We start from the raw sequence: 59,902 nt of genomic DNA, 5'->3' as shown, positions 1-59,902 counted from the left end.
TGCAGCTCTCTGTGGCTTTTGAATGTCTGGTTTTGTCAGTGATTCTCCTTGTCCCACTGCCTTCAGGCCCTTCTGAGTAAAGGAGGGAGTAGGAGAATCTCCCTCACTCTGCTTGTTCCCTTACCCACCTCTTATCCCATGTCCAAAATAACCATTTCAGGTTTCCTCATGTGGAGGTTTGCCATACCTCTGTGCCACCTGGCTTTGACCTCTTCCCTTGGTGATTTCAGAGTATCTGGGGCCAAGTGTTGCCTTTGGGGCAGTGCATCGTGCAGACACGTAGCTGTGTTTATAGAGAATCTTTTCTGCTGCCTTTTCAGCACCTCCAAAAGCTGTTCCTGTAGTGTGAGGAGCTGGCTGTTCCTTCCCAGTGTTTGTGCTCTTGCACCAGTCAGTGCTGACATCCTGTGGCTCAGCTGATTTATTCAGGATTTTGTATTTTTATTAAAAAAAACCAATTTTTTTTACCACTCCTGCAATCTACTATCTTCAGATCACTAGAATTCCTTTTTTCCTTCCTTCTTACACCTGACTCGTGGCAAGCACAACCAATGCAACAGGTGATAGTGCAGAGAGAAATAATGGAAATGAGCTTGAGATTCTTGAAGAATTTGGAAATAATGGCTTTTTTTTTTCCCCATCCTCCTTCCTCTCCACAAGGATTTCTCATTTCTCTATGTAATCCAGCTTTCTCTGGTATGTTGTGCTTCCAGGCTCTGAAACAGGTCCTCTGCATGCATCACATCAATACAACACCCAAAACTCATTCAATATAAAGAAAAAAAACAGGCAGATTTTTCCATCTTTTCTCTCAGTTCCAAGACTGGCTTCAGTTGTGCTGAGCTGCAGCCTGGTTGGCATCCAGGGTCCTGGTGGAATGCTCAGGAATGAGAGTAAAACCAAGCATGAGAGGAGATTTCCTTCAGTCCCTTGTGCTTCCTCTGATTTTGACTGTTTTACTTCTTTTCTGTGGCTCTGGGAGCCCCCTCTCAGGCTCTGTTTTCTCCAAAGCCACTCAGGCTGAGGATTCTCATCCCTTTACAGGGCAGACCCAGTCACCTTCTAATATCTGAACTTAATAATTGGGTTTTATTTGGTCCAAGTGTGTTTTGAGAGTTACAAGTGGAGAGTCTGCAGCTGGCAGAAGGGGCTGCCCCAGAGCTCTGTGCAGCTTGTGGGGACATCAGTCTGTTAGCATCATATCCTCTCTTTTGTGACAGAGCACTTGAATAATTTAGAGAATTTTTTGTCTTGAGTGTAATTAAAAATAACCCACAGAGCAACTTTTCTTTGCCATCAGAGAAGATCTGTGGGGGTGTGTGAATGAAATGCTTTATTGGTGGCTGGTACTCAACTCTAAGCAAAGTTCACTTGAGTTCTGTTTTTATTTTTCCCCTGTTCTACTGTGGCTTTTGAAAACCTGTTGGAACAGACAAAGCCTGAGGGATAGATTTCAGCAATACCTCATCCCTGTGTCTTATTTCCTTCTGTTGGCTTTGAGAGTCTCCTCTTCCACACGTGGCTTCTGACGCACTTCGGGGCTTGAGGAAAGAGATGCAACAAAGGAAAACCCTCAGAAAATTTGATGTAATGTGTCACTAATGCCAGAAGAGGGTAGAGCAGTTCAAGGGAAATTTGCTTGACTTTTGTGCAGGTGGTAGCTGGTTTTGGAAAAGCACTTTGTGCACTGAAGATCATTTCTTTGCACGTGTCGGGGTGTTTAAATTATCCCTGTGGCTATTAATCCTGTTGAGCATTTTTATTCAAGTTCATTCTTACTACTGCATGTTTAAAAGCTCTTGTGTTTTTTTTTTTCCTCTTCTAGCTCCTATGTTAAGTTTGATATCATTCGAAGGATAATGACCAGGTTTTTTGGAATTGAAGTTATCATGGTGATGGGCATCACAGACATAGATGACAAGATAATAAAAAGAGCCAAGGAGGTGGGTGCTTGCTGCAGTCTGTCCCTCAAACTTCTGGCATTTTCTACAGCTGCTTACACAGGAAAGTTAACCTGTGGGGGTTTTGGTGTTTTGTTGCTCTTGTTTGGGTATTTTTTAATAAGAAATGTTGAGTTTTCTGGTTCCCTCACATGGCTGTAATGGGGCTGAGAGGTGGGTGGAGGGGATTGGGAGCAGAGCTGTATGAGGGGGAGAGGCAGGGAGGGCTGGGAACCCTCCTGCCCTCACCCCCTGCCTGCTACACCAGCAGGGAGCAACGAGCCCGGGTGAAACCTCAGCAGTGTGAAGAATATCTTAGCCCAAAAGCACCCCAAAACTTAGCAGCCAGGAGCCTTCTGGCCAAGTTCTGGAGAACCTTTGTGTGCCGTTGGTCATTCAGAGCCACACGTGAGGCTGAGGGCAGGTCCAGAAAGGTGCTGAGCACCATGTAGCTGCAGCATCAGCACCTTGGAAAGCTTTTAGCAGTCTTGTCTGAGTTTGTCCTCTGCATGGAAGTTGACACTGAGCATAGGGGTAAGTAAGTCTTGATAAGACTGGAGCAGTAAGTGGTTCTCAGATGGATTTTAATCAGACCTTTTTTTTTTACCAGATGGGGCTTGGTGAATGATTATTAATGAATTTATTTATTTATTTTTATTTTTCCAAGCTTTCTGGACCCTTGAATGATAAGAATATATTCTATGTTTTATTCTAAAATCTGAATTTTTTTTGTTTCATTTTCTTTTTAGAGTCTGTAACTCCCATCTTCTGGGTCATAAATGAATGTGTTGGATCAGCTTGCAGTTGCAAGCTTTAAAATAGTTTCTGGGAGCCAGAGAATTTAACAGCTGTCACTTTTATTTAATCTTTAAGTAAACAGTTATTATTGCAGTTAAAAATAGGGCACTGCATTGAAATGAATGCTGGCACCCTGCTCCTGTAGTGATACACGTGGGCTCTCTTAGTCTGTTTACCTGCAGGTCTCTCAGGCAGCAAGCCATCCTAAAAACAAAACAAAACAACAACCCTCCAACATTTTAAACCTCTATGTGTGTGTTTAAAAAGTTTTCCATATTGTCAGAACATTGTTCTGGGTTTATATTTGAGGAGGGGGAAATGACATGATGTTTTAAAAGGATTTGTGTTCCTTTACTGGGTTCTTTGGTTCTATGAACTAATCTATTCATGGCTTTTTTGGTGACTTTTTGAAATGCCTGTTCTGCTCTCTACATTTTGTTTGGATGGCCAAGATGTCTACCTCAGTAGCCTGATTTTGTTGGGTCCTCTGTACATAACACATTCTAGTGGTAGGATCAGCACACCTAGGCTTGTTTCCATCCTCTGGTGGGATTTATCTTGGGCAAACCTGAAATTTGGGCATCTGGTCTGTGATGAGGGTGCTACATGCCCTCAGAGGTCCTTTGAGAGAGAGAGAGGAGTCTCTTTATGTTTTGAATGTCTGGATGGGAGGAATTTCTCAGTCTTCCTCCTATAGGCACCTTGGTGTCTCTGATGGAAGGAGCTGCTGAGCTGTCCAGGGAGCTGAGTTTCATTGCTGGAGTGTGGGAGAGCCCTCTCTGCTTCTCTGTGCTGAGCATCTTCCTCATTCCATTGCTGGATGAGCATCTGGTGTGTCTTCACCAGAACTCCTGTCTTGTCCAGGAGCTCATCCAAATAGGTCTTAAAAAATCAGACCCCTTCAAGATGCTCTGGTGATGAATTCACTGGGTTGATTTTGTTAATGGACTGACACTGTCTTCTCCCCAGTGAGCTCCCAGCAGAGAAGATGTCAAAGCTCACCTCTGAAACACTTTGATGTCCCACTTTGCTTGCTCAGGCAGGTTGTGCTTGGGAAGTACCACCCTTGGCAAAGCTTGGGATTTTTGACTTCCACTTTATTTCCCCTGATGGCAATGAGATCTGTGTGAAACTCTGATCAGCTGAAAGAGCTTATTTTTCTTAATCATTGAAAATTAATATCCTGCCTCATCCTGCAAGCCTCTGCTCTGTCTTTCTGACACGTGGGAGGTATTGGTGTCCCCTGCCAATAAGTGGAATGAATTTCATGTCCTGTGGACTGCAGTATGTCTTGTCACTGGAAATGGAAGACCCTCTCAAGAGGAAAATAATGAGAGAGGGAAGGAGTTTCCTGGTTTAATCGTTGGTTGCTTTCTCTTAAAAGATAGGTATTAATATTTTGGCCATTTAGAAGCATAAATGAAACACTACTTTTAAGTTATTTACAACTTGTATCTCTTTCCCATGAATATTAGATTAATAAACCTTTTAGACTTTTTACCTTGGGGGCTCAGTAAGTCTTTCAATTAGCTATTAACTGTCTTGATAAAATATTGCAATATTTTATATGATTACTGTGGTTTATAATTCACTAATCTGCTTCTCTCTCTTCCAGATGAATATATCACCAGTAGCTCTTGCTCGTATTTATGAAGAAGACTTTAAACAAGATATGGCTGCATTAAAGGTACAGACACTCCAGCCTTTAAATATCAGTATTTGAAAGCAATGATGACCTTTTTGTGATACTTAGAACTTCTTTTAAAAGATAAAATTGAGGAAAATACTCTTTAAAGTTTATCCTTAGAGGGAAGAGACTTGTCAGCAGTGTTTCATGCCGGCCAACGAGATGTTCCTCTTCCTTTGTTTAAGGTCCTTCCTCCTACAGTATACATGAGAGTGACTGACAATATTCCTCAGATCATTTCCTTTATAAACACAATAATTGCTAAGGGACAAGCCTATGCAACCTCACGAGGTAAGACTCACAGCAGGGCAACCCCTCCTTCAGAACATGGGCAGGAGATCAGTGTATGTGATGGTGATGCTCTCAGCAATGCTGTTTGGAGATGCTTTGTGCCAGGCTTTCCCTCTGTCCCTGAGCAGACAGGGTGTGACAGGAGTGAGCAGAACAACTCTCACTCAATTTCTAATTGAAATATAGCTCATGACTTGATGTAATTGTTTACTGTAATGAACTGCTGCCTAAGCTCTGTGGGGAGGTGCTGGCCTGGCTTCCACCTGAGATATAAACAGGAGGTAAGCAATAAACAGGAGGTGGGGATCTCCTGTGTGCTGTGAAAGATGTGCCTGCAAAGCACAGGGTGGGGGGTTTTTTAGCAGAGCTGGTGGCTGTGGAGGGATTTCCCTGGAGCAGCAAGGCTGTGCTGCAGTCAGGGAGGGGATTGCTGATCCAGGATGTGCAGGATGAGCACGTGTTGAAGAGCTGGTGACATGGAAACATCTGCTGCTCCTTCTGAGTTTCTGTGTTGGCGTTTACAATGGGAGCTGAAGGGCATTTTGTTTTGTTTTGCTTTCTCTTCATCATGAATGGGCCCCAGCTTTGCTATAAAACTAAACATTTCTTTTCTACTAGGCAATGTTTATTTTGATGTTAAATCTTGGGGAAAAAGATATGGAGTATTAACTGCTGTTTCTCCTGACACCGAGGATGAAGCAGGTATGTTCATGGCATCACCTGGCTTTGGTTGACCTTGTGATGTGTCTAGTGCCCAAAATTTCATTCAACAGTCTGAAACAGTTTTCTCATCTCATGTGGGTAGCCAACTTTTTGGTTAATTAAGATTATATTGCTTTTGTAATCATTTGTTGAGGCGCTCACTGGTGCCAGTGCAAGAGGAAACTTAATGGTCTCTTTTCTTACTTGGTTCCCTCCATACTTTTTGTTCTGTTGCCTGAGAACAATTGGATTTCTCTAAGCAATTTTATTTAAATAGTTGAGAGTTGTACATAAAACCATGGCAGTGAGGTAGTTGTGCTAGCCAGCAGTGAGATAATCAAGGGGGTGCAGGGAAACATCATTTAATGTGTTATGATTTGGGCACCTCCCTCCTCTGCTGCATGCTAACCAAATGAGTTTGCTTCTCTCATTCCTTGCCACCAGGCTACTGCTGAGCAGCCTGTTTGTGTGAGGGGGAGCAGGCTGTGCTAGAGCATCCCTGCACCACGAGCTGCATATTTTTTCTGCAGTGGTCTGACTGCTGCACAGCATTGCTGAACCTCTTTGGAGTGTCTCTGAGCTGGGGCTGATCAGGTCACTGCACTGGAGAATGAGCTGCAGGTCTTCCACATCCCTTTTTCACACTGAAGTTCAATATTTCTTCATTGAAAAAAATCTGTTTGCCATTACAGAAAATGCCTGGCAGGCTGCTGCTCAGGTGAACTGCAGCCAGAACCTTCTGACAGCTCCACTCTGGAGTTGTTTCAGCATTACAACTCACAGAGGGAATGGATTTTGTCAGTGGTTATTTAGAGGCAGTTACTGAGTGTGAAGGAAGCCAGCAGCCTCCTGGGCTGCCCTGGGAAGAGCACTGCCAGCACAGCAAGGGAGGTCATCCTCCTCCTCTCCTCAGCACTGGTGGGACATGCCTGAAGTGCTGGGTCCAGTGCTGGGCTCCCCAGTACCAGAGAGAGCCCTGCATAGGTCTGTGGGTATGGGGGAGCTACTGGAGCATCTTTTAGGCCAGGGAAGGCTGAGAGAGCTGGGACTGCTCAGCCTGGAGGAGGGAAGGCTTAGGGACATCTTACCTGTGTGTACAGACACCTGATGGGGGGAATAAGGAAGATGGAGCCAGGCTCCTCTCAGTGGTGCTTGGTGAGAGGCCATGGGCAAAACCTGAAATACAAGAAATTCCATTTAAAGCTAAGAAAAACCTTTTTTCCTCTAGAGGTTAAAGCAAGAACATGTTGCCCAGAGAGGGTGTGGAGTCTCCATCCTTGGAGATGATTCAGAACCTGACTGGACACCATTCTGAGCAGCCTGCTGGAGCTGAGGTCATTGGGCTAGATGTTCTTGAGGTGCCTCCTAGCCTCAACTGTGGCTGATGTTGTGTTTTACCCTGTTTTCCCTCAAGGCACAATTAATTTTACTGTTATTTCTGAAGATCTTGGCTGTGGTTTTGCTTATAACTAAGGATGTGATGAGTGCTTTTTTAAAAGGGAGCAGTATACTCAAAATAAAAAAGGCAGAAGAGGGATGGAGTCAACAGATACTGGTCAGGCAGAGCTTGGCAAAGCAGTGAAAAAGCCACAATGAAGATAAAACAAGGGTTGTATTTCTATCCCTTTATTTCTTATCCATTTTGAATGATGAAGCAGGTGTAATGGATTTTTCTAATGTGCTCCCCTTAATATTACATGATCTTCTGAAAAGAAACTGCCTCTATATCCATGAAGTGCAAGTGGGATGGCTTGAGAAAAATGACCATCTAATAGACCTCCAAAAATAGCTGTGAATCATCATGAAGCTGATACTGGCAGGCTCCAGGAGCTGGTTCAGACCCAGCAGCACACCAGGGGTTTGTTGGTGACCTGAAATAAGTAGAGGAAAGAAATAAACCTGGTCTTAACTACTGATAAAAGAGGTGAGGAAGGGAACTAGAAATGGTGCAAGCTGCTTGTCAGGTGGATCTCTGGAAGCCAAGCAGATGTATTTTTCTGCTTCAGTCAGATATAAGGTGATGTGTTTGTCAGCAAAAAGCTTTCTGGACTCTGCAGGTTGCTCTGTAGCTCCTGCCAGGGAGAAGTGTGTGTCTGAGAAGGGGGTTAGGAGCCAGCAAAGATGAAGTGTCCTCTCTGCTGCACTGTGGCTCAAAGGACTGTGTCCTTGGCTGTGCAGTGAAGGAACCAACACATGTTCCAGATGTTTGTAGGGAAGTCTACTAGAAGGTTGCCACTGTCCAAGAATAGTTCTGATTCTCATCTCTGAGCTCTTAATTTTATAGAATCTGAAGCAGAAATTGTGTCTTAGTGAAAAAAAATGTGGTTTTTTGTTGTTTGTGGGGGTTGGGTTGGGGTTGGTTTTCTTGCCTTTGCTGCTGTGGTGCAATCTGGCCTGAGAAATTGGCTGATAAGTAACTCAGTGAATGGTGTAAAACCACAGAAGGCTGGAAGGACTAAAAGGATCTACTAAAAAATCTCAAATCCATCTTTCTAGCCTGTAAAAATCAAATTCAACATACTATTTTTTTTTCCCAAATGCTTGATAGAGAAACTGGAAGCCTTGTGTGGGGAGGGAGGAAAAGAACTTGGTCCAAAGAGATTAAAATCTGAGTTCTTCACTGAACACACGTTTCCACTTGCTTTCATTTGCCCTTTTTTTCTTTCTTTGAGACATGGCCTGTTAACAAACCCCTTGTTCTTGGTGTAGCTGAGACTGATAAACGACATGTGAAAGATTTTGCCCTGTGGAAGGCTGCCAAACCTCAGGAGCTGTCTTGGACCTCTCCCTGGGGAAAAGGAAGACCTGGATGGCACATTGAGTGTTCCACAATCTCAAGGTCAGATTTCTTGGGTTTCAGATCTGCTGGTTTTTGTTTTCAGTCAGGTTACAGTAGCAGCAGGAGTACTGAAAGTGTTTTTTTTCCTGATCAGTAGCCAGCAGCACTTTCAATGTGAGTAGTTTGTGCAATTTGGGATGTCACATGTAGCCCAACTCTGCTGCACCTTAATCACAGAGCTGCCTTGCTGTATTTTTTTCACCTTGAGACAGACCTGGATAGTTCAAATACAAAGTGCAGGGTCACACAGCTCATTAGCAAGCTGTGTAACAAAGGGTTTAGTGAAAGCTGTGGGACCTCTTTCATTTGCCTCCATCTGCTTCTTGCAGTCTCCATGGGAGCTGGTCCAGCAGGCCGAGTGTGTCAGGAGGACAGGGTGTGTGTGGGATTCCATCCCAGGAGATCTTGCTGGCCTTGTCTTAGCAGCAGTTGTGGATGTGCATGCTGAACATCTAAGTGTGGCTCAGCTTCCTTCAAGAGTCAGCTGCAGTATGAAATACTCTGAGATCTGTGAGCATGATGTGAATTGTATGTTATAGCCTTTTGCTGGTAGCTGGTTTAAATTAATTTGCTCTTAATTTGGAGTTTTCTCCACAGGGTGGTAGCACTCTGTCCTGCACTGTGTCAACTTGTGACCTATTCATTTGTATTTTAGAGAAAGAGACTTTAGATCTTCTCTTCTGAAAAATGGGTAGTGCTTAGTCTTCCATTAGTGTCAGATCTGGTTTTGGAAAGCTAATAACAAATTAATTAGATCTGGCCCTGCTCATGTTTTCAACCCAAGCTGAAAGTAGATGCAACTTGTGCTTTAAGTTTCTCTTTCTTATGCTGTGCTGGTGCCCCTGGGGTTGCTAGTCATTACCAGCTGCTTGTGGCAAGGTTTATAAGGGTGATTTTCTGTCTGTAAATAGTTCCAGCAGTGAGAAACAGTTCTTAAAGCAACTGAAGTGCACAAAAACCTGCTGTATTTGAGGGGCAAGCTGTGGTGGAAGTGCACAGGTAAGAAATGCCAGTCACAAAATGACCTCTCTCTTAATGCAGTGCTGCTTATAGTTGGCATTTCTTTCTGTAAAAACTTATTTCCTGTGGCTGGCTGAGGCTCCTGCCATGTAAAGAGGAGCTGAGCCATGCAGAGTTTAAGTGTAGTGATCCTGGGCTGTGAAAAGTGGGAAGCTTATTTTGGGAAGTTACCTGAAATACTTTGCTGTCACAGTCAGCTCTCCAAAGCCCATTTTTAACCAATACCCAGCTACCTGTCTGTGCTGAAACTGTAGCAGAGTGAGATGTCCTGCTTGCCATTCATTAAGTTAGAAAAATAATTGCTCCTACTAAGGAGAATTAATTTGTATGCAAATATGGGTCCTATCCACACAAGTTTTAGCCTACAGCATCTGTGTAAAATCTTGTTTTAAAAGTGCAATCACTAAATCATACCTGTAAATTTATTTTCTTTCATCTGATTCTTTTTACCAAAAAAAAACCCCAACCCTTTTGTAGTGTTCTGCTTACCAACCAGGAAAATATTGTTGCAGTGCAGTGTTTGGAAAGCAGCTGGACATCCACACTGGTGGGATAGATCTTGCATTTCCTCACCATGAGAATGAAATTGCACAGTGTGAGGTGTATCATCAGAGTGAGCAGTGGGGGAATTACTTCTGGCATTCTGGTGAGTAAAATGTGAATCACCCTGTGGGGATTTTGGGGTTTGGACAGGTGCTCTACTGCAGTTCCTGGCCTCACTCAGGGAAGAGACATAAATGAGAGTGAATCTTCAAACTGTAGAATGTGGATGCCTTTATTAAGAAAGCAGCTGCAGTGAAATATTGCTGAATTTCATCTGGGCAAACCTCCAAATAATAACACTATACACAATGCCTGTGTGCAGTGTTTACTCCTAATTAAAGGTGTTGAAAGAAGAGGTTTTCCTATAGAATCTCCTCCCTTTCATTTGTTTCAAAATTTGAGGGTTCTTTTTGGGAGAGGCTTTCTTTTTTAATTCTATTTTGGCTGTAACAGTCCTGCAGGAAGAGGGGGGAAATGTTTGATATTTTCCAAGTGTTGATGTAGTCCTCCTAAGACCTAAAATTCTTGCTGTCTGAAAACCAGAACCTGCAGGATCTGAAGGCAGGGAGTGGAGGTGCCACGTGGGCTGGTTGTAAAGTTTGGGAAGCACTGAGAATAAAACAAACCAGCTTTATTCTCCAGCATCTCTCAGCACCTGTGGGCTTAAAATTAAGTTTTCAGGAGCATGGAGAATAGGCTGTGTTTTTAAATACAGTGAAAAACTTTTAAGCATGATAAGAAAAGGCATCTTACTGTTGGAAAATGTTGCAGCCATGGGGGGTTCTGGATTGTCAGCAGAAAGTCAGGTTCAGGTCTGCAATCTCTTTTTACTGAACAATGCTTTGTGCAGGATGTGTGGGTGAACTCTTTGAGCTGCTCCCCCAAGCAAGAGATGCAGAATTAAACACTCTGGGAATTACCTGAGCTTTCTCTTTTTGTGTATGTTTGTGCTGTATGGGATGAATATTGGATTCTAATTCCACTTCCCAGTGCAGGGGTTGTTATCAATCCATAGCAATTCTCCAGAGATTGGGGTGTCCTCCAGGGTGTGAATTATTCCTGAAGTGCTGGGGAGGTCTCTGTGCTTCCAGTGGGACAGACTGGTGACTGCCAGGTAGAGCCTGCTGTTGAAACCCACTGAATCTGACTTTTCAGGCTTGGAATGGAAGCTGTATCTATAATATAGAGAGAAAAAATAAATATATATTAGTTTCTTTGAAATTAACTACAGAAGAATCAATTTCCTTTAAACAAAAGGCAAAAAAAAACCCTCAACCCCAAACTTAATTCCAGGGGCAATTTGTACACTGAGGTTCTGTAGGAGCTGACAGATTACATTCATTAAGTCAGAAGTTTTTTGCTGGAGGATGATAGTGTGAATTATTTAGGGCAAATTAATCAGCTTCAGATACAATTTATTCTGGTAACAGACTTCAGAATTTTAACAGGCTCAGAATTGGAGGAGCAATCCCCATTAGAGGAAGAAAATCCCTGCACTGGGGAGATAAATCTTCTTATGAGGACTTTATTTTTAGACTACTTGTACTCTGGGAAGGGTGCCAAGCCAAAGTTATGAAAATCCTGGTATTTTGTGATTCTTTAATGAAATGGTTCTAAGTGCTGCAGCTCTTGAAGAGGAATATTATTTCAAATTCAGATGTTACCTGCACCTTATTAGGAAAACAAACTGTTGGGAGCTTCACTACCTGGAGTTAAGTAAGGTAACAGGTTAATGGTTGGACTCAATGTCATTTTAAAGGTCTTTTCCAGCCCAAACTGTTTCATTTTTTAAAGACACAGCTGTAAAAGCAGCAGCATGGTCCTGTGTTGCCCCTGCAGAGCAGTCTGAGGCACTGGTAGCACTGGACTGCCAAATCTGTGGTGTGAAAGAGCAGGAAGAGTTCCTGCTTGAAAATCTGCCTCTAGGTACAATGAAATCTTGGATTCTGCAGGTCACAGAGTGCTTGAAAACTGCAAGGGAGTTGTGGGTAACTTAGAGGATTACTCAGCTACACAATATCATATTAATATCCATAATAAAATATGATATTAATATCAATATCCTAGCTAAATCCCTCCCTCTTCCTCCTTTGTCTCAGTTTCCCAAAGTCTGGAGAAACAGGGAATGTGCAGAATGTTCATTTTATGTATCAGGCATTTTGAACCAGCACAATAAACTTTTGGATTAAAAAAAATAAGTGGAACAGCCACCAGCAAGTCATAAGTACAGGAAATGGTCTGATTTTTCAAGACTATTGTAAGGTGAGATCACTGGTAGATCTTTAAAGGTCTTAACTATTCAAAACTACTTTAACAGGTAAAGTGCTTCTCTGAGGATTGAAAAGTGCTTGCTTGTTTTGAGGAGTTTATTATCCATTCTGAGCAGGGAGAGTTTCTCTTTTTTTTTTTCCCTTAGTCATGGCTCTGCTCTGGTGTTTGTGGGGTTTTTTTTTATTCATTTCCTGAAAAAAGTTACACTGAAATGGTTGGCAGGGATCCATCACAGCAGATGCTGCCTCCAGCCTTCCCAGCCTCTCAGTGCAGTTTTCATTCACTCCCCATTCAGGAACCTCCTCATTTATCCTGATTTTCTTTTTATTTTTTTTCCTCTCATCCTCAGGGCATTTGCATGTTAAAGGAAGTACAGAAAAGATGTCCAAGTCCCTAAAAAACTACATAACAATTAAGGTAAGCTGTTTCCCTGAAGTGAAGCAATGTGTGTTTGCAAGATGTAAATATTAACCACAGCCCTCTCTTGAGAAATTTGGGAGTGTGTGCTTCTCCTGCAGGCACAGAGCTGAGGCAGAGTGTTGCTCTAGTCCTCGTGGACCTGCTGTTGTGGAGCTGGATGGAGGAAACCAGCTCAGAGCTGGATTTTGCCCAGCTGAGAGCATTTCTTGGAGCAGCTTTGTTGTCCAGTACCAGACTTGTGCATTACAGATTTACCCTTGGACTTGATGATCTCAAGGGTCTTTTTCCAACCTAAATAATTCTGCTCCAAATAGTACAGGTGGTTTTTTGGACTTGGAATAAGAGCAGATATTTTTCCTTGCTCTGCTTGAGGGGGAGGTGGGACGTGGTGTCAGCATTTTGGGTGTCCTGCAGCTGCACTGTGCCTGTGGTTTTTATACAGTGACCTCTGATGCACAGGGAGCTTTGTCTTTTGGTGACCACAAACCCAAGTGAATACATCTTGTCCCACTGTGTCCCAAAGTTTTTGGTGTAGCCCAGAGCAGGGTTCCTCTGCCAGGCACCTGCAGTGCAGCTGGCACTAGGGGGGCTCCCATGGTGGCTGACACTTCCTAAAAGTGGGTAATTTCTCTCCTTTAAACAAAGCTTGAGAAGCTGTTTCAGCACATATGTTCCCCTTTGCCCTCTCAGAAGACTTAATTAAAATCCATTTTAAAAAAAAAAAGGAGTTCAGAATGAGCTGCTTTATTCTTAATTCTCCTGCTGCTGTCTGGGTGCAGTTAAGCCCTGTCTCCCCCAGGAAAATTGCCCCTCACTCACAATTTTCACAGAAATTTCCCCAGTCTCAGCAGATGTGGAGAGGGTGGAGAAGTGGCCCAATGCAATATGTGAGTTATAAATGCATGGATTTTTATCTAGGAATATAAAATACATCCACGTGCAGTTAAATAAAACATAGAAACTTTCTGCTCTTTTTTTTTTTCCAGTTTGGATGGTCCTTTTCCAAATCTGAATTTATTTCCATCCTTTACTCTTATTCTCCCTCTGGTGTGAAGCTTTTGAGCACCTCGGGTACACTCAGTGACACAGGGTTTATTTTTTAAACAAAACCTCAACACCACCACCACCAAAATAAACTGTATCCTTGTCTGTCTTGATTTATCTTCCCCTGATGGCCTCAGTTATTTCTATTTTCACTGGGCAGACAACACATTGCTGACACTTGGCTGCCTTCAGGGTCCAGGCTGCTTTAGTCTGGTGGCAGAAGCTGAATTTCAAAACAAGGCATCTTTAAGCAAATACACTCCCCAGATTTCCTCACTTGGACTGACTTCTTATGATTTTCTCATTATTTTCTTCAGTGTGACAAACTCACCAACACCAATTTGCAAATTAAAAAGAAACAATAAAAAAAAAGGCAAAAACTGCAGTGTTCTGACTCTGTCTGCCATTGGTGTCCAGCTTGGCTGAGAGCAGAGCTGGAAGGGGTTGTTTTATCCTCCAAAACAACCTCCAAAGGTTGTTTAAACCTCCAAAGCATTTAAAGAGGTTTTTTATACTATTAGTATAAGTTAATTTTACTGGTAATAATAGTAACAACTTACTATTTATTATAGTAATGTGTCTGTAAAGCTAGATAAATATTAGGGAGAAATTAATGAGGTTTCATCAGTATCAACACAAATTCTAGCAGTATTTTTGAAAGAAAACTATTTTTGCTTTAGCTCACTCCCTGCTTTCCTTCACACCTTAGCCCTGCAGAAGTAGTGCACCCATTTTCTTTTACAAGAAATCTATTTTTTTTTATCCTAAAGCTTGCAAAATTTAGGAGCTGCCCTCTCCTGCAAGATCATATCCCAGTCTTAAACCACAACTGAAGTTACCAGACTTTCTGCAAAGGTCTTTTTATACAGTGTGTGCTGATTCAGAACTACAAAGTCCTTTTCACTGACATGTCTTTGATGTGTATTTATATCTTGTATATACTTGTGCACATCTATGTGATAGGGGATTAAATTTGATTTCATTTTAACACCAATTCAAAGTCTGAAGCTTTACACCTGTCTTGAACTACAAAAGGGGGGTTGTTTGTCTGAAATGTGCTGTGAAACTAGTGCAAGGGAGAGGAACAACTCAGGAAGAAACTGAAATCATTCTAAGGCTGTCTTTTGTTTTTTTTTTGTGGCTGGAGTTTAGGATTTCCTGAAGAAGTTCTCCTCAGATGAGTTCAGGATGTTCTGTCTGCGTGGCAGGTACAGCTCAGGTAAGGGAGGGAAGCTGAGGCTGCAGGTGAAGCTTGCTGAGATCCTGGGGGTTGTCCAGGCACACCAGCTGGGGATGCAGAGGGGCAGGGTGGCCTCCTGGGGGGTGGGAAGCTTGGTGGGGCTCATTCCCCAGCACATTTCCCTCCATTCCTGTGTTAATTGCACTTTCCCTTAACGACCTCCCTCTATCTCTGCTGCTCATCCCTTGCAGTCACTGGTATTTCAGTCACCACCAGCTGGTTTTAGGGATGTATCCAGGTGCAGCTTTGCCTCACATTCCCCTAGGGCAGGACAAGGGCTTTGCTAATAGCTTTTTATCTCCCTGCTGTGTGATCATTTTTTGCCCTCTGGATGCCTGAGTGTTCCAGCAGCTCTGGTGCAGCTCCCTCAGCTCAGTGCCTGCTAACCTCACCACCATCCCAGCCTGGCAAACACTGCTGGGGAGAGGGCTGGAGGGTTTCTCAGCTTCCCTGCCTACACCCTTCTGTCTGCAGCAGGCAGGTGCCTAGAACTAGGAAAGGTTTTCCTGTAGACAGTGGTTTTACCAGTTTATTAGGGCCTGGCAGAAGGAGGGGGTGGTTCCCTCCCCTCTGCTGGGTCCTCTGGCTTGTTGGCTGTCCTGGCATGAGAAGGGAAAGGTGCAGGATGGAGCAACAGCTGCTGTGTTGTTCCAGTGGGCCTGTAGCTGCTTCAAATATGTATTTAAAACTGCTGCAGGCAGTGCTGTCCTGGCCCCAAAATGCTCCCCTGGCCCCCAGAACCACTCGGGGGATTTTGGGAACCAAAACAAACTGTAACATTTGGTGCCTGTCATCTTCAGTTCCTGCTTGGTCCTCCTCAGGGTGTGTTTTGTAGTTTGAGGTGGCCATGGTGGCCTTGCTGGCACAGGAGGGAGGAGGGGTGACCCAGGGAAGGTTTCAGAGGTAGGTTTTCACTGCCTGCAGGTGGGGACACCATGAATTGGGGGAGAAGAGTGTCTTTAATCAGAGGGATTCCTCAGGACAGGCTGTCAGTGAGTATTCCTGTGGAGTTCCTGTAACCCCAGCAATCAGCTGAGTGATCTCAGTGGGTATCAATTCTGTCAGTACCTCACTGTTTTCTGAGAGGTCTGTGCCCTGGTCTTTTGAAAACCTGAGTAAAGCTTCATTTTAAACCCAGTGTTAATGTGGGAGTGATGCAGAGTTTTAATTACACGTGGGAAACCTTAATTACAACAGGGAAATTTTGCTAAATACAGGTCCAGACTCACACCTCAGTGCTCCTGTGGAAAATCTATTTAAACACTTAGGCTGCTTTGGGGTTTAGGCTGATGGAACCAAGATCAATCTCTCATCTGGTTGCTCCTACCCTCTTGGATCAGTCCCCCAGCTCTGAGGAGCCTGGGCAGTGTCTGTGCCTGCCCAAAGCAGCCTGCCAGTGTCTGCAGGACCAGAGGTGAGGCTTCTGTGGCAGCTACAGGTGATGCTCAGTGCTGGGGAGGTTGGGAGTGTGCTGCAAGGTGTAGCTGGGTGTACCCAAGAGATCAGGCATCCAAGAGTGGAGTGAGGCTGCCCCTGGCTACAGACAGTGCTTTGAGGCAAGCAACCAGCTCTGCTGAGGGATGTTTTGGGATGGAATGAGGTTAAACTTGGCTCTGTCCTTAGTGGGGACAACTTGTGTGAGGTGAGCTGTGTTGTGTGGGGTCCAAGTGGTGTTCTACAGAGAACTGCACATCCCTGTGCAGCTGAAAAACCTCCCTGAAAAGGGGGGTGAGGTCAGAGGTGTGTCTGGGCAACTTCAATCTGGGGGGGGATGCTTACAGATACAGCTAATCCAAATGCTTTGGTGTAGTAACTTCACAGATTCAACAGCAAAAAAAGTTTAAAGTGAAGTAGCTGTGGCTTGGGTCACCTCCTGGGTGCTTTTTGAGTCAGTCTGGTACCTTTCCAGTAGGTTATACTTGGTCAGATCTAATGATTGCTTTTTTTATATTGATTTAATTCACCAAGTGGGCATGAAAAACAGAGTGTCTAATGAAATGTGCAGTTAATTGTCAGAAAAGTTTGCTGTGACAAATAATGACTTTTCCTGGAGTGGCTTGTTCTCAGAATATTGCTCCTGTGTCTGGCAGACATCATCCCCTCAACTGTAAGACCTGAATTTGTGTTTTTCCATAGCAGTGGAATTCAGTGATGAGAGCATGGATGATGCAAAGCACCACCTCCAGGCCATCTCCTCCTTCATCAAAGATGCAAATGCTTATATAAAAGGGCAGCTGCTGTGTGACCCTGTGAGAGAGGATGTGCTGTGGGAAAGGTGAGTGCCCCTCCTCTATCTCAGACACTGATTGTGTGAGCAGTGGTGTGCTGCCAGGCTCAGAGGGCTCAGCAGGGCAGTGTGCTGGGTGCTGTGGAAGGAGCAGGATAAGAGAAGCAGGCTCCAGGGCAGCTTTATTTTTCTTCTTTTTCTAGCCAGCTGCTTTTCCTCCTAGTCTGTTATGCTTAGCTAATTGTGTTTTTAAAATCTGTGGGTTTTATCTAGTGTGCCTAACTCTAGATAAAAACATCTCTGCCTCTCTTCAGAGCTCTGTCTGAAGCTGTGAGGCTGCCTGCTTTGTAAGTAGGGCTGTGTTAGCAGCTGAAGAAGAGGATGGCTGGAAAGGAACACACCTTGGGCACAGCAGCCTGTCATCCAGCTGGCTGGCCCTGTGGAGGGTTACTAAGGAACTAGCCAGAGGCAGAGGTGCCACAGGGAAATAAGGAATTATGGTTGTGGTGACCCTGACAATGATGAGGAGAATCTGCCTTGGAATCCCTTAGGAAAAGCAGATCACCTTCCAAGGGAGAGGCAGCCTGTGGAGTGCAGAGCACAGTGCTCTGGGGTGGGGGCAGGAGGGTGCTGGGCACTGTGGAGCATCCTGTGCACAGGCAGCTCTGGGATGTGGGAGAGGAGGGGCAGTGGCTCTGGAGAGTGCAGGAGAGCTGCTGGTGGGAGAGAAGGCTGAGGGATGTGAGGATGGGGGGAGGTTGAGATGGATTCCTGGTGGGGACTGCATGGGAGGGCACAGCTTTAGTGTGGGTAGATGTCCAGAGGGTATTACCCTGTGTCCCTTTACATGCTCCCCTGCTTCCCAGCAGGATATCACCTCCCCATTCACCCCTCTCTCCCCTGGGCAGCACTCTGCTTTTGGCAGACACTGTGAGCAGAAAGGTTTGCTAAAGCCAGAGAGCCAAATAAAACAGAGTTTTTAGCTGGAAAGTGGTGGATCCCCAGTGGGGAGGGGGAAGCTGGCAGGGCAGAGTGTTGGGAGGGCAGCAGCCACCAGCTCCCTGAGGTGGGACAGGCATTCCAGGCACAAACACTGGGCAGCAGGCAGAGCAGGGTCCAGGCCAGCTCCAGGGGACCCTGCTCCCCAAACTGCAGGGTGAGAGCACCCCTGGGGCAGTGCTCTTGGGGTCTGGTTCTGGCTGTGGACAGAGCACAGCACCATGTGTCTGTGCTGCTGTTGGCTCTGGGGAGCAGCCAGTATTTACTGTGGCACTTGGGGTTTGACACGTGCCAGGCTGTTCCCTTTGCAGCTGAAGGATGTTCTCTCCCTCACTGGGAGAGCTGGGAAGGAGATGCCAGTGTCCTTTCCACAACTCCCTCTCCCTGAGGGGGTGAGGAATTCAGTGCTGCTGGCACCTTGTCTCCTCTGAAGCTCTCCCTCCTCTCCTTGCAGGCTGGCCAGCACAAAAGTCACCGTGAGGGCTGCCTTGGCAGATGACTTTGACACCTCCAGGGCTGTTGCAGCAATCATGGACCTCATTCACCATGGCAACAGACAGCTTAAGGCTGTTACTAAGGTAACCCATGAGGATACAGAGATCAGAAGATGACAGCTGTCCACTCTCCTGCTGTTTCATGCAGACAGATTATTGTTCACAGAAGAAACCAGCAGAAACAAAGCTCCATAAATTGTTGACCCTTTAATGGTGCCCATTTGTCCTCACCCCATCTCAGGGGCTGTGTGTACAGCTCTTGTTTGGTGCTTGGTTGTGTCCAAAGGATGTTTCTTTCCTGCTGCTCTGTTCTTTCTACCTAAGGTTTTCTGAAAGGCCTGAAGCCATCCTGGCATGCTCATTTTAGTGCTGGTTTTATGTTCTTAGCCTGTTTCTTTGCTTAATAGCCATGCACAGAAATCAGCCTCAGTGGGGAGGTGAGGGGTGGGGGTTGCTGGGGGGGCTTTGGCAGTCATGGTTGGGGGCTCAGCTTTGGGGGACAGTGACTTCTGCTCTTGGCAGGTTATAACTCTGGCCTCAGCATATGTCTGTTTTTTTCAGATTTTGGCAAATTGAGACCCTGTTAAGGTCTCTCAGTCTTGAACACAAAGGAGGTGCCTGGTAGGGACATGATCTGAGCAGTAAAGAGTCTGGAGCACTTCTGGGTCTCCTTTCAGCTCAGGGCCAGCAGCTCAGCCCTGCTGCTGTGCTCCTGGGTTGTGCCCAGTGTGTTTGTGCTGTAAGAGAGATGCTGAGTGCAGATTGATAACTGATCTTAGCCTGTTGGTTTAGAAATCCTGCCTTCTTCTGCTCCTGTTTTAGCCCTGGCTTTAAATTCTGGCCTTAGCCTTTCTTTATAGAGTTACTGGAGTGAATCCCTGACCCAAACCAGTCTGCAGCAGGGATCTGCAGCAGCATTTCCACCCCCAAACAGCAATCACCCCTCCTTTCCTCCTGCCAGTCGTTTTGGTGAGAGCTGGGAGGGCTCTTTTAGCTGACTCAGAGTTCTGCTCTCAGGGGTGGAGCTTGTTTTGGGTGCAGCCCAGCTGCCTGAGCCTCTGGCTGTGCACGTGGGTTTCCTTCTTCAGAGCTGTAAATCCACACAAATGGAGCTGCTTGTTCCTCTCTCCAGCCTTCCCACCATTCTGACCTCAGCTGATTCTCTCCCTCAGTGGCCCCTCTTTTGCAAATTTTGGGTTCTGGCTTATCTCAGGCCCTGGTGGGGATGTCAGAGAAAACCCAGCACTGTTGATTTGCTTACATATATCATCACTCTTTTTTTTTTAGGCAAGGATTAGTCCCTTCAGTTGCTTCTCAGTCTGTCACTTAACCTTGATTTTCAGGATTTTTTTGTCTTGTGAAACAAATCCAGAGGAAGGAAAGGAATGTCTCTGTTCTTGAAGCTGTTGTGTTGCTGCTGCTGGGGCTCCTGAGCTGTCTCCTACCCCAGAGCAGCCTTCATGTTGTTTCCATCATTAAGACACTCCAAAAAGGATCTGAGAGATCATTCTTAAAATCATTTCTTGCATAGGTGCCCTTGAAGCTGAGACTCTGGTGTTTTGTTTTTCTATGCACAGCCCTCTCAAGCCCAGAAGTGTTGGTTTTAGGGCTGATTTATGGCACCATGTAACACTTGGCAGCTTCATGCACCTCTCCTTGCTGCTCATGAGCTCTCCCCCTCCCTCCTTTACTGAAATCTTTCTCTGTGTGTGTTCTGAGCTGCTGTAGAACCCCCTGTGTGGGCAGGTGTTGCTGGTGGAGGGGGATCTGTGTCACCAGTACCAGTTTTCCCCCCAGAGATGCTGAGTTCTGTGATGTGCATTGACTGGACAATAACTTCTGAGTGTTTTTTGAACAGGATGCTGGATCTCCTAGAAGCTCAGTGGTGTATGGCAGCCTTGTTGCCTACCTAGAAGGCTTTTTTAATGCCCTTGGGATGTCCTTTGGAGAAAGACAGGTAAGAAACATCTCCTGTGTGGGTGTGCCAGCACATGGGAGCAGCACCAGGGGTAGCTTTTAGGGAATGCTGTGAGAGCTGCAGGTGTCAGCAGGTGCTCTCTGGCTTTAGCAAACTTTTCTGCTCACAGTGTCTGCCAAAAGCAGAGGGGTGAATGGGGAGGTGATATCCTGCTTGGAAGCATGTAAATGGACACAGTGTAAGACCCTCTGGACAGACCATTAGATGAGTCTAATTGAATTTAGATCTTGAGAGATAAACCATTCAGAACTTGTTTGCATTTCACTAGGAATGAGATGATCAGCAGTTACCTTTACATAGAAATTGTGATGCATAGTTTCATTCACACAGAAACACAAATACCAAAAAATATTCAGGTATTTGTGGGCTTTATTTGCATGGAGTTGCTACCTCTGTGTAGAAATGAAGCAATTACTGTAACAGATAATTATATGCTCAGATGCAATTTGCACAAGAGGAGAAAAAAAATCCTACAGTTTACTCATTGTGTAGATATTTGGGGCCACAAAGCAAACCAAAAAAGAGCTAGAAGAAAACCTGCATTTTTGTCTAAGATGTCAAATCAACAGTTCATTTAAAGAAGAAAAAAAAAAACCCTCCATTCCTTTTTCATAAGTAAATTCTCCTTTTTGCAGAAAATTATTGATGTGCTTCTCACTAGGTTCTAAATAGCAAGAATAAACATATGTAAAAAGTCAAAACCTTGTTACTTTTCTTGAAGACCTGTTCTATATGAATCAGATTCTTGAAAAAGCTCTCTAATTATTGCCATTTTGGGTTAGTGGAAGAAAAATTTGTACACACAGAGGCCTGTGTAACTGATACAGATTGAAACATTCTTTTTTTACTCAAAGGGAAATATTTCTTTGATTTATGCCAATTTTTTAACAAAGAAAACTGCTGTTCTAAAATGAAAAATCAAAGACTTGAATATCCAAGTGCTTTCTTTTTTAAATTAACCAGCTCCAGGTTGTTGACACAGGGTGTTGGAGGCTGGCAGGATGTTCTCTGCTCTTCTCCTGCTCAAACCTGCAGCTCGATACCTGGAAGCTGAAAACTCTTTAGAGAAGCTGCTCTGCAGAAGTTTCTTTGGGGGAGAGGGAGAAGAGGAGAAGACAATAAATACATGAAACAAGAGAACTCATCCTTGGACAGTCAGGCAGTATAGCAATAACTGCATTTATTCACTTGGGTGGTTTATTTTCCACCAGATCCCTTTCAGAGCAGCCGCTGGGTGTGACTGGGCTGTGGTGTGGGTGTTTGGGCTGGCTTCCTTGGGCTGTTTGCCCACAGCCTGTGGCTCTGCCTTGGTTTTTAACCCCCCTCCTCTGCTCTTCTGCAGGTGGCTGTGGGAGGGGAGGGCTCTGCCCTGCTCTGCAGTGTGGTGGAGGAGCTGGTGAGGTTCCGCAGCAGGGTCCGGCACTACGCCCTCGCCCTGCCAGCCCCAGAGCCAGGGCAGGGGCAGCCAGCACCTCAGGGAGACCAGCAGGAGCAGAGGGAGAAGAGGCAGCAGCTGCTGCAGGAGAGAAAACCACTCCTGGAGGCTTGTGATGCTCTGCGTGAGGACCTTGCTGCCTTTGGGGTCCACATAAAGGTAGATGAGCCTCACCCCCTTTATCTTTTAACAGAGTGTTTGGTTTTGCTCCTTCTGCAGTTGCTGTTTAATCACTGAAAATCCCATAATATTCTGGAGTCCCTAAGCTGCCCAAGCTCAATCCAGAAGGAGAGGTGTGAACGATGTGTGCAAGCTTTAAAAAGATGGCAGTTGAATTGGAAAGTAACCCAAAATGGCATAAAAATGATGCTTTCCCTCCACCCTCCTATTTCATACCACAAAATCCTAAGTCCTCCTGAAAAAGCCACTTCTGCCTTCAGCAGCTCCATGCCCAGCTGCTTCTGAGCCAGAAGTACCCTGCCTGGTTCCTGGACCACCACTCCTCCACCCCCCTGCTCTCCACTTCCAGCCTGCTCCTAATCCCTCTGTTCTTTTCCATTCCCCCAGTGGTGCCTCAAAAGAGATCCTAGAATGGGTTGGGTTGGAAGGGACCTTAAAGATCCCCCAGTTCCAACACCCCTCCATGAGCAGGGACACCTCCCACTAGATCAGGTTGCTCCAAGACTCACCCAACCCAACCTTGAACATTTCCAGGGATGGAGCATCCACAGCTCCTCTGGGCAGCCTGGGCCAGAGCCTCCCCACCCTGAGAGGGAAGAACTTCCTCAGACCTAACTCCCTGCACTGGCTGGCTGTCCCTCCTGGTTCCAAGGTGCTGTATCACCTCTCTAACACGTGCTGCTCCTTCCAGTCCCCTTGCTCTGCCCCCCTTGTTGGGGTCAGGGTTGCTCCTCACCTGCAGGACAATCCCCCAGCTCCTCCCTGCCTCCAGTGCAGGTCTCTGCCCCTCACCCAGGTCCTGAGCCTTCCACTGTTGTCCTGAGGGGAGGTGGTGCTGAGCTGGAGCAGTGAGGGCACAGGGGAGCCTCACAGGGGAGCTGCAACATCTGCTTCCAAACCTTGGTGACCACAGCTGGATCCTCACTCCACTTCTCCAAACGACTGTGTGGAGACAAAGTCCTGGAGGAGGAGACTGAGGGAGACTCCCCTTGGATCTGTTGGGCACAACGGCCACAGCCCCACCTCCACCCTTCTCAGGATTTGTTTGGCTCTGGTTTTAAAGGGATTTAAACATTTAATAACCTCCTAGGGACTGGCTGTAGCCAGGATTCTCCCTTTCTGTCAGTTTTTCTTTAGATAACCTGGGTGTAGCCCATCTCCTGCATGTCCTGGGGTGGTTTGCTCCTGCAGACCAAGCAGAGGAGCACCCAGGGGCACACCCAGCCCTGGGTTCCTGCAGAGTGGAGTGGCTGAAGCTCTGTGGAAATCCTGAGGGGTCTGGCCAAGGCAGTGCTGGGGCTCAGCAGAGCACGAGCTCCCCAGGTCCTGCTCCAGGGGGGAATTTGGGATTTCTCTGTTCTACCCAGGCTGGGTGGGGTTGGCCCCTCTGGGGTGCACTCTGAGCATCCCAGCAACTGAATTCCCTTAAAAATCAGCTCTGTGGAGTGGTTGTTTTCCCTGCAGCTGGTAAGCTGGTGATTCCTGGGCCCTGTTTCTCCTCTGGTGCTGCTCAGTGCAGGTGCTGTGCTGCTTGTCTGGCTGTGGGACTTCCAACAAACCAGTTAAAATGTTCCCTGCTCCTTTCACCTCCCTGTAGCTCCAGCCATGGATCATCTCTCAGCATTCAGGGGAACTTTGGGTTGAAGAGTTGGAACAGAGCAGAGCTCAGCTGGGCTGCAATATCCCAACAACACGACAGTATTTCATCACAGGGACTTCAAGCAACAGGCTGCTACCCTAAAATTCAGGGGGAGCTCCAAGAGGGGGATGTATTTCCTCTCCTGTCTTGGCCATGAGCTGTTCCCTGTGTTCACAAGCCAGTTAAATGTGTGTGGTTGCCTGGCAGAAGTTACTCAGAGGACACACAACCCCCCCCCTGCAGCCCCTCAGGTGAAGAGGGGACATTTCTGCTGTGGGCACTTCCCTGGGAAGAGGCATCTGGGTTTGTTGGACAGCTCTGAGCAGTTTGGGGACCCCTGTGCCCCCAGTGACCTCTGTCCCCCCACCTGCTGGGACTGACCCTCCTGCTTCTCCTTGCAGGACAGAGCTGCTGGTTCCACCTGGGAGCTGGAGGAGGGCAGGCAGGCCCAGAGCAACACCAAGAGCTGAGCCTGCATCCCTGGACTCTTCCTGCAGCAGCTGGAAACACTCTGCCCAAACAAAACCTGGGGGGCAGAGCGCCTGACAAAGGACATCACCCCAGCACAGGGGCTGGGGGAAGAGCTGGAGGGGCTGACAAAAGGCCAAAGGTTCTTTGATACTGCTGAGAATAAACCCTGCAGCTGTTTTTCTGCTCTTCCTGGAAGGAGAGGGAGGGGAGGTGGGGGAAATCTTCACTCTGCCAGGGGCTGGTTTGGCACTGGTGGGTGTTTTCAGTTTGTGGGTTTGTGTTGTGGTAAAGCAGAAAGGGGGGAAATGGGACCAGGACAACACCACGCAGAGCACACACAGATCATTATTTGCTAGTATTCTTTTTATTTCCTACCCAAAGAAACTGCTACATTGATTTCCAGGAGGTTTAAAAATTGTAACAATTTGTACACAGCAGTGAATAACAAGAGTTACAACTTCTGTGGGGGTTGAAAAACCCAGAGGGCAGGTTGAAATCTGCACCGAGCTGTGTTCATCGATTGGCTTGGCCTACAAATGCCACTCAGGTTACAATGCCACCCGTGGGCTGCAGACAAAACAGAAAATATTGCTTGGTTGAAAGGAAATCCAGTTTTTAAATCAGTCTTAACCTTCTGATTCAGTTTAAGAGGAGTTGAGGCTCTCAAACAGTTCTTTAGGGAGTTAAAAACAGTAGCTTAGGTTCCCCAAAGATGCAGCCAGTTTACAAACCTGCTTCAGTTAAACACCCAAACCTTTTATCAGTAGACTTTGCTCTGATCTAAAAAGTCTGTGAACCCTCCTAGACCAAAACGAGCAAATACTTAATTAAAAAAAAACCCCAACCCTATTTTAGAAACAGGGGATGGGGTTAGAAAAGAAAGAACCAGCAGTGCCTGGGGTGAGGTAGTAGTCACAGTGCATCCAGAAATACTGACAGGGGGCTCTGGGGACAGGACTGAGCTGGAGCTGGGTCACTGGGACAGGGAGCTGGGGTGGAGCTCGGGCAGCTCCTGACCCACCAGATCCCTCCCTTGCTTGTTCCTGGCTGCAGTGGCCCCACAGCTGCAGTGGGGCTGGAGGGCAGGGCCCAAAGGGAAGGTGCTTGGTGTAAACGTGGCCCTTGCTCCCCTCCTGCCTCAATCCCTGCAGGCTTGGACTGAGTGTCCAAAAATCTCAGAAACGGTGCTGGGCAGAATCCCCCCACAGCTTCCCCCTTAGACCCAACACTCCTCTGCCCTGGGGCTGGAGAGGTGTGGCCCTGGCAGCAAAATTCTGTGGGTCCTGCCCCCCTCTCCCCTCCTGCCCGTGCCCAGCAGCAGGCCCAGGCCCTGCCTGGCTGCCCCCTGCTCTGCAGGCTCCTCTGTCCTCTCAGAGCCCTTCTCAGAGCTCTCTGCTCCTCCCTCCTCACCCAGAGTGGGACCAGTCCAGCTTCTGACCCTGCCCAGGGCCTCTCCAAAGGGCATTTCACCAAGTGAGTGCTGGATGAGCCAAGGCCTGCTGCAGGAAGGGATTTTTTTTCCCCATCCAGACCAGCACAATTGCTGCTGAATTCCTGCCCCTCCAGAACATCCTTGTTCTGCAAGGGGGGGACTTTAAACACCCAACCCCAAGAGGCTGCTGAAGGGGGTGCTGCAAAATGAAACGCTGCCTCTGGGGCTGGGAAAAGGCAACTACTGCCACTCAAAATCTACAGCAACCCTCATGCATTCCCTTTCCAAAGAGGCTTTTTTTTGCTTCTTAATACACTAGCGTGGCAAAAAATGAGGTGCAAGAGCTAATTCTAGACAAGAGGGTCCAAGCATGAAAACATGACAGCCTTGGTGCCATCCAAGGAGTTCAGCTGAGCTGGTGGCAGAGTTTTTATCCAAGGATCAAGTGCATTTTTTGTTTCTTTTTCTTTTTGCTGTTCACACTTCAGTTATTGCTCAATAACTATCAAAAAGAACAGAGGAATCCTTTCAGTTTAGTTTTATTATATTATAACAGATCTGCAGCTACAGCTTATTTCAGCCAAAACATTTTTTTTCCTCTTTTTTTTTGTATTCCAAACTCTTAAAAAATATCTACATTAATCATATTTTTTTTTTCTATTCTTAAAAATAAAAACACTCTACCTAGCATACCAATGCTGCTACAGCACTTGAGAGGGTGCATTACTTATGTAACTCCTACAGTAAATGTCAATTCCTCTTGCAGTCCTTGTCCTTCCTCTTCTCCTCCTCCTCCTCCTCCTCCTCCTCTGCTGCTTTGGCTTCAGGTTTCAAAAAGTTTGTTAAAAGCTGTTCCAAGTTCTGAAACCATGTCAGAGGCAGTCATTGAACGGCCGAATTTTTGGAAGGCTTGGTGGTTAGACTGCCTTGTAAGAGAGCAAGCTCCAAAAGCAGCCACCAGGAAGGGGTTTTGACTGGAAGGGGGGAAAAAAAGACATCATTAGAGGGAGAATGGGGTGGCTCCTGTGGTGGTGGGAGCCCCTGAACCCCCCTTCCCTCCCCCCCAAGCTGGGGAGCTCTGGTTCTGTGCCCCAGGCACTGGGGGAGGATGTGGGTGGGCAGATGATTTTTGGCAGGGCCCCTGTCACTGCTCCAGGGCCATCAGCTCAGTGTGAAGGGGCTCCCGTGGCAGCTGCAGAGCACAGCATGAAGCCAAGGCACACACTGGGAGCCAGTCCTGGAGGTTCAAACACTGCCCTGGAGCAGGGGCTGTGTGCAGGCTCCTGGGCTGAGGAACCTCCTCACACAGCTGGGGCTGGGGCACTGCAGCCTGCCCTGAGCCAGGCAGCCCCAAAATCTCCTGTCTGAGACACAGGAGGGGCAGGGCAGGTGTCTGGGAAGGGGACACACTGCTCTGCTGGTGCCACTTAGACTCTCCCCCTTCTCCTGTGGCACTCAGGAGTGTCTGGGGCAGCCCCAACAACTTCCTACTGTTGTACATCCCATAAAAATGAAGTTGCCCTTTTAAACAAGCCCAAATCCCTCCTTCAGTGGCAGCTGCAACTTCAGGTACACAACCTTCAGTTCAGATTTCATTTTCCATGCTGGGTAGGTCAGAGTTCAGGATTTTAAGGTGTGGTTTGAGTGGTCCCTTTGCTCCTGGGGGGCTCTGTGCAGTGCTCTCAAGCAACACAGGCTGGGTTTAACTGCTTCATGGCAGCTGCTTTTTCCACACAGGCACCAACATGACTCTAGGGACCACCCAGCTGGGCAGAAATTGGTGTAATCCCATTTCCATTTCAAATCTCCTTTGGGAATTTCTCTAGCAGCTCTAGGACAGCTGCCAGAGGAGGACACAGAAGAATGAAGAAGCTGTTAAGGAAGGCTCATACCCGTTGGTTTTTTCAGCTCCAGCAAGGAAGGCCCAGTGTGCCAGGACTCCCAGAGAGCCAGAGAGGAGATCCCCCTGTCCTCCACACCTCCTGCTGCTCCCCTCGTGGCTGCACACCAGCACTGTGAACAGACAGACCCAGCACAAGTCACAGCACCCCCCTGCACCCACAACACCCCACCCCAGCTGGGAGGCTGCCCCCGAGGCACAGGGGCAGCAGCACATGCTGGAAAGCCACCAGGCTTAAAAGAAAAATCAAGTTAAATATTCCTGATTATGTTTTCAACCCTTGACTCTGAGAAGAAAACAGGAGAAATGTATTATCCTCTCCTGAGAGGATGTCCCACCTCAGTTTTCTCAGGTCACCAGGGCTGGGTGTCTCTGGGGTGTAGGAACAGAGCAGCCCAGGGGCTTTAGAGGCAGCACTGAGAGGATTTAGAGGAGAAATTCCATTTAGAGGCAGAATATTTCTCAAAGGAAATTTTCTCTTACAAAACCACGTGGAAAAATCTGCATAAAAAAAAATGGAAGAACTTGCAAGTAAATCCTCTGAAACAGCACAAAAACTGCTGCATGGAAGGAAACCCTTCCCAGCTCACTGGCAGAGTTCCTGCTCTCTGTGCCTGGGTGCAGCAGAGGGCTGCACTTCACTTCCATTCCCTACCCACTCCTCAAGCAGTCCTTGCCAGGCTGGTGAGGAACATTTTTGCTGCCTCTAAAGGGGGAAAAAACCCATTCCTTATTGCCCAGGACCCCAGCAGCCACCACTGCAGCACTGCCAGAAGTTCATTTCCCCAACCCCTGTCCTCTCCTCCCCCCCAAACTGAGATTCTGGCAGTGCTGCTCAGGGAGCAGTGCTCCGTGGCAGATGTCACAAGTGGGCTGTCTGGAGGAGAGCTGCCCTCTTAGGTGGGGGGCTTTATTTTCTTAAAAAAATAATAACCAATCCAGCCCTTGGCAGGAATTCCCTCTAGTTCTGCTCCTTTGAAGATGGTATCTCACAGGATTTTCACTCGGAGGGCTTGAACTCCTGGCAGGAGGCAGGATGGAAATCCTCTGTTCAAAAGCTTTGGGGCCTTCTGACTGACAGCTGAGCACAAGCCCTTGCTTATTAGCTGCATGTCACCATCTGCCACTGCTCTGTAGCCTCCCAACCTTCCAGGCAGTGTTGAGCTGTACAGGAAAGCAAGATCTCCCCCAGACAGGCCAATTATAACACCCTGATACAGGAAAAAAACTCCAGTGGTCTTCTGTTGGTGTTTTTTTTTTCCAAACAGCAAGTCTCAAATAGGTGCAGACTACCTCAGAGGTAACAGGAGCAGAGCTTTGTGCTCTGCACAGAGGTGCTGGAAAACAAACCCACAGGATGCCTTCAGAGCAGCAGAGCTGCAGGAAAGGCACCTCAACGAGGAGGGGAAGAGAAAACACTCGGGCAGCTCTTTGCACAGAGCCCCAGCTCCTCAAAACACAGCTCCAGATGGAAGGATGGGGAACATCACCCCTGGCAGCAGGCAGAGGGATGAAGAACTCTGAAGCACAGTCACTGTGAAGAACTTTTGGAAGAAAGGAATGCCCCAAGGCCATCCAGAGAAACTGCTGCAAGGGACAAGTCCTGATCTGTCACCATTGCACAGGGCAAAGGGGAACTGCAGGGAAGTCACTCAGTGGCTCTGTGTTCAACTTATTCAGGCCATAAAATAAGTGACCATCAGCCTCTTTTCAGCACTGCCTGAAGGGGAGACAAACACCAGCATTTGGGGAAGCACTCAGACTGGGGTGTCACACTGAACTACATCATCCAAGGATCTGGATTTCCCTCACCCTGCCATTGTGATGTGTGTTGTTTTAGCTGAAAGAAAAAAAATGACATCAGATCAAGAGGAGAGATGAAAAGAGCAAAAAACCTGGGAGAGAATCCAAGGTCAGTGAGATGGCAACATGTGCTGTGTGGTGGCCCAGGGCAGGCAGCTCCATCTCCTTTCTCTGTGTCATTTGGTATTGGAGAGGCTTTTGAAAAATGGAAAGACAGTAACTCCCAGGCTCAATGTTCTTAAAAAGAAGCTGAAGTCCATAGTTTCTGCAAAATTCTCAGGAACCTCCTTGCAGGCAACACAACCCCTAAAAGCAGGGTGTGTAACAGACATCCTGACCTGCCTGAAAGGTGATAACTGCTCTCAATGCTGCCTCTGTAACCCAGGGGAGAAAGCATCAGGGATGAAACCCAGGGAGGAATAAGCCAGCAGCCTACAGCTGGATGTTCACTGCTGTCCAGGCACAGAACTGGTTTTATTTCAAACCAAAAAGCTACTTAACTAAGAGAAAAAAAAATATCAGAACACAGCAAAGAACAAGGTGCAGGAAAAAAACCCCAAATCTATGAAGAAGTCCCCAAATCACCCAAGACATACCCCAAACCCCTGCCACATCTGAACATGCACAACTAAAACTAGAAGGAATTTCAGCTGTTCCCTGGTTTGTTGAATCCTGCATGCCAAGAGACACTGGAGGAGTGTCCCCTCCCTCCAGCAGTGGTAGGGGAACACTCATCTCAACAGGAGAGCAGAGAGACACCAGTGCTCAACCTCAAGCACTGACCCAGCTTTCCCAACATTCATTAAAAAAAAAAAGCAACCATCCTGCCTAAAAAGAGCATTATGGACATGAAAGCAGAGACAGGAATGAATGTTGCTTTCAGATCCCAGCCTGCCAGAGAGCTGGACTAAGAGGGGGGGTGTGGAAGGTGGCTCTGCACAAACTATTTGTCATATTACATCTGGTTTTCTGCTCTGAAAGGCTCCCAATAATGAAAAATTAACTGCACATACAAAATGGTTCTGGAGTGGCAGAAACATTTATCAGAGATGAGCATTTCAAGTCATTAGGAGCAGAGCTGCTGCTTGCTGTGGGTGTGGAATAAGAGCATATAGTCAAAATGGGATGAAGGCAACTCATGAACTCATTTGGGACTGATGGCAGTAAATAATCAGTATAAAAAGCACTGATTTGGTTAAGTATGCTTGAACCATATTAGTGACTGTTTTATAAAGTCAGAATGGCAATCTAGAGTTATATTTTTTTAATCATCAGGGCTCATGTAGAACTGCTGCATGCACATGCCCCATCTACAGCCCCATGGCACACAGCATCAAGGAACTGAGCAACTCAAACCTCAAGACATCTTCATTTGTCACACACACCCACATGGGGCTAAACAACAATTTTATTCTTCATCAATTTGGTAATGACATCTGCACTTTATATAGAACATCTCAGCTCAGGAGTTTAAAACAGTTTCCAAAGATGAAAAAACTAATTCCTTGATAACCTGTGTAATGTAAAACATACATTATACCCATTTAAATGAGAAATTGAGTTGGCAACTTTTTTAAGCCAAGTTTCACTCTTAAAAATATCAATTTAGAGCAGTCATTTAAAGGTGATCTGCAAAAACAGTCATCCCTCCCCTTCAGGGGAACACAGTCACCAACTACCACATCACCCAACCCCTGGGGCTGGGACTGGAAGCAGAGAGAACAAAAATGACACTGCTGAAAGTAAAAGGCTCCACTTACCTTTCTCTCCATCTGAAATGAGATCTCTTTCTCCCTTCTGAACAACTGTCAAATTGCCCATGGCCTGGCTGAGCCTCAGCACACACCCGTGGTGATCACTGCTGTCTACAGGGTCTCTGAGCTACAACACAAGGATTCCACCTTTCAGTTCTACAAGAACAGGTTCTTCTAGATAAAAAGAAAAGCAGCAGCAGCAATCATCCCAGGTATTTTTTTCTACACTCACTGCAGTGCCCAAAAAAATGCACACAAAAGGCTCTTCCCTAAAAAAAGAGCTCTAACCATGTTGTTGTTGTGGGGATTATCCCATGGAGTCAAAACCCAGGGGATGCTTCTCTCACATTAAACAGCACATAAAGTTTAAGGCAGTAATAAGTTGTTTTTAAAGACTAAACTTGCAGGTAAATCTCAGAAAGGAGAAGAGCTCACCATGGCTTCATAGAGCCTGCTGAACTCCATGTAGTTGGGAGTGAGGATAGCTCGTTGGTAGCCTTGAATAAGAGAAGGTTGCTGGGAAATGAGCCACAGTCCATCCTGCAAAACCCAGCACAGAGAACGTTTACTCCACAGATTCTCAACTCCCAAACCACTGACTGAGTCAAGAAAATACTTACAGCATCAATAATGATGGGAATTCCTTTCAGTTTTGATTTTTCTATAATACCCTGCAAAAAAAAAAGGCATGATTTTTCTATAATACCCTGCAAAAAAATGCAAAGATTTAAGGTGGATGCCAATGGAAATCTTGTAACATCCAGCACAGACCCACACAACTGATCATGGGAGTTGGTTTTATGAAGTCAGATAGAAAATAAACCTATTCCACCATGTAACAATCCCCCAGTGGCAGCAATACTAATTGTAGCTGCTTTTCTGATGGCAGTATTTTATGCACAAACAGACACCCTGAGGCCAGCAGCATGTAAGGCCCCCTCATTTCCCTCATGGTCCTGGAGATTTTAGGCTGTCAAGGAAAACCCTGTAAATGATGTACAAGGAGGCAGTTTTTAATGAATGCTCAGGGTATTGAGCATCCATCTCTCCCTTGTGTTGTGGTCAAAGTAAACACTGCCTGCCTTGCTTCCTGTAAATTATTAATGGTGGAATGTACATCTCCCAAGGGAACACCCCAAGTCTTCTGTTCAGCTCCTGCATGTTGAATGAACCTCAAGTTTTATGCAACTCGTGCCATTCAGCTGCTCCTCAATTATTCAGGTTTATGAGTAAATGTATTTAACTTATCTGTCCAAGGATGGAATCTTAAAACACACCTAGAATTAGCTGTGGCAGCCTGAAAACCAGAGAGCCTCACTTTCCAAGCTTTTAAGGAATTGATGAGCCAGAGTAATTTCTTTATTCATTAATGTTAATCTGCACAGATGTGCACAGCTCAGCTTTCCTTCAGAGAAGCTGCACTGCTCTGCCCCCCCTGTGTTAAGTTCATTAACAATTATGTTTAATTTGACTCACTTAGAATAAAACAAGCCTGTGGATCTAACAACCAGGTTTATGGGTTTTGTCTTGGGTTTTTTTTTATCCTGCATAAACAAACATCATACACCCAACAGCCTAATTATTTCTGAACCCCACTAAGCTCCTGTGATGAGGTATCACACAGCACTGAGCCCCAGTTAGCAAGATATTATATAAAAAAGCATCCAGGTCACTCTCCCCCAGTTTTTGAAGCTACAAATACCACTTTCTGCCACCTCATTCTCTAACTGGTTTTAATTGCCACTAATTTGAATCACCAGTTAATTCTGGTGTCAAATTGAGTAAGCCAGTCTCTCATGACACTTCATTTGTTAAAACCAAAACAGATCCCACCAGGAAGCCTGAAGGAAGACACCAGATCTCAGAAGTTACTTATCCTCCCAAACTGTTCTCTTAAACCTACTATGAGCACTCCAGGGAACTAATTTTGCCAAAATTTGTTGCTGAAATAGTTAAGATTTGGTCACTGCTTTGTTGTCTGGTCCCTTTTCATGTTTCTTCACAGCTGTCATCTTGACTATTGGTTGGAATTTATCTTTTTGTCTCTATGTATCTAAAACCAGGCTGAAAAAGAACCCTGCAGATCCACTCTGCACCAAAAGAGTGTGAGAATAAGGAAAAAAAAACCAAGATTGAAGTTACAAAGCTTGAAAATACACCTAGAAGTAGCCAGCTTCAGGGAGGATGGGTCCCTGGGACACTCCAGAGAACTAAGGCATTTCTTCCTAATAACATTTTTAGTTTCTCTCTCCACAATCCTGAGACATTTGACCTCTGCTTTGAAGGGAAATTCCATCTTACTAAATAAAACCTACTGGCCCAGCAACTTTTACTGTGCACCAAGTCTCTGAGGTATCAGTTTCTCATCTAACATAACAAGTGATCTTTGGTTTTGATTTCTCTCCTTATAAAACAAATAAGCAGGGGATAAAAAGTCCTTTGTCTTCTTCAGAAAGCTTATTTTTGAGCCCCCTAAAGAACCAAATAGAAAACCACCCTAATTGTTGTCCTTTCCTCCTCCTTCCTTAAATCCAGACAGCAAGTGCTTGGAGACAGAGAGACTGGTCAGTATTTGTGGCATCCAGAAGAACCTTCCCTGTTAATTGCACAATTAATACAGCTCAGATTAACTCTACTCTCACACCAAAACCTATTTATCTGTTTCTGACAGGACTCTGGGTATGAACAGGAACCATCTGCTCAGTTGTAGCCTGTGTAACAATTATTTACATGGGAAAGGATTCAGAAGAGAATTAAAATTAAAACACTAAGAACTGTTCCTATGACAAGACCTGAAATCCAAACACTGGTCACACAGCTGAACATTTAAATGATAAAACCCAAGACATCAGCTCTTCCCTTCAAACTGCATTTGGAAGATTTTGGAGATTCTAGCTCCAAGATATCCCAGTGAACTACCTTTAAATAAAACCCACCCCATCACCAAACACACACACAAAACCCCCCAGTGACCCCAAACCCACAAAACCCTCAATGCACTGAAAGCAGGACACACACACACAGAGAATCAGAACCCTCCAGGCTGCAAAGGGCCCCAGGAAGAAGCAGCCTGAAGGAATGACTGGCCAGGCTGCTGCTGAATTTCACCAATTTATTTCCACCACCATGGGCATCCAGGACACCTGCACAGTCCTTATGGAAAAAGGGAAGGGGCTGAGATGAGCCAGGGGGAGCCACAGGTTGCCAAAACCAGCTAGCATGTGTGAGAGAGGAATTAATTGCTCTGGAACTGCTAAGTACAATCAAAAGATTGTTAATCTGCCATGAAAATCTCCACAGAGCAGCCACCCAGAGGCAGCAGAAGCAGGTGCTCACAGGCAGGCAGCCTCTGCAGGCACTTTGGACTTCTCCACCCAAATCCATGAGCCAGCAGTACACACAACAGCACACAAGCCCATTCCCCACAGCTCCCTGGCAAAGAGAATCATGGCTAGTTTTGCCCACACTTCCCTCAGACTTCTCAGCTTTTTTTAATTAGATGTGGATTGGCAGCAGAACAGCAGCAATGAGTTTTAATAGACTATTAGTTGTATCACTCCTTGTGCTTTTCCTGATGAACTCGTTTAGCTACATGACAACTGTGGCACTCAGTGTTCACAAAGGGAAGAATCAGGAAATTACTGTCAGTGGTTTTAATAAAAGACTGAACATTAATGAAACAAACAGAAAACCACACCAGCAGCATATATAAAGCCACATCTATCCCACCACAGCAATTCATTTTCACTAAGGAAACATTTTCACTGAGGAAACATCACACTGTCACCTCTCCACCTCACAAAGGAAGGACACTGCAGGCAAAGTTTCCTTTCTATGGATTTAGAGCCAGGTAAACGTGGCCAGTGCCAGGTTGTGCACATCTCCTACAGCCTTCAGTACCCAAAAAGCAGTGGCAGACCTTTCCACAAAGGCCTCTCCCAACAGCCAGCATCAGAAACTGCTCTTGAATTGCCACCTAGAATCGCCTCTACTTTCCACATGGCTGCTGCTCTCCCCCAACAATCCCCAATCCATGGTTTTGTCTGGGACAGAGAGATAAAAGGGAAGAAACAGCCAGGATTTCCCTCAGCTGGAAGCACTCCTGCACACCCCTCTCCCCAAGGGGCCAGGAGGAAGGAGTGAGCTCCTCCTCAGCACGCTGCCAATCGACCCCTACCAGCAGCCCCTGGGCAGTGTCTGGGTGCTCTGTGCTCCAGGCTGGGATAAATTCAGAGTCAGCAGAGGTCAGGATGCAGCTCCTGGAGCAGCAGAGACACCTGGACAATGGGCTTGGCAGGCAGAAGTTTGTCATCTTGCACAGCTAGAGGCAGGCAGCCATCCCAAGCACAGGCTGTGCTCGAGGTGGGGGCTGAGAGGCCTCCCTGAATACATTCTGTTTGATAGAGGAGGCTTTGAAAAATGTGAAAAATGGAGCTCTGCTGCTTTAAGTTCTTCACAACAGAGCCAGATTTTCAGTAACTGCTTTTGCTTTACTTGCTCACTGGTGGAAATGTGCAGTTCACTCTGAAACTTCCTCTCACTAGCTCCCACTAACTCATCCTCCTTTCCAAACTCAGCAGTGTCAATCACCATCTCTCTGTGTCCAAGATTTATACAAATCACTTTCAAGCAGCCTAATTGCCCAAATTTTACTTTATATGTTCCTGCATGCCTATCACTAGGTCATCAATCACTCCTTCAAGCTCTCAGACCTCAGGTAAGAAACAACCACCACTCACACTACCTGGATGAACACAAACCAAATACCCTCTCTTGGAAACAAATAGCTTCATTATCTCCTGGTTTAATGAAATTTAACTGAGTCTTTTGTCTTTTAACCTTAGCATCACACCCTGGGCCCTGTTTTCCAAAAGAGATTTTCAGGTGCACAGGGAAATACTTCATTTAAGCCACACAGAGGGGAAGAAGGAGTCCCTCTGGAGAGCACCCAGCACATCATCAACTCACTGAGTGCCTTAGGAAGTGTTAAAAGCTGTGGCAACCAACAAAGCTGAAGATGCTGTGGATGGCAGCTAATCAAAACTGTCCTATTCTACACTTAAAAACCATATAGAAGAATGATGCACTTGTAGATTCCTTCTTTGAATTTAAAGTAGGCCACTTGCTGTCAAACTTGGAGGAAAATTGCAGCTAACAAAGTTTCTTCCTATCTGCCCCAGTCATATGTTACATTCTCAAAGAAGTGACAAAGCTTGAACATAAGGAACACAACAAAACAAAGCAGAAGCCTCTAAAATACTGTCCTAGCTATGAAAAAACTGTATGTATACACTACCACCCCTAAACACATCCAAATCCAGTTTAAACTCCAATCCAAAGTAAAAATCCAAATCAGAATAAATTCAGGCACTAAGTTCTTTTTCCTGCTGTCTCATCCACTGAACATTTACACTCACAAAGCCCACTGCAAAGTTTCCAGTTCATGGTTGATTATCTTCATGTTAGATTTGGCTCAAGATATTCAGGGTCAGCTGTTGGCATTTTGTCTTAAAATAAAACAAATAAACACGAACTTGAAACGAACTCTGGAATTTCTCACTGCTGGGTTTCTGTTTAGGGATTCTAGCTGAAGGCTGCTCAGGCAGAGTTGAAAAGGTGTCCAATTCCAGCTTTTTGCTTACAAATTGAAGTATTGAAACCAAGTTAAACAATATGAGATGCACAGAGAGCAAATTAACATCCCCCTTCGCCGTGAATGACTTTCATCAAGATCCATTACACGTTAGAGAATAAATTCTGCTTGCAAGCTGCACAAACCTGTATTTAAGGTCCTGTTAGCATATTTTCAAACACTGCTTTTCTAATCAAGACATTTGTGAGGCTGCCATAGAATATGAATAGTCCTTAGCACAAGCAGCAGTGGTTCTTGGTGCAGCCAAGATGATCTCTCTGCCTTGAGCTGGTGTTCCCAAGCTGTATCCACACCAGTATCACCATCACAACAGCCCAATCCTTTCCAAACCTTTGCCAGGTGTTAAAACACAGCCAAGACATTTCCACACAGCCTGAAGGTGTTGTCACTAGGGGTGGAAAATGAGACTTGTGAAATTCATAGCCCTAAAGACAGCAGAGAATTCAAGGGCCAAGGACTGGCTGAGGGTCGTGTTGGAGGGTGAGGGAGTTGGAGAGAGAAAGAGCAGTGGGCAGAAGTGGCAGTGAGGCAGAGACTCAGCCCAAAGAACCCAGGCTGGCATTCAGGATGTTTTCTTGGAGCTGAAAGAAAGACAGAAAACTGAGCAGGAGGAACATGAATGCAGCCTGAGAACCCAGCTGATCTCACCACACCTCTGTGCTGCTCAGAGCCATCACCTCTCCTGCAGGAGGGGAGCAAGCATGCTCTGCTGAAAACAGCAACCTAACCTGGCTGCTGCAGCACAAACTCCAGCCAGCCTGGGGTGGCAGGGTGCAGGATTCAGGGCTACTGCCTCAGGGAGAGAGACAAGGAACCTGGTGACAAGCAGAGATGATTCTGTACCAGTCCCTGTGACCACAAAGCCAGTAATGCACCCAGTAAAGATTTATCAAACTCTGAAGCAGAAAACTTGACAGGAAGGTCACATTCATGCCAGAAGAAAGAGGGGAAAGGAGTTGACAAGAGGCTGGAAACTGAGCAAGGACACAGCCAAGCCTTTATCCACTGGACTGCTGCACAGCAGTGCACACCCTGGAGCACCAGAGGGCTTCCCAAAGTCTTCTCAGGAGCTGCACTCACAACCCTGTGGCTCTCTCACAAACCTGAGGAACAACTCCTGATGGTACAGGCAGGAATTCCCCCACTTCCAAGCCTCAGGGTACAACAAAAACCAGATCAGAGTAAAACCAGCAGCACAGATATTCCTGGAAAGGCTGAATGAAGAATGCTGTGGTGGGCAGAGGTAGGGTAGGGACAACTAGGTACTGTCACCCACTGGGGTGAACTCAGGGAGGTAATGGTCCTGTTGTCTCTGGCCAGAATCAGTCACAGGCACTGCAAGGGAAAAAGATGCTTTCTTTAGGAGATTTTTCTGAAGCTGCAGTGCCTGGTCCTACAAATCTCTGACAGAGCATCACCCAGGCAACTGAGGAAACACAGATGTGAGGGGTTTGGCACAGACTCCCACAAGTGGCCTATAAGAGGGATAGGATTTGTAGAGTGGCTTCTTGTAGCAGGACTTGTAAATGGAATTACAGCTAAAACCAGACAATGACAGGAAGCCAATAAGTATGTATCCAAAGAGGATCACTGTGCTCTCAAGGAGGAGAGAAAAGGAAAAGAAAAAAAGCAAAAGAAACCAACCACAAGGTGCTTCTTTTCCATCAGGCTGGTGAAAGGAGCCAAAATGCCACAGGGCACACGTTGCAGGGGTTAAGCATGAGGGAAGCAGGAGATGTAGTGAAAAAAAAAAGTCTTTGACTGCAAAGCAGTCTTTGGTCTGGAGAAGGAAGATGCACCATCTGGTCAACAAGCACTTGGGCTGTTCCACAGCAAAACTCTGTCCATGGGCCATACACCAGGACCTGCAGGTTACTGCTGCACTGCTGCCCTCATTTCTCAAGGCTCAGAAGAGAGAAGCAGCCCAAACACAGGGCTGTTGGGACAGGCACACTCACTGGCCATGTGCTGGTGCAGCACTGACAGGACCTGGCAGAAGAACAGCAGCAGAGGTGACAGACCACTGTGCCTCAGCACTTTCAGGGGGCACAGGGAGGAAGGGAGGAAGTTCTCTGCCACCCTCACTGCCACTGGGACACAACACCCTGCCCAGAGAGCAGACACTGATCTACATCTCTGCCCTGGGTTCATCTGACAGCATGCTGAGCTTAGCTTAAAGGGAAAACAGAACTTTATATACCAAGCCAGCCTCCTAGCAAAGTTTAAAATAGCAATTCTATCATAATTTGCTTCTTTCCTTGAAGGTGAAGAGTGATACACAAAGCTTAAAATCTGAAGCAGGAGGGAGGCTCAGTGAAAGGGAGCACTAGTTTTCCTCAGGCAGGCAAGCAGGGTTCACTTGTCCCCAATTTCACATTAAAAACAACACTGTGTAACTAATGAACACTTACATAATTACAGTGAAGACAAAGAACTTGAGCTTTAATGTGACCTGAAATTAATCAGGTCAGATCCACAGCTCCTATGAACGTGGCCTGAGATTTTAGCATGAAGTAGCCTCCAAATGCTTCACTGGCTGGGTTTGTTTCTCTAAATTTGAGCTAGCTCACACAGGAGAGCCAGGCTGAGGTTAAAGTATGCTTGTAATCCACTAGGAAAGCAAAACTACTTTTAGGAGTGATGAAAAAAGGGGAAAAAATGCCATCAAAGTGTCTTCCAGATACTTCTGTAATACAGATATAGACAGGTAATTCCTAAACCTGTAGTACAGACAGGTATTTATAAAACCCAGGTGGAATTCTGACACAAAAGAAGCTTGTGTTAGATATCTTAGATATTCTAAATTAATTCTTATTTTCTTTTGTTTGAAGCTGTTTTTCTTCAGGAAAAAAAAAAACATTAAAAAAAATCATTGCCCATTTTTTTTCTGTAAAAGGAATTCTGAAACAAAATGTTTTCAAAAAAGGAATAAAATCTCTGTTGGAAATTTTCATTTAGAATTGAATTTGCTTTCTTGATCAGCTGTAATAATTTTTTTTCCCCTTTCTTTCTGAATCCATGCTCTATTAGTTTTGCACCTCTGTAGCATAAACCAGACACTTTTTGGAAGCAGGTGGATATTAAAAAAGCAAAAAGCTCCAATAGCAACTTTTTCTAACAAAAGCTTAGGGATAAAAACCCTCCATAGCTCTCAAAGTGTTCTAAAGTGCTTAGATAGTGGTCTCCACTCTCTTGCCTCTCCTGTTCCACAGCTTCACTGCAGACCTGTGAAACATTTCTGTGAATTACATTAAATCCACTTGTTAGTATCACTGATTAAGTCAGTAATACTTCTCAGGAAAATTGTTTTTTTTTCAATTCTACAAAATCAGATTGACATTAGACTGGAAGATACACTTTGAATGCACCAGGATGTGCTGACACTAACACAAGGCATCACCTGTAAGACACTGTAAGCACCTATTATTTAGAGCACAGAACTATCTAAGCTCCTGTTTTCAGCTCTCCACGAAGGCTTGACAGAAAATAGGATTATCTCTTTATCCAGAGTAGAAATCTGCAACATTTTATAATTAAGAGTATTATTTCTTACTGCAAGGGGACACAGTCCCTATTCCTTGGTTCTGCTCCTGATGCAAGTAGTCACACAGGGTTCCAAAACTTAGAAACTCAAATTCAGGTGTATGTTCTTATAGTACAGGTGCTTTGCAGCTAAGAAAAGACAGAGCCTTCATCTAGAGATGCCAACAACTATTTAATTAGTGACTTTCCCCATTAAACTAAAAGCTAAATCACAACCATATGAGTGTCTAAAATTCAGAGTGATGCTCACTGTTTAATAATGAAGACCATGAGTAACAGCTGTAACTTTCACTCACCAATATTTGTTATTTAGTCACCCCATGGAAAAGCATTTGTGTCATCATGTAGAAGGTAATTAATTGGTTAATAAAACCCAACCTAAAGACAGAATAAAACATCAGTGCAGACATTACCTTAGCGTTCTCAAGCAGAACTTCATCTCTACCTAAGCCAGGTCCTATGACAACTGAGTGCAGTCGTGGTAACCACTTTTCCACCTCATGGACAGCATTTGGACTATCACTAAATGGAATTGGGAGAAAAAGACAAGTTTAAAAAGGCTTCATTTTAATGTTCTCAGAAACTGAGGTGAAGATGCAAGACAGAAAGAGAGATTTCCTATCTTGAGTGTCAGGCAGTTTTAACCTCTCAACTACAAGAAAAATCTGTGACCCAGGAAATAAATGGTTATCCAAATAGCTGAAGTGAAATATTTCTCTTGATTCATTCCCTAAAGGATATCACATGAAAATGAGGAGGTAATTGCAAGTATCCACTGGAGTTGTTACAAAACACAAAACTAAAACCCAGGCAGGAAAGCAACAGTTCCTACAGTCTGTCAAAATTCTCTCTTTATGCTCCTCTGCAGAGATGACACCTTCAGAAGCATTTGTTCTGACTGAATTATGGCCAAACCCCCTTCCCCAAAAGGCAACAGGAGAATCAAACTCATCAGTCAGGGTATTAGCTGCTTGTAATGCTTCAGATTTCTGTTAGCCTTTGGGTTTTGTCTACAGTGGAAAAAGGAGGAGAAAATCCACTGCCAAATATAGCTGCCACAACTCCCCGCTCAGCCCCTCGCCAGAGACAGAGCTGTTTGTTTTGTGCTGATCAGTTTTGTTGTGTAAATAGGTCAGGAGATTCTGAAAGCACCCTCCAACAATGTCAGTTAATCCTTCCTGACAGTCGGGAGGGATAATTTAGCCTCCCTGCCTCCCTCCCCACCTCTGACACGAGGGGATAAATGAACATTTTAAGGGTGGCCCAGGGGAATGAAGCTCCCCCGGGCTAAGCAGGGAGGTGCAGGTCGGCAGTGGGAGAACCCTGCGAGCTGGCAGCACCTCCCCAGAGCTCTGTGCTCAGGGCTGAGAGCACATTTTATAATTAAGTGTCACCACCAGCAGCTGCCCTGCTGGGGCAGCACTGGGAAAAAGTGTTTCTCCCACAGCCCTTTCTGTGTGCAGCTCCAGGGGTGCAACAGCTCTGAGCAAGAGCCCAACAACTGCCAGGCAGATCACTTCTCTGGGGTTTCTTTGCCTTTCATCCCTGTATCATCACCCATCAGCTTCTGATGTTGATACAGGCTGGGAAAAAAAAAGGATTGAAGAAATATTTAAAGCACCACTAAAAAAAAATGCTAATTCTGTTAGATGTGGAAGGGTGAACATGGGAAAAACTGTCCATGAATCAAGCTGATAAAATATCCCCCATCTCTGAACACAAACCACTGTTTTATTTACATGCTGGAAGTGATTTTATCTCTAGAAGAACAATATAGATCCTAAATACATAGACATGGATTAGATATTTAGTTGAGAAATAGATATATATCATACAGAGAAGAATATGGAGATATATATACACTTGTTTATATATACACACATAAAAAAGGAGGTTTGAATGGACTGAATTCAAAATACCTTTGGATAGTAGAAGCCAAATACACTGAATAAATAAATGTTCCATTTAACATAAGCTAAGAACAGAGCCACAGCCAGCACTGAAACTGCTCTGCTCTTTTCCAAATATCTCATGCAAACAATCTCAAGGTAGAAACTTTGCCAATTTATTTATATTCAGGGTTGTACTAAGATAATTCTGCCTGCAACTCAATTGATAATGCACACTCCTCAAAACAAAGCCATCTCTTGGGAAATGAACAGTCCAGCACTAAGCCACTGCTGCTCACACTGCCCCTGGTAATAATGAAAACCTGCTGTAGAGCTTTTCATCTTCAAAGCCTTTCACAAACATTACAGTCATATAACTCCTTTGCAACTTCACATCAAGAAGGAACCCAAGGCACAGCAAGGGCCAAGAGGTTTAAAATGGTGATAGTAACTGTTACACTGCAAAATCAGCTGTACAAACATGCTGTGAAATAACTGATGGATTTTGATTCTTCATAAAGAAAGCAGAACCAATGCTGCCTCAGAGCAGCATCATGTCAACTCCACTTGGAGGTACTGGCTGCTGACAAGAGCTGGGGTTATGCAGCTAAGGACATCTTTAAAATATCCTCTACCTACAGCTTCTCTGCAAGTGGAAAGGTTATTGTGTCAACTTACAGTTTATTTCCCACACAGGCATCAAAGTAGAAGCATTTTAAAGCTGACAGAGTACAAGTGATCAACATCTAACTTACTTTGGGATGTCACCTTCAACGTTCCTGCCCATGGGGTTTTGCATGAGGACAGAAACTCTTCCAGCTTTTAGAGCTACAACCATCCACAACTTTGAAACATGGCCAGAGGAGTTCTCTGACAGAGGTCAGCTGCCCTCTGCACCTTCAGCAGGTAATGCTCAAGCTGCCTGGCACAGTCCCTGGGCTATGGCAGTTCTTCAGCAGAGGAAGAAGTTGTTGTGAGAGGCTAAAAGCCTTGCCAAGGGCTGTTTGGATCATTTGCCAGTACTGACACATGTTTGAGTACCTGGGAATAAATGCTCCTTGGCAGGGTTTAGTTTATTAGTGCAGGAAAAAACAATGCATGTTTTTGTTTGCCTGTGAATCCAAATCAGAGGAAAAAAAAACCCAAAACAACACTTTGAAGGCATCAGCACAGAACATGTCAGGTCCTCAGCTGTTTGCTGTGTACTGTGCTCATACAAATGATGTTCTTAACCCCCTTTGTCCCTCCATGCCAGCTTCTCCACCTGATTACTGACCTGATTTCAAACCTCTCCATTTATTTATCACCTTTACCACCCAAGTCATGCACACACAATTGAAATCAGCACTGGTTTGGGTTTTTTTAACTACCTAGAAAGGTATGAGGCATGAAGATGTCCCCTTAAGAGATGCAATCTTCAGGCTTGGACAGAAAAGGATCAAGTAAGCAAGAATCAGTGTTGCATTTAGAGGTGCAGAGCCACGTGATACACAACTGGGCTTCTTTCCAAACCAAGAATCACAAGTGCAATGCCTATTTTAAACCACAAAGCTAACAGTCATATAAAGAGGAGTCAGAAAATCTCTTGCAAGGGTGTGAGAAAACAACATCTGAATTTCTGACAAGAGGGGAAAAACTTTTGAGAGAGACTTTGATTAACTAGAAGTCAGGAATTTCCTAAAATAAAGCAAGATTTTTTTGGAGATGATGGGATAAGAAATTGGGGAAACCATGTGGCTTTACCATAATTTGCAGATAGGGACTCTGTACCATGGACATACACCAGGAATACTTTTGGGAAGCTGAATCCAAGCAGTAACAGCTGTGAACATGGGGAGTGTTCAGGAGAGGACCACTGTGCAGAAGTGTGCAGCTGAAGATGCTGCTGACAGACCACAGCTGTAGAGGTGCAGGATGTGAACACATCTTCAGCCAGCTACTCAACTTCCAGCTAAGCACTGTGTGTTATCTAGCACGTTATCAGATGTCATTCTGATGAAAATCTAAATTACAACACCTCGTTGTTTAATCAAGCAATTGAACAACACCCCAAAAGCCTCCTCAAAGTCTTGGCTTGTCTGGAAAAGAATCAATAAAGCTTTGACTGCATACCTAAAAGAACTGTCACAGGATAAACACATAAATGACAACTGGAAGACAACAGAAGCACTAAGAAGGGAAACTGAGGGAATTTCTATTGCTCATCTCATCCCTGTTCAGTAAAACTTTCCGTGGCAAAAGCTACAAAGATTCTTCAAATTAAACAGCACCAAGTCTCTGAAAAGGTGAGGACAAATTTCTTTCCTGTATTTTGGTAACCTGACATAACTTCTGCCCAATTAAAACCCATACACCCTGAAAAAGTGCCTCATCTTGCCACCTGGACTAGTTTTACACACAGCTAGAGCAGTGCTGTGCTTGTGGCAGTAAGTGCTGGATCCAGGACTGCACAGTCTCACTGTTGCCTCTAAATGTACCTCACAGCCTCTCCTAGTACCTCTTAGTTTTGAAAGAAAAGAAAAACTTTCAATCAAGCTTTCTGCTTTTCAAGACTTTCCTATATTTCACTACCACTCAAAAAAAAAAAATACATAAAACAGAGTTCTGTAGATCAGCTTGGTGAAAGCTTGATGTAACAACAAAGACAACAAAGAGCCTGAAAAAGATTTAGGCTACTACCCTAATATCACCCCTAGTTACTAAACATCTCCCAGAGCAGTCTGTAACAGATATTTGACAGATTCCATCTGCTTGAAAGCCTGCTCTAGGCTGCTCACTGACTTGACACCTAGGGCCTGAAACAACCCCCATCCCCATCCCTGTTTCTACCTGCTGCATTTTACTCAAAGCCTGGCTTTCACCAAGTGATCAAAAGCCACCAGAGCAACAGCTTTAAATTATTCCAGAAAGCTCTAAACTCAGCAGCTTTCCTCATTCAGGCTGAATGACAGTTCCTAGAGGGAAGGGAAGGACAGTGATAAGGTGCAGCCTTGTCATATTGCACAGGGACACAAGAAAACGTGAAGCCAAGTCAGCACAGGTGCATCTGGGAGCTACAGAACCAGCAGATAAGCATGAATGACAGCAGAGAGGAGGCAGCAGGACTGCAGCTCTTCAGACTTGTTTTGAGGCAGAGCTGGAGCCACCTCAGCAATCAGAGGTGTGCTCCGGACGTCACAGAACGCCAGTCAGCAGGACCTCCTGCTAGAGGGGGGCACAGGATGCACACAAGGCTGCTGGCACCTCATCAGCTCTGTGGGTTCTCTCTGCAGAGTGCATTTTTGAAGTTCTCTCATTATCTGAGTGCAGGGGGACTGAGGCAACTCCAGAAGCATGAAAATGTCCCCCTGCAAGAGTCCCTTACGTCAGTTCAGACAAAGCCACTTTTAAAGGGGCACTTTCAAAAGCCAACCTAGAGTCTTATCTTCAAAGATGGGGAAAAGTCTCTGATCTGAGGATGAAAGACTTCGGGGTTTGTTTGTCCAAGCACTGCAGGTAATTATATGAATGTGAATCAAATGTTAGACCTGCTGACACTGAGATCCTGTCATGTTGTACAGCACATCAAAAGAGCAGAAGATGGGACATAAGGCATTAGCTCCAGAATTTAAGGAGTTATCTCAGAAAGCTAATTATTAACTATTGTGGTAAACCTTGGGTGAAGCCATTATTGGAAACTGGGTAAATAAGATAGAGAAGAGAGATTACTCCTGAAAGGTTAGGTCAAAGGCATTAAAGGCAAAATGAAACAGTGCAAAAAATGTTTCAGCCTGAAATTAAACTCATGCTATATTCCAAAAGTAGCTCTTCTTATCAATGTTTAAATTGTCATTCTTGTAGATTAACTCCAAATTTCCCAAAGAGTTGAGGCTGCCTCTTTTGGCCCCATGAACAGAACTGGAGATAAGGATTTATTCTAGAAAGCTCAGTGATGACATTATCAGCTCAAGGGTCTCTGACCAAGCACCTCACGTAGAGCAAATCTCAGAGACAACACAGTGGCATCAAGTTGGATGGATGCAATTACAGACCAAAATCAGATCTATTTAGTAAATTAAGATAGTATATTGATGATGCCTCCCAAAAGTTTAGAGGAAAAAATGGTCATTGAGACATGCCAGGCTGCTGAGAAGTCTTTCAATAGTATCTCATCTGTAAATGTTGGGTAGACAATATTTATTTACTTCCTACAATCTGATTAAATGACAGAGAAGAAAATGAAAGGAGAACAAGGACCCTAATGAGAGTGAGACTGAATAATATTCAAATCAAGTGTTCCTTTGCAGTCATTGAATAATTAATTTAGACATCAGAAGTGAACCTGGTAGGCTTCATCTGAATATTAACAGCACAACCCACCAGCCAGGAGCAGCACTGGTGTCACAAGTTCTCAGCAAGACACTGCTCCTAATATGCAGACACCAACCATAGTCTCTGCTTGCTCCATATTCTGCCTTCAGGGCAGGGAGAGTGTGGATCACCTACTGGGGTACACATTTAGAAAAAATACTGTATTTACCATATCATATTTTGACATTATTATGATACAAAAAAACTCAGAATGTTTTCCACGGGTGCTCCTTGGACACCAAACTCTCATTTAGGTTTCAGATCTCTCACTTCACTAGAAATTGAGTTTTCAATGCACTCCAGGCACCAAACTCTCATTTAGGTTTCAGATCTTTCACTCCACTAGAAATTGAGTTGTCAATGCAATCAGAGCCAACAAAAACCTCTTTAATAATGAAACTAAACACGTTATACAAACAGGGTCACTGCTCTTATGCAGAGCAGAGCTTCTCACCTCCTGTGAGAACGAGGTCCAAAGGAGAAGAAGCTACTGCTTGATTCTATTTTCTGAGATTTCTCACACAGCCACGAGGACATCACTCAAGGTCAATCTTATCTAGCCTTGTAAAGATACCACAAGCATCAACACAACCATTTTACAACCTGCATTCAGCTATACAGAATCATAGAATCACTCTGGTTGGAAAGGACCTCCAGGATCACCAAGTCCAACCTCCACCCCAACATTTCCCTAACCACCAGACCACAGCCTCAAGTGCAACATCTGCTTTTGAACCCCTCCAGGGATGATACACAAACCTTTGAGGCAGCTGTAGTATGTTTTGGTCTCACATTATCAACATGTGTTATGGCAACCACCCCAAAAAGTATAATGGTACCCAAATATCTTGACCCCATATTTTCAGAGTTCATGGAAGTGGTTTTGACATATTAAGAGTTCCTGTGAACTGACTGGATCTGTCAATAAATGGACTGCAATCAACCCAAACCTGTGCCAGAAGCAAGCTGATAATGTCATTTCCCTGAGAATGAAACAGAGTTAAAACATCCCCAGGAAAACTAATGCACTTCTTTTTTTAAATGTTAAAATTGATAAATGAAGTGACAAGCTTTTATGACATTGGTGTCCCTCTCTAGTTGACATTCAGCTCTGAAGGCACAGATGAATCATGGGCATAGCTGAACCAGCACCCAGAAAGCTAGAGTGCTTCCAGGGGGCTGTGGACACATGAGAACAAGTCTCTGTGTGAGGATCTCCTCTGCTGACTGTCAGCTGGGAAGAGAGGAAAAAAAAAACCCCACACCTTGAAACCTTGAAGTGATAATAATAATATTTTAAAAAATAAATGCAGAAGCAAATCCAAGGCATGTCCACCTTCAGTCAAAGAGGGAGGAAAGGGACTACAGTATGGGCTGAATACACCTCCTGTCTCTCACTCTGCAGCATGCAGCAAAGAAGCTGCAGCTTTGTTTCCAAGAAATGGGTCCATCAGCAAGTTTTGTCTGTGGCACTGCATGTCAGGATGAGGAAAAGTTTAAGCATATTTCTTGAGTCAGCTCATACACACTGACCTTTATCTCTCCTTAGGGAAAAAAACCAAACTCTTTCTCATGTGATTCCTAGCTAGACTGCTGTCAAAATGAGCTCTGAGAGAAAGATCACAAAGTTTATGCCTGTTTCTTCTCCACAGGTATAACAGGGACCCAGCAGCCCAGTCACTTGGGAGGCATCTTTTTGGTAATCTTTCTCCTTGACTTCCCCAGGTGACAAAAATTCTTGCACTTCTTCCAGCAGCTGATTCAAAAGAGAGGTTGGACCCACGTTACACAGAGCTGTTTCACAGCTATCCTCAGCTAACACAACTAAAATGTATGAGCTTCCTCCCACAAAGGACCAGTGCTTTTGAATCTCCTCTCATAATGAATTAGAAAGGGACAAAAATCTTAATTAAGAGTGTTCCTGGGCTTTCTTTAAGAGACTTGGCACTGGTTAAAAGAGGTCAAATAACTAATCATGAGCTCACTATCCATGATTCACTTTCAGGACTTTTCAAATCACCAAAACATAGATAAAATCCAAATAAAAGTAGGTAAAATATGTTCCAGCAACTGTGATCTAAACTAAGCTTCTTTGTTAATGGTAACTGGCCACAACAGACAGGCCAGCCTTGTGAGAGTTTTCTCCTTAATTATTTTTACTTCAAACTGAAAAGAATAACCTTTTTCAAAATCCAACCCAAATCTTGAACTCTGCAGTTACCTGGATGACTCTCAGCAATCCTGGCAGTCCTTCCTAGTCCACACACACCCATAGGTAGAACCAGCTGGGGGGAAGGTATTAGTTCTAAATCCACACCTAGTTCAAGGGTGGCTTTTTTTTTGGGTATCACAAAATTTACATGACTTCAGGACCACAAGAAATTAATGACCTGACATCCAATTCTACTTCTCTGATAAAACCCTGGAGATCAAGGAGTGTATCGACTGTTGACTTTACAAATTGCCTGACAACCAGCTCACAAGTGGGCCTGTGGTATCTCAATCTTCCCTGGCCTACAGAGAAAAAACACTGTAAGATTATACAAAAGTCCTTGCAAGAGGGGAATCTAACACAATAGATTTATTGTATCTTCTTTTAAAATATAACCAGCTGGGTCCAAATAGCTCATTTAACTCTGTGATCACTCGCCTGTCAAGACAGGATAAGCCAACCCAACACAGGTAGCCAAAAAGTCTGTTCCACCTGACCCAAGTCAGGGAGTTAACATGTGGAATATAAAAAAGCCCCTGAAAACTGTCCTCCAGAAAGCTCCCAACACTAATGCAAGAAAGTATGCACACATCTACAGCAGAAATCCACACAGAAAATGCCTGCAGTAAAAACTAATAACAGACAAGATAAAACCTAGCTTTGGCATTTGTGTAGAGTTTACAGTAAGAGCATGTTAGCTGAGAAAACAGGGAAATGTAGCACAAAAGGCCAGTGGTGACAAGGCCATGGTGACTCAGACTCTGTATACTCCACTACTCAGAAGACCCAGGCTTCTGCAAGATACACTTCTCACTTCTTCACAGCAACAGAAAAAGCCCATCAGGAAAAACACTGGTTAGCTGGTCAGTTTTTAATACATACTTTCATGAAAATCAAGTCCTTGTGGAAGGGGTCAGAATGCATTGGACAGAACCCCTGAATAAAAAGGAAAAGCTCCTAATGATAATGCTATTTGTGGCCCCTGGACACCCAGCTATCACTGTTCAGCTCAGGAAGTGAGAATGCCCAGAGGCAGGTGCTGAAGCTTCATCCTCCCAGCTCCTACCTTCACTCACAGGAACAGGGAACAAAGTGGAGCCAAAACCCACAAAGCTGCACTATGGGCATCTCCAGCATGGGAGGTGACACCAAAATACACCCAGGATGGTCTGTGTGGCCCAGGACAGGAGGAATTGCACCTGAGACACAACAGTGCAACTTCCAGCTCTGGTGCACCTTGGGGAGTCAAGCCATCAGAGATCCACAACAGCAAAACAAGCCAGGAGAACACCCCCATGCAGGGGCAGCAGGAAGAAAAGAGCCTCTTCTTCCCTGGAGGTGAGGTGAAGGCAGCAGGGAAGGGCAGCAGCAGCCAAGGCACAGAGGAGGTGATAAAATGTCAGACTCCTGGCAGTACAAAATGGCAGCTGAACCCTGGCGAAGTGCCAAGCTGTTCAAACAGTGAACTGAGGGGCACAATCATCATTAGCATAACAAGAGAGTGGTGCAACAGCTACCTAGTTACTCTGAAGGGTCAGGGAGAAATCAGAACATGAAAAGTGTGAGGCTGGAGACAAAGGACCTCACCAGAAAATGAGGCTGTTTGTGGAAATCTGAATAAAACCTGAGCTCAATAGAGTCAGTCAAGATTTTATTCTTTCTTGGCAGAAAAGTGTTTTCTCTTCCCCTCAAATGAAGCAGAAGAGGTAAAATGATAAGAAAATTTAACAAACAAAACCTGAACATTGTGATATTTGAATTTTTTTCATCATATAAACTATATTTACAGATCCATTGCTTCACACCATTAGCCAGCTGACTGGGGAGCTGTAATACAAGTATGAAACACTGACTTTTAGGCTTAAAGCTATGTGGGTATGAACATCTCTAGATTCACTGGACTTGGCACATCTGGAGGAATCTACAGACAGAGCTGAAGTTTAAAATCAGAAATTCTCTTTACAAATAGAAAGATAAGAGTGCACACTGAGATCTGAATTTCACAGGAGACACTAAGAACCTGTATATATATATAAAAAAAACCCAAACCATCCTTACTTCCTTACTTCACAGGCACAATCTGGTCCTCCATGAACAGCAACTTCACTGTTTACACATTGCCATCTCTGTTTCTCTCTGTGCTGCCTCTGCTTCTCCTGTGAACCTTCCCCATTACCACAGACATCAGGAACCCTGTTTATATGAAAAATGCTTCTCCCAAGCCAAGGTCAACTCCTTCCCACAGGAGACAACTCTATCCTACACATCATCCATCAATACAACCTAAGTTGCACTCTAATACTGCCATTAAGATTCTCCATCTCATTTGTTATCATACAGTACCAGACAGAACATCAACTGAAGATGTCTTTTGGATTTTAGAGGCTAATGCAGCTGGACTGGTAAAAACCTTATCCTTGTTATCTTCCCCTTGCTTTCAAACATCTTTTTTTCCCCTGTCTAAAATGCACAAACTCATTTCTTATATCTTTAAAAAAACCCCAAACAGGACATCAAAACACAACCCTTGATATTTGACTGACTTCTTTCTCAGCACCACAGGACTGAAACCCACCTTTAGAATGTACAAAACTTATGGCTTCCAACTGCAGGCATCACATAAGGGAGATCACATTCTTCTTCTCAGACACAGAAATATTTCTCCCACCATAAATCCCTCCTGACAGCAATATCTGACAAACATGATTTTAAATTACACTTTTTCTAGCTCCATCACAGCTTTGCTGTGTACCCCAACAGACTCTGCCACACACCCATAGAATTCCAAGCTCAGGGACACACACCTAAGGCACACATCTTAATTCTCAGTGGCAGCACTCAGAGCAAACCATCACAACACCAAATTGACACAATTTATCCTCCAAAAGTTGACCCATCAGTAACATATTTCAGAACACAAATTCAGGGAAGCACAAACTGATTTTACACACAGTGAGTACTTTTGATGGCACTGAAAAAAGTTCACAAGTGATTGTTCTCTATTAAATATCTAGCTGTTTGTAATAAACCCAGGAGTTTTTGAAACCTCCAGCTCATCCATCCTGTAACTCAGAAAAAGAAATAACACAAACTAATCAACTGGCAGACAGTAATGTTCAAACTAGTAACCCTGACTGACTCATTTAAACAGAAGATAAGTCACTTACAGAACTGGATGGACAATCAGCTCTGGACTATATGATTTGATTACTGTTGCTGCATCTTTGGTACAAAACACATGGGATAAATCTGCACCCTAAAAAAGAAAATTTGCAGACAGCATTATCAGATACACACTTAAGAATAACTGAGGTTTGCTGACTAAATAATTCACCCAAATTCTTCCTTTCCAGTCCTTAAAGTAAACTTTATTATTTTTTCTATTCTGGCTTACATAACCATGCAATGCTTTGGAGGATTTTTCAAATCTAATTTTCAATATAGATTTTTTTCTGCTTCTCACTGAAAGACTGAGTGAAAACACAGATGCAGAACCTTTACTCACCTGAGAAATGTTTCTCACTTGCAGATAAGCACAGGCAAAAATGTCACATGTACAATAAGAAGAAAGGCAAAAGAACACAACTGAACAAGAGATAAGCTACTAGAGACAAAAAATAACACTGTACTATACTTCCAAAATATAGTTATGGCAATCTCTGAGGACATTTCCAGTCCTATTAATTTTACCCAACAGGCCAAATCCATGCCAGATAAAGGCTGGCACAATGTCAGCAACACCTCTTTAAGTTAAATAAGCATTAAAGCTGAAGAGTTTAGCCTCAGGCCCCTGTTGTCATCTCAAAAAATTCAGACACACATCTATAAGCAGTGACCAGAAAGCTCAGTCTTGTATCTGCCCTGCATAATGAAATTCCCCAAGGTTAAGAAAGCTTCTCCTCTGCTTTACTGCTATATACATTTAACATTGCAAGCTACCAAGCAAGGCAGAGATTTGTTCCCCTGACTCTTTATGTGGAGATGCAATGATCTGAGTCCAAGTGACTTCAAAAGGGAACCTCCTAGTATGTCCCTGTATTTGCACACACTGCACAGAAAGCTGAATGGCCACAATATCTTCTAGAAGATGGCATCAGTTCAGTTTTAAATCCTCCAGGGACCACATCCTGGGTGTGTGTGCAAATACCTGAACTGGTTACCTACTTACTGAAACAAATCCCCAAAAAGGAAAAGCTACACAATGAACTGAAAGTACTGACCCACTAGACACAGAGTATTGAAAAGTGGATGTATTATTTATGTATCATTAGCTGATGTTTGAATAATCACCACTGTATTTATGTAGCCTGCAGTAAATATGTTTGTAGCCAGTTAATACATCAGCAAAATAAGCTCACACTTCTAGGGGAAAAAAAGCTTAGAAAATACTTCTGCTAAAAGGTATGATGTAAATAAAATGTGTTATTAAAAATCACATTAAGTTAAAGCAACAATTTCCAGACTTAGAGCAGAGAAGAATTTTACTAGCCTAAAGCTCTAAGTTTTGAAAGAAACTGACTTCACTCAACACAAGTCCAGAAAAAAATTCCTGAAGAACTGACTGCAGCACAGAAAAGAAAAGTAACTTTATACATTAATCTGATGTTATTGTTCACTTTGGGGTAAAATATTTCATCAAGTTTGAAATTTCTTATCCAAGGCACTGATAAAAGAGTTCTGAGTTTTTGTCTTTGTTGAGATGTGTCTAACTCTACCTTATACAGAGGAAACATTTAGAGAAAGCACAACAAATAACACATATTTACACAGTATTTCTACAAATACAGTAACTAAGGATTTTCTTTGCTAAACAGAAGACCTTTTAGAACTCAAATTTCCTGTGCCATGCAGAACCAATGCTTTTACAAAACAAGAGCTTAGCCAACATAAATGATGAAAAGTTAATTTTGGATTGGCATAGAAGAACACGTACCACTTTGAGAGCTGTAATTGCAGCAAAATATGGTGCTCCAGTGTATCTAGAATAAAACACAACTTAGGTTAGGAAGCAGTTGTGAGATCAGATAATCTGGAAATCAGCCTGCCATAATGAAGTCCCAAATTCAAGAGTAAATTTTAATAAAAACCCTTTCTCTCTTGTTTGCTGTAAAGGATAGATAAAATGTTGCTGTACTGAAGCCAATGTCAAGCCTTACTTTGATTTCAAAGGGGCAGGATTCTACCTGAGCCACCTGATCCTTTCATAGAACTATTTATAGAGATCATGCCACAAAAAAAGCAAACTCTTCTCAGACAACCAAGTTAAAAGTTTAGAGACCAACCAAACCAAACGGGTCCAGCACTGTTTGCAAGACAAATCTGGGATCTGTGACCTGGATTGATCCATCTGGTGTTAGATGCTTAACTAAAGTGCCAAAAAACTGATTCCAGTTGCCCTAAACTCTCTTTATGAAGACTGAAGAGTGAGATATGGACAGTCACTCTCCAGAGATGCCTACTTCTGCCAGGAGGAAGAACCTAAGCCCATTAGACCAACAGGAAAACTAACTCCTGGCTAATCAAGCCAGCTCCAAGCCAGCACCTTTTTGCTCTTTTCAGTGTGTTTATTAATGGCAGATGTCCAGCAGCAGATCTCCTTTCCAGCAGAAAGATGCCATCTCTATTTCAAAAGGAAAAAATGAAAACCAGGAAGGTGTAGTGGCTCATTCAAAGTATTGTTCACATTGCTGAACATGGCCAAGAGAAGAACAGAGCCTGTTTTATCTCTAGGACAGTACAGCATTTAACTGATTTAGGCTATATCTTTTTTTTTTTCCAAAACATGCTATTTCTATTAGTCCAGAACATAAAACAAGATGCTGACAGAATCCAGCAAACATGGCAATTTATCCAAAATCAAAAGTGTGCAGTAAGAAAGTCTTCTATTCCTGATTTGAGAGACCCAGCTCCCAAGACACTAAAATATAAAAAACATCAGCTGTGCCACTGTCTCTATTCTACTTACTCTGCAACTTCACCATGCAATGGGAAAAGACTAACACTCAAAGCAGAGAGTCTGGTGGTCAAAAAAGACAGAGAGGTGTCTGAGTCCATGTCTGCCTTAAGTTCTAAGCTTCAACCACATCCACTACCAAAATTTTTGCAATAAAACTGCAGGGAAACATTTTCCTTCACACAGTCACGATGAGGGACTAACAAAGCTCTCTGGAAAAATACCTGTGTTTTAAAAGCAAGGTGAGTCTGAATGGCTTCTACAAGGGCTCGTGACATCCTCAGACTCAGAAACAAAACCTCCAGTTTCTGTTTAACTTACTCTTGACATCCTCCAACGATGCCTATACGCCCATCCTGGCCTTTATGCCTCTTCCCTGTCAGAGGGGGGATGACGTTGCGCACCAGCTGAAAGATGTTCTCCATGTCCTTCAGAGTGTGTGTTCTGTGCAGGGAGAAAGTCCTCTCTATCACTGAAAAGAAGAAAATAAAGTGTTAAAGCATGTTGATTCTTGAACTTTTAAGCACTCAACAGCAATAAAATCACTTCAAGTGACATCCTTCTAAACCCCAAATGCTTCGTCACCTCCAGGCCTTTACCAGTGAGTAACGAGGGAAGATGATTATTTTAATAATGAATTTAGGGACTGATGCAGAGAACATTCCCACTGATTGCTCACAGTCCTCATTTAGGGCTCAGGTACAAAAAGAAACAACAGCTCAGAAGAGTTATAGGAACATTTTGTAACTAGAAATACCTTCTTAGTCCAGCCTGAAATCACTTCCCTAATTAAACTCCACTGAAATAGGAAGGACTAAACACACCCAGACACAGAGGGAGCACAAAGCAACAGAAACCACATTTTAAATGTACACCCCACCTTATCTGCTGCTTCCCCTTAGAGGCTTCCACCTCTTAGCAGAATCAGGGGGGCTACCTCACTGCTTTTTTATTTTGGAAGGTAGCTACAAAGCACCACCAAAGTCTTTCTGCAAAACTACAATCCAATGCACAAGATCCACACATGATAAATATCACACCAGGGCAAATTTTAGCTGTCACACAACTACTGATCTCTGGTGCAAAGCTCTATGTCAAGCTGCATATCAAAACCAGTGTACACTCAGAAGGCTACAGAGTCAAATGAGTTTCAAAAGGCCAAAAAAATTTAGAAAAAAGTATTTCAATGATTATAACTGAAGAGAATTGAACCGTTTACCAAACATGGGACAAATCTGAAGATCTATACTTCTACCAATAAAGTGTTAACTATAAATTGCAGCAAATATGTTAAAAGGGTAAGTTCTTACATTTCAGCAAAGCTCCTCAACTGTACAGTTGTGCTCAGAAGAGCATTTACTTGAATGTTGATATTAGTTTCCTAGACTTTAGTTATGCTTACTTTCTTTTTGAAAGATCTTCTAAGGAACTGCTACATAGAAATACATCATTATGCCAAAACTAACTCCCACTACAGTCTGTACTTCCAGCAATCCCATCCCCCAACATCAAAATCTACATGAAAAAGGGGAAAAAAAATTAAAAAAAAACCAAAACAAACCACAAAACCAAACAGGAAAAACTTTTCCAGACATTTTGGCTGTAATAATGGGAAAAAAAATTGTAATAATCAAGAAAACTCTGCATCTGTGCACTATCAGCAGAAAGCATCATTTTCTCTGTCTTACACAGAACCTAGACCTAAGCCAGACACACAAGTCTTCAGTAATAAAATGCTTTTGTATTCAATAATGATAAATACTCCTGGCTAATCTTTTGCTTTTAAAATCCTCCTATAATACAGGCATCCCATTACTCTTGAGATTAAAGAAAAAAAAAACAACAAAAAAAACCCATCCTGTTTTGGATTATGGCCAAACTAGCACTGCAGTGACCCAGCACAGCAAATGCTCATCTCCTCTGGAAATCTTTAAATCACACTTCATACACCCACTGGTGTTCAACCACATGAGAAACATCTTTATCACATCTCTTGTAACCCTTCAAGTGCAAGGGTTCTTGGCAATCCTCTCATTTGCTCTCAAGGAGGCCCTCTGTTTCTTTATTGCTGTTTTTTGCTTACATGGAAACATAAGGTGAATGCATAAAAAATGTGGAAAAGACAGAAAATGATGCAATAAGCAATTCTTAACCTAGTCTCACTTACCCCCAGAAACACTGGGGCTTATTTAGCTATAAACAAATCTTAATTCCTTAAAAGATGTGCTGCCTGAAGTGTTATTTTCACATTTTATTACAAATGCTTTATTACACCTTCACCAATTAAAAGATCAGAGGCTGCATTTGCTCTTGCTGCAGTTAAATATATACATATAATGAATTTTTGCATGGTGTCATGTGGTTGTACACCAATCTGATGAAATCCAGCAAGAAAACTTGACCTTCAGTTCCAATCTTTACAGATAATGAAACTCAGCCAAAAAACCTCTCAGAAGTAATGGTAAGGCTTTGTGTAGGTACCATCACCCCAGTCTAGAACCTCAAATAATTTCAGATCATAAGGGATTTTTCCAAAGCACTTCAAGTTTCCTTTTAAATTAAAAGTGAAAACAACACTTAAAACACAGAATCTGTGTACATGCTGCAAGTCATCCACAACATCCTGCTGCCATCACAGAATGCTACTGACCAACTGCCCAGCCCAGAAGAAACACAACCCTAAACCCACAACCCAACCACAGACAGCCCCAACCTCCCCGACCCCACGCACCCTCCAGGGAACACGGCACCTCACTTAGAACTGAAAAGGCTCCAAGGTCCTCTGAGGAACCAGAGAATGCCCTTTGGGATCTGCCATGCTGGATTATTATTCACCACTGAGGTTGGGTGGGTATTTTTCGTTTTCAACCACACTTTTTTCTTTGCAGCAGTGTGAAAATTGGGATGAGGACAGAATGAGACCTGCTTTGTTTCCACGTGGCCAGCTAGAACCACCCAGCCCCAGGCTGGCTCTGGCTTCAGCATCAACACAGTATCCCTGAGTCCACCCAGAGTAATCCCAGGAGGAGCTTTCCTCCACGTGCTGCAAAGAGACTATGACAAAGACAAATGACTTGGAGCCAAAGATCCTGAGAAGTGTGTTAATGACAGCCAATATCCAGCTATTAACTTCTGGCCCACGCATAAGGTATGGAAGGAAAAGCCTGTGCATAAATACCAGTTCTAGAGTTCCTCCTTTGACTTTTTCTTTAAAATAAATTCAGTCACCCACAGAAATTTTAAATTAAGTTATGTAGAAGAAATATCTATGCCAGCATTTTCATCTTCTGTTCCACCTACACCACAATAATACAACATTCAATCAAAAGATTCAGAACTGATTTAAAGCAATGCATTTTAAAGAAGCTAAATTTTAACTTGTGACTTACTTCAATGTAGGCAAAAGTCCAATTCTTTCCCCAACCCTGAAAAAACACATGCACAGCCTTAACTTCACATACTGGGGTAGGCCTGTTGACTTCAACAGCAGCAGAACTTCTGCTAAAAGGCACCTGACTTTCCCAGCTCGCTCCCAGCAAATGTGCTACTTGTCTTTTAGATATAAAACTTCTCCTGACTTCACTTTACAGAGACACGCACACAAAAAGAAGTCTCCAGTGTTTACAGGGTCCAGAAGGTGCGATTTCGCTCGTTAAAATGTTATTGATAATAAATCTATATTAATTAGGCAGTACAATGGCACAAGTGACGACTGAATCTCATTGGGTATCAGACAGACACCTTCACCACGGCATTAAGAATTCCAATTAGCTTTTATTTCCAAAAGCTACTTACTACGAGTGCTTTCACACAGATGGTTAAAAGAAAAGAGCTTTTATTTATGCTATAGAAGGAAGTACCTATGGGTGGAGAAAGTGCTGCTGTCATAGCACTATAATTAAAGTTATCCCCATAGGAACGATGGTTCGCTCGCTGAGGTGGACTCGCCGGTATAGACTGTGACCTCTGGGATACCGTGGAGGAAATCCCTGCCAACATCTGTCCCAACATCTGTAACATCTGGAGCTCTCGAGCGTGCTCGGCTTCGCGGCGCTTGTCCTCGATTTTGAGCCTCTGCTCTTCGTATCTGTAAAACTTCTCTTCTGTATCCACGCTCTGCTGCAGGAATTTTTCCATCATTTTATCTAGCGTTAAATTGGCGTGGCGTTTTTTGGACCTTTTGGGCTGGCTGAGAGGGGGGGTGAGAGTTGGAGCATTCATTTCTTTAAAGCCTAAAAGAAGAAGAGAGACCATTATTTTGCTGGAGGAAAATAAGAAAACAGGAAAAATAATCCCCCTATGAGGTGTGCACCTAACCTACCGTGAAGCTGTTATATTTTTTTAGTGGGAATTGTAATTATTTCACCTATTTTTTTATTTCAGAGCACCAAAGCAAAACCACAAGCTTCTACCAGGTTATAAAGGTAACAGGAAAATCACAGAGGCATCTTCTAATTGTTGTAGTACTAAACTTCAACAATAGGAGTCTTTTTGATCTTCTAAAAAGGTTTAAGTGAAGGCTATTAAATAGTATAGCCTCATTTGTGTATTGCAGGTAATTACATTAATCTAAATTGAGTTTCAGTCTGTTGGCATTCTGGATTTGCATTTCAAAAGAACATCAGTGTAAACAACTCTTTGATGGGGTTTATGTGTAAAAAGAAGGTTGGTTAAATGTCAGCCAATTGGCTGATTCCTCAGTGATGTCAACTTCTGAAGACAGGTTCATGTTTGTACCAAAACCGGGCCACTCATCTAGATTTAAAACAAACAAATAACGCTGCCCCCTCCCTCCACAACAGAAATCTGGAGCTGAGGGTGAAGAAGGAGCAAGGCAAGGGCAGATTTTATTTAAGGGCCCTTTCTGTCCACAAGCCCTTTAAAGTTCCAAGCAGCGTTTCTGAAACAACTCGAGCAATTAATTACGTAAAAGCTCTCCCCTTGCTTTCTGGCCCATCTGCAACAATAAGCAGATTTTTCAGGTATTATCGTCATCACCATTTTAATACCGATTAACCAAACTGCCCACAGTCTGCAGGGAAGGGGAAAATCCCCCAGCCAGAAGGCAGGATGCCTGTTCTCTCGTCCCGCGCTACCTGACACTTTGTCTCGATCATCTCCGCGCTCGTTTTCCATCGGTCGTCCTTTGATAAAAGGGCGATAAAAAATCACCACGGCCTCCGTCCCCCAGATCT

The 59,902-nt window shown here is 44.2% G+C and overlaps 2 protein-coding genes across 2 annotated transcripts; one reads left to right on the top strand and one right to left on the bottom strand.

Moving 5' to 3' along the window:
• Window positions 1-1,825: 1,825 nt before the first annotated feature.
• Window positions 1,826-22,165, top strand: CARS2 (cysteinyl-tRNA synthetase 2, mitochondrial (putative); the record flags this gene model as incomplete). The annotated part of the gene is made up of 13 exons (XM_008943358.1): window positions 1,826-1,943; window positions 4,354-4,425; window positions 4,611-4,716; window positions 5,335-5,418; window positions 8,128-8,257; window positions 9,790-9,923; window positions 12,441-12,508; window positions 14,708-14,774; window positions 16,932-17,070; window positions 18,476-18,599; window positions 20,374-20,472; window positions 21,836-22,087; window positions 22,148-22,165. Coding segments are annotated over 13 exons (1,411 nt in total), but the record flags the coding sequence as incomplete, so codon positions are not given.
• A 4,308-nt stretch (window positions 22,166-26,473) lies between these two features.
• Window positions 26,474-58,883, bottom strand: CARKD (carbohydrate kinase domain containing). Its single transcript, XM_008943357.1, has 10 exons — window positions 58,568-58,883; window positions 55,029-55,179; window positions 53,688-53,733; window positions 51,922-52,010; window positions 40,717-40,825; window positions 31,728-31,778; window positions 31,543-31,647; window positions 31,114-31,234; window positions 27,543-27,663; window positions 26,474-26,624 (listed from the first exon to the last, which is right to left on the bottom strand). The coding sequence occupies exons 1-10, from the start codon at window positions 58,845-58,847 to the stop codon at window positions 26,474-26,476; spliced, it is 1,224 nt and encodes a 407-aa protein (XP_008941605.1). The 5' UTR covers window positions 58,848-58,883.
• Window positions 58,884-59,902: the final 1,019 nt, after the last annotated feature.

This window comes from Merops nubicus, unplaced genomic scaffold (genome assembly GCF_000691845.1).
Source record: "Merops nubicus isolate BGI_N331 unplaced genomic scaffold, ASM69184v1 scaffold6057, whole genome shotgun sequence".
Taxonomy (NCBI): Eukaryota; Metazoa; Chordata; class Aves; order Coraciiformes; family Meropidae; genus Merops; species Merops nubicus.
The sequence above is the reverse complement of the archived record's forward strand: the minus strand, read 5'-3'. Positions and strand labels throughout refer to the sequence as shown.

What these genes read in the sequence shown, in the direction of transcription:
- CARKD (XM_008943357.1), bottom strand. Translation starts at nt 58,847, where the DNA reads ATGATGGAAAAATTCCTGCAGCAGAGCGTGGATACAGAAGAGAAGTTT. An exon ending in CTGATTGTCCATCCAGTTCT is followed by an intron (nt 40,826 to 51,921) that starts GTAAGTGACTTA and finishes AATTCCATTTAG; the next exon opens with TGATAGTCCAAATGCTGTCC. An exon ending in GGAGCTGAAAAAACCAACGG is followed by an intron (nt 26,625 to 27,542) that starts GTATGAGCCTTC and finishes CCCCCCTTCCAG; the next exon opens with TCAAAACCCCTTCCTGGTGG.